At 40.8% G+C, this 52810-nt stretch overlaps 2 protein-coding genes across 2 annotated transcripts; both read left to right on the top strand.

Annotated features, from left to right (window-relative positions):
- Positions 1–17040: 17040 nt before the first annotated feature.
- dars2 (aspartyl-tRNA synthetase 2, mitochondrial) lies at positions 17041–35490 on the top strand. Its single transcript, XM_059344362.1, has 19 exons — positions 17041–17383; positions 17425–17432; positions 17575–17631; positions 18572–18671; positions 19582–19648; positions 19744–19845; positions 22344–22439; positions 22528–22651; positions 23675–23721; positions 25045–25151; positions 28054–28123; positions 29309–29488; positions 31117–31224; positions 31319–31381; positions 31482–31634; positions 32729–32947; positions 33927–34037; positions 34113–34188; positions 35180–35490. Exons 1-19 carry the CDS (start codon positions 17283–17285, stop codon positions 35383–35385), a joined length of 1995 nt encoding a protein of 664 aa, XP_059200345.1. The 5' UTR covers positions 17041–17282; the 3' UTR covers positions 35386–35490.
- A 954-nt stretch (positions 35491–36444) lies between these two features.
- bpnt2 (3'(2'), 5'-bisphosphate nucleotidase 2) lies at positions 36445–50684 on the top strand. Its single transcript, XM_059344358.1, has 8 exons — positions 36445–37239; positions 38610–38682; positions 39675–39821; positions 40224–40383; positions 42446–42541; positions 42988–43149; positions 44333–44467; positions 47400–50684. Exons 1-8 carry the CDS (start codon positions 37121–37123, stop codon positions 47540–47542), a joined length of 1035 nt encoding a protein of 344 aa, XP_059200341.1. The 5' UTR covers positions 36445–37120; the 3' UTR covers positions 47543–50684.
- Positions 50685–52810: the final 2126 nt, after the last annotated feature.

The following is a 52810-nucleotide window of genomic DNA, read 5'->3' on the forward strand; positions in this document are numbered from 1 at the left end:
TGTGTTTTGTGGATTTGGAGAAGGCCTACGACCGTGTCCCTCGGGGAGTCTTGTGGGGGGTACTGCAGGAGTATGGGGCACCGGGCTCGTTGCTACGAGCTATCCGGTCCCTATATAACCAAAGTGAGAGCAGTGTCCGCATATTCGGCACAACGTCAAACACGTTCTCAGTGGGTGTTGGTCTCCGCCAGGGTTGCCCCTTGTCTCCGATTCTGTTTGTGGTCTTCATGGACAGGATCTCAAGGCGCAGCCGGGGGGAAAAGGGATCCGGTTTGGTGGCCTCAGAATTGCATCTCTGCTTTTTGCAGATGATGTGGTTCTTTTGGCTTCATCAAGCCGAGACCTCCAGCACTCACTGGGGCGGTTTGCAGCCGAGTGCGAAGCGGTTGGGATGAGAGTCAGCACCTCCAAGTCTGAGGCCATGGTTCTCTGCCGGAGAACGGTGGACTGCCCCCTCTGGGTGGAGAGAGGTACTGCCTCCTCTGGGTGGAGAGAGGTACTGCCCCCTCTGGGTGGAGAGAGGTACTGCCTCCTCTGGGTGGAGAGAGGTACTGCCCCCTCTGGGTGGAGAGAGGTACTGCCCCCTCTGGGTGGAGACAGGTACTGCCCCCTCTGGGTGGAGACAGGTACTGCCCCCTCTGGGTGGAGAGAGGTACTGCCTCAAGAGAAGGAGTTCCAGTATCTTGGGGTCTTGTTCAGCAGTGAGGGTAGAACGGAACGTGAGATGGACAGGCGGTTTGGTGCAGCGTCAGCAGTGATGCGGGCGTTGTACCGGACCGTCGTGGTGAAGAAGGAGCTGAGCCTGAAGGCAAAGCTCTCGATTTACCGCTCCATCTACGTTCCAACCCTCACCTATGGTCATGAGCTTTGGCTAGTGACCAAAAGAACGAGATCTTGGATACAAGCGGCTGAAATGAGTTTCCTCCGTAGGGTGGCTGGGCTCAGCCTTAGAGATAGGGGGAGGAGCTCAGACATCCGGAGGGAGCTCGGAGTAGAGCCGCTGCTCCTTCTCCTCTAAAGGAGCCAGCTGAGGTGGTTTGGGCATCTGGTAAGGATCCTCCCGGGCGCCTCCCGTTAGAGGAGTTCCAGGTCCAACTGGTAGGAGGCCCCGGGGAAGACCCAGAACATGGTGGAGGGATTATATCTCTCTCCTGGCCTGGGAACGCCTCGGGGTCCAGGAGGAGCTGGACGTTGTGGCTGGGAGAGGGACGCCTGGAACGCCCTGCTTAGCCTGCTGCCCCCGCGACCCGGCCCCGGATAAGCAGACGAGAATGGATGGATGGACATGTAGGAAATAATGGTAAAATAGAGTTAACATGACTTGTTGGCTCCATCAGACTAGAAAACAAAGCAGCGTGGAGCCCTACTGTAAATTTACCTCTAAAGTTCTGGCTGTAAACTCCATGAGGCCAGTTTCAGTTTGATGATGATATACCAAGTAAAACTGGAGACAAGCTCAAATAGATTTAGTATCAAATGATAGAACTGGATGGAACCCTCTTATATGGTAGATTTGACACCTTTGGTCACATTTGACACATTTACAATTCTTTATTGAGCATGATAGTGTTTTGAAAGTAAAAAAAAAATGATTAAAAATCACATTTTATGTTGGACTAAAGGACTAAAAAAAGAAACAAAATGACCAAAAAAATCACAACAAAAGATACAAAATGACTGAAAAAGACACAAAATGACCAAAAAAGACAAAATAACTAAAAAAAGACACAACAAAAGACACACAATGACCAAAAAAAGTCACAAAATGACCAACATTGTTACACTAAACACACCAGATCCAAATCAAATGGAGTCCCACTAGAATAAAAACCAGAGTTGATGACAGGATCACACACAATCACAAGATCACATTTATGTTGGTTTTTCTTTGTTTCTTTTTGGTTCTAAATGTTGATCCAGTAAGTCAGAATAAAAAATCAATTATTATTATCAGGTCATATAGGTGAAAAAATATACCAACATGGTATTTAAACATGTTTTAAGGTGAATACAGGCAGGATGGAAGGAGTCAGACATGGAGGAAATGGACTAAACAGACCAGAAAGACTCGAGAGAGTTAAAGGCTGACTTGTGAGTCAGACGTGACACCTGTTGCTCTCAGGTGACTCGGGTCTCTACTGAGCATGCTCCACAGACGGACAGGTAACTCAGGTTACACTTCCACAGTATCTACTGGACACCAGTCCACCATGAGCTCCCAGTTTAACCCACAGCTACGGACCATCCCTGTGGATTAATATATTAATAATAATATTAATAATAATATATCAGAGGAGTGGACGAGTCGTCAGCAGCTCTGGATCTGTTCAGGTAAGCACTATAAAATAAAAATCATCTTTTCTCTGGTTTGGATATGTGGATGTTCTGAAACCAGTTCAGGACTGTTTAGTGTTAGTGGTGAATGTTGATCAGCTGTCGCTATATTTGCTCCATTAATGTATTTTACTTCAGATAAGATAGAACTTTATTCATCCAGAAGGAAATTCTGCTTAAAGATTGCTCCACACTGCAAAACATAAGAAATAAATAACTAGAATGAAGCAAATACATGCTGGAAACAAGTCAAATTATCTGCCAGTGCAGCAAGTTAATGTTTCTTTGTAAGAATTCTTTAAATAAGTAAAAATATCTAGAAACTGGGAAAGCAATGATATGTTGAAATAAATACAAAAATACTTATTTTTGATCAATTGTGTCTTGAAAAGCCAGACTGTAGTAACATTAAAATAAGGCAGAAATACTCGAAACAAGCATGTTTTGGTGATAGAAAATGCTTTTGAAATATAATTCAAACTCCATGCAACTAAAACTCTCAACTGGAGCCAATATTTGAGGTAAAAACTCACCATATTCAACAGTTCAAGAGATTGAAAAGCATGAAAAAGCTCACAATGTCAATCCTAAAAACAAGTCTTTACACAATAAGATAATTAAATAAGCACATAATAATAATAATTAAATAATCACATAAAGCTATGGTCAGTAGGTAAATTATACTCAAAACAAGATAATTAAGATACTAGTGATAGATAGAAGAAGAAGATACTTGGTGAGCTTCATGTTTTTTGCAGTACAAAGTTACAAAAACAATCACAATATAGGATAATATAAGAAAAATAATGAAGAAAATAGGTAACAATAACCACATATAGTATAAATGTATATTATAGATATGTGTTAATATAAATATAGCAATATGAAAATGATAAATGAATGAAGTATCTGAAGAATACAGTGAGTAGAGGTCAGATGTAATATTCAGATATGTTTCACATGATAATGACCTTAATATAGTCTGAGGTGTTAAACTGTAAATGATGTTAATATTAGTCCTCCATCAGGTGAAACTGTGAACATACGTCCCAGTAAATAACCGTCCTCCCAGAGTTCACTGCAGTCTGAAGCAAAAGTGTTTCTGTTAACTATTTAAATGACGTGCTGCCAGTTTTAACCAGCTGAAGGTGACGAGTGTTGCTGTCAGTGAATGATGTGTTCAGGTTTATAGCATCAAGAGCCAGATACAGTCTGTTAGCACTAAAACTCTGTTCTACTCTGTTCTACTGAGTTCTACTGAGTTCTACAGTGTTCTACTGTGTTCTATAGTGTTCTACTGTGTTCTACTGTGTTCTCAGGTCTACAGATCTGATGAAACATCTCTGACTCATATTTGTTGATTGGAGGAAAACTCCATTAGCTTATTAGCTTCAGCAGAAACATGATAGGACACACACACACACACACACACACACACACACACACACACACACACACACACAGGTGCAGCAGTTTGTCTGCCTAGCAACAGAAGCAACAGTAAATAATGACCAGTGGTGAACCAGAGGTTCATTAATGTTCAGGACGTCATGATATCAGAGCTCAGCCGGTGGTGGAAGAAGTATTCTGATCCTTTACTGCAGTAAAAGTATTAATACACACTGTGGAATTACTCCACACACAAAAAACACTACTACTTCATCCAAAGAACAAAAAAACAGTCATTAGTTGGCAAAAGCATATAAATATTAGACCTGAGATGACTGGAAACAAGTTCTCTGGACTGACCAAAGCAAGTTTGAACTATTTGGTTCAAATCACAGAGTTTATGTCTGCAGAAATACTGGTGACGTCTGAAAACTCCATGTGTAACTCCACCAGTAGAGCCTGGAGGTGGTGGAGTATATACATATATATATATATATATGTATATATATATATATATGTATATGTAATGATGTGTTTTCCAGATGAAGCTGTGATGTAGCTGTGTCTATATGTATATATATATATATATATATATATATATATATATGTACTTATGTATATGTAGATGAAGCTGTGATGTAGCTGTGTCTATATGTATATATATATATATATATATATATGTATTTATGTATATGTAGATGAAGCTGTGATGTAGCTGTGTCGGTGTCAGATCGTTGAAGCGATGCCGCCCCAACACCATGTTACCTCGACTGTAACACAACATGACCAGTAAGTTCTTTACACAACAGATTTAATATCAGTTCACAATAGATTAATCTGTAAAAAGTTAATGGGTTAATGCAGTATTGTTTAACGATAGCTGAAGTAATAAAAACATCCAAATTATACCCTTAAGAAGGTTTTTTCTTAACCTTTTTCCAATATGTCATTTTTACGATGGTGTATTAGGGCCAAATATGAAAAAAATAAATAGATACGGACCAGGAGAGGGGGGTAGTATTTCTAGAAAAACGTCACAGATTTATCAGATAAAAAGTGGCAAATCTACAATAAAAAAGTTGCAGATTTATGAGACTTTTTCCCCGTAGATTTGACACTTTTAATCTCATAAATCTGCTACTTTTTTATTGTAGATTTGCCACTTTTTTCCTTAAATATTACCCCAGTCACCCGGGTCCATATTTTTAATGTTTTTTCCTACTTGGCCCTATTATGCCGTCGTATATTTTCATAAAGCTCTTATTTAAATAAAAGTAATGTGTCTGCAGGTGTGTTGCTGATGTTGCTGCTTTCAGTCACCAGACTCCAGCGAGGGTCCTGCGTCCCATCATGCCCTGCTTCCTGCGTGGTCTGTTCTGAAGACGCCGTCATCTGTCAGAGACTGGCTCACATCATCGGTAACAGACTCAGAACAGACAGCTTCCTGTGTTTCATGTCAGTTTCATGTCAGTAACTGTATTTGTGATCAGACGCTCCAGACTCGACCCAGGCTCTGCTGCTCACAGACGGATCCATCTCCAGCGTCCAGCCGGCCTCGCTGTCTGCCCTCAGCAACGTCACACTCATAGGTCAGTTACTGTCTGTTACTGTCAGTTACTGTCTGCCCTCAGCAACGTCACACTCATAGGTCAGTTACTGTCAGTTACTGTCTGTTACTGTTACTGTCTGACCTCAGCAACGTCACACTCATAGGTCAGTTACTGTCTGTTACTGTCAGTTACTGTTACTGTCTGCCCTCAGCAACGTCACACTCATAGGTCAGTTACTGTCTGTTACTGTCAGTTACTGTTACTGTCTGCCCTCAGCAACGTCACACTCATAGGTCAGTTACTGTCTGTTACTGTCAGTTACTGTTACTGTCTGACCTCAGCAACGTCACACTCATAGGTCAGTTACTGTCTGTTACTGTCTGTTACTGTTACTGTCTGACCTCAGCAACGTCACACTCATCGGTCAGTTACTGTCTGTTACTGTCAGTTACTGTTACTGTCTGACCTCAGCAACGTCACACTCATAGGTCAGTTACTGTCTGTTACTGTCTGTTACTGTCTGCCCTCAGCAACGTCACACTCATAGGTCAGTTACTGTCTGTTACTGTCTGTTACTGTCTGTTACTGTCTGTTACTGTTACTGTCTGTTACTGTCAGTTACTGTCTGTTACTGTCTGTTACTGTTACTGTCTGCCCTCAGCAACGTCACACTCATAGGTCAGTTACTGTCTGTTACTGTCTGTTACTGTTACTGTCTGTTACTGTTACTGTCTGACCTCAGCAACGTCACACTCATAGGTCAGTTATTGTCAGTTACTGTCTGTTACTGTCTGTTACTGTCTGTTACTGTCTGCCCTCAGCAACGTCACACTCATAGGTCAGTTACTGTCAGTTACTGTCTGTTACTGTCTGTTACTGTCTGACCTCAGCAACGTCACACTCATAGGTCAGTTACTGTCAGTTACTGTCTGTTACTGTCTGTTACTGTCTGCCCTCAGCAACGTCACACTCATAGGTCAGTTACTGTCAGTTACTGTCTGTTACTGTCTGTTACTGTCTGTTACTGTCTGCCCTCAGCAACGTCACACTCATAGGTCAGTTACTGTCTGTTACTGTCTGTTACTGTCTGACCTCAGCAACGTCACACTCATAGGTCAGTTACTGTCTGTTACTGTCTGTTACTGTCTGTTACTGTTACTGTCTGACCTCGGCAACGTCACACTCATAGGTCAGTTACTGTCTGTTACTGTCTGTTACTGTCTGTTACTGTTACTGTCTGCCCTCAGCAACGTCACACTCATAGGTCAGTTACTGTCTGTTACTGTCTGTTACTGTTACTGTCTGCCCTCAGCAACGTCACACTCATAGGTCAGTTACTGTCTGTTACTGTCTGTTACTGTCTGTTACTGTTACTGTCTGACCTCGGCAACGTCACACTCATAGGTCAGTTACTGTCAGTTACTGTCTGTTACTGTTACTGTCTGACCTCAGCAACGTCACACTCATAGGTCAGTTACTGTCTGTTACTGTCTGTTACTGTTACTGTCTGTTACTGTCTGTTACTGTCAGTTACTGTCTGTTACTGTCTGTTAGTGTCTGACCTCAGCAACGTCACACTCATAGGTCAGTTACTGTCTGTTACTGTCTGTTACTGTTACTGTCAGTTACTGTCTATTACTGTCTGTTACTGTCAGTTACTGTCTGTTACTACTGTTACTGTCTTCGCACGCACTGCAACAAAGGTGTTTAGTCTAAAACCAGATCAAACAGTAAATCTAAAGGTCTAAAACCAGATCAAACAGTAAATCTAAAGGTCTAAAACCAGATCAAACAGTAACTCTAAAGGTCTAAAACCAGATCAAACAGTAAATCTAAAGGTCTAAAACCAGATCAAACAGTAAATCTAAAGGTCTAAAACCAGATCAAACAGTAAATCTAAAGGTCTAAAACCAGATCAAACAGTAAATCTAAAGGTCTAAAACCAGATCAAACAGTAAATCTAAAGGTCTAAAACCAGATCAAACAGTAACTCTAAAGGTCTAAAACCAGATCAAACAGTAAATCTAAAGGTCTAAAACCAGATCAAACAGTAAATCTAAAGGTCTAAAACCAGATCAAACAGTAAATCTAAAGGTCTAAAACCAGATCAAACAGTAAATCTAAAGGTCTAAAACCAGATCAAACAGTAAATCTAAAGGTCTAAAACCAGATCAAACAGTAAATCTAAAGGTCTAAAACCAGATCAAACAGTAAATCTGAAGGAAATGATCTTGCTGCATGGACAGATAATTTACCTTGACAAGATTTATTAAATTAAGATTATTAAATCTAGAAATAAGCATGTTGAACACTTAAAATAATAAATTAACTCTTATAGGTAAATTATCTGTCCATGCAGCAAGATCATTTCCCTCAGATTTACTGTTTGATCTGGTTTTAGACCTTTAGATTTACTGTTTGATCTGGTTTTAGACCTTTAGATTTACTGTTTGATCTGGTTTTAGACCTTTAGATTTACTGTTTGATCTGGTTTTTGGACCTTTTATCAGTGTAGGGTCTTTAACATGTTGACAGTATGAGCTCTCAGTAGGTCTGTCCTCTCCTGCAGGTCTCAGTAATAACCGTATCTCCGTGCCGGGTCAACAGTCCTTCAGAAACCTGCCGTTCCTCAACACTTTGCTGCTGGACCACAACCTGCTGAGCAGCCCGGCCCTGCAGGGGGGAGCCCTGACCGGCCTGCCCCGGCTGGAGGTCCTGGCCCTGGGCCACAACCTCATCAGCACGGTGGGTTCACTGCCAAAACCAACCGACAAAAAGGAGAAATAAATAACTAGAATGAAGCAAATACATGCTCGAAACAAGTACAATTATCTGCCAGTGCAGTAAGTAAATATTACTTTGTACGAATTCTTTAAGTCAGTAAAAATATCTCACCACTGGAAAAACCAATGACGTCTTAAATAAATCCAAATATACTTATTTTGAGCAATTGTGGCTTGAAAAGCCCGACTGCAGTAACATTAAAATAAGCCAGAAATACTTTTCTCATTCCAGTATCTGTGGGTAGGTACTGCAGGTAGAAAATGCTTTTGAAATAACATTTAAACTTCATGCAACTAAAACTCTCAACTGGAGCCAATATTTTAGGTAAAAACTCACCATATTCAACAGTTGAAGAGATTGAAAAGCATGAAAAAGCTCACAATGTCGATCCTAAAAACAAGTGGCAGTTTAGGGAAAAAAATTAGCAGGTTTGTGAGATTAAAAGTGGTAAATCTACGAGAAAAAAGTAGCAGATTTACAAGATTAAACGTTGAAAAAATGTCTAATATTTTGTTTTCTAATGAACTCCATCTCCACAGAAGCTGCTGCAGGTTGTGTTACTCTGTCTGCAGGAGAAACTTCATCCAATTAAACTTTACAATCCGGTTTATCCTAAAGGAAATACTGGTGGTTTTAGCCCAGAATCAGCAGATTATCATCAGCATCCAGACTTGGCTGGACCTTTTCCTCTGACTGTCTCCTTGTTGCGGTGCAGGTCCAGGCCGACTGGTTGAGGGGCAGCCGGGCCCTGCGGAGCCTGAAGCTGGAGGGAAACCTGCTCACCAGTCTGGACTCTGGTTCCTTCCCTCTGAACGACCTCAGAGATCTGGAGAGTCTGGATCTGTCAGATAACATGTTGGTTCATCTGCATAGAAACAGGTTAGTGTGTTTTTTACAGTATTTTTTATTTTATATGTTATTCTTTTGGTTTGGCCGATTTCCAGTATCTCAGTGCTAGTCTACATCCCACAGGTGTGAGTTTGAGTCACATGACTTGGACTCGAGAGATAAATAAGTCTTTTGTGATGAAAATCACAAAAGACTTGAGACTCAACTTGGGCTTTAACACCAATGACTTGTGACTTAACTTGAGCATTTTGATTTGTGAGTACTTGATACCTTAACAAGGTTTTTTTTCTTAACCTTTTTCCAATATGTCATTTTTACAACGGTGTATTAGGGCCAAGTATGAAAAAGTTAAATAGATACGGACCAGGAGAGGGGGGTAATATTTCTAGAAAAGAGTAGCAGATTTATCAGATAAAAAGTGGCAAATCTACAAGAAAAAAAGCAACTTTTTTCTCCCAGATCTGCCACTTTTAATCTCATAAATCTGCGACTTTTTTCTCGTATATTTTTTTTTTTCTCTAAATATTACCCCCCTCACAGGTAACATGTTAGATCATCTGCATAGAAACAGGTTAGTATGTTACATTTGTTTGTTTCTTACCCTTTGTGTTTTTTCCTACAGTATTTTTTCTTTCATATGTTACTCTTGTTAGTTGTAACACCAGACTAAAGCATGCAGCATGATCCTGTCTTGTGATCTCAGCCTTGCTGGGTTGGTGAGCCTGCAGATTCTGGATCTGTCCAGAAACCGTCTGAGTTCTGCTCCCGTTGAGGCTTTCTCCTACCTCAGCTGGCTGACCAACCTCAACCTGGACCTCAACTCGTGGAACTGCTCCTGTCAGCTGCTGGAGCTGGTGGACTTCCTGTCCATCTTCATGCAACAACCTGACAAGGTAGAAAAACTAGACACATTCCCAACAAGCTAACCTATTCTTCATTTTGTGATAAAAGCACCAAATTTGGTACATATCTAGTTTAATAAATTTGGAAAAAGGCTGGATATTGGGCCATCGCATATTCACATTGTGATGACCGGTTTAAGAGCTGATATCTAGACATTTAACATGGTTTTATTCATAATGATGTTGGTCATTATCAATAAAACCATGTTAAATGTCTAGATATCAGCTCTTAAATTAAACTCGTATCAGATATTTTTGTTGTTATCATTATATTTGTCCAAACAAATGAACCTTTAGTTGTACCAGACATTAAAATGAACAAGAAATTGAAGAAAACAAGGTGGTCTAATCATTTTTTCCAAGCCTGTATTTTTTTGTAATTTTGTGTCTTTTTTAGTCATTTTTCAGGACTATTCTAATGAAATGTGCCCTCTTTAGACACTGTATAACGGCCGTAGGATGGTGTGTGTTAGCGCTGACAACCCGGCGGTGACCACGGTGTTGGAGCTGACGGAGGCTAACTGTGTCCCGTCCAACCAGAACATCACGGTGACGGTAGAAACCAGAGACAGCGTGACGCCGCGGCTGTACGCTCGAGATCTGGCCATCACCGCCGTCATCTGCTTCATCGGTGAGAATCTGAACCAAAACCGTCCCAGTGTTTGGTTCAGCTACTTTGTTAAGATGTCACTAATTAGTGAAGTGACCACGAAGCTTCATGAAGCATTTTATTTATTTTCTGAGCCCACTAGATGGCGCTCTTTGTCTCTTTTGGAGTTTGGGGCTATTTTGCTGTCTTTTTATCCTGCCTATGTAACTTAAATAATGATCACCATGCCATGTTGGTATCACCCTTTTCAGCTAAGCCTCATTATTATCAACTCATTTTGACTTACTGGATCAATATTTTGACACACGAAAACACACAAAAAAAAAATACAAAAAACAAAACCTAAAACGAACACAAAATTACAAAAAACTTAAATAAAAAATGTACAAAAAACACTTTTTTTAAACAAAAAACACTTTTTTTAAACAAAAAACACATAAAAATGCTATGCATAAAATGCCAGGCTGCTTCGTTTCTAGCTCATGAAGAAGTCAAAGTGCTCCGGAGCTTTCCTGGACTCTAGAGAGTTAATATTACCTAGTAATATTAATAATACTTATATTATTATATTACCTAGTAATATTAAGATTAAGCTTAATATTAATCTTCAGAGGGTTAATTAGTGAAGTGACAACGAAGCCTCATGAACCATTGTCTTTATTTTGTCCAGAGTTGGATGACAGGATCACACACAATCACAAGATCACATTTATTTTGTTTTTTCTTTGTTTCTTTTTGGTTCTAAATGTTGATCCAGTAAGTCAGAATAAAAAATCAATTATTATCAGGTCATATAGGTGAAAAAATATACCAACATGGTATTTAAACATGTTTAAGTGGTGAATACAGGCAGGATGAAAAGGAGTCAGACATGGAGGAAATAGAGCTAAACTCCAGAGAGTTAAATTCAATGAATCACCTGCAGAATAAAAGGTGAGCTGATACCTTAATATATACCTTTATGTAGGATTGTAAAGATGAATGTGACTTAACGTCCTCCCCGTCCTGCTGTCCTCCAGGTGGAGTCGGCCTCACCCTGCTGCTCGTCTTCATCTACTATCAAGTGTCTCGGAGGAAAAAACTGAAAGAAAGTAAAAGACAGAAAGACGAAGGCGAAGCAGGAAGCAGCACAGCGGTGCACCACCACACCAACCATCTAGATGTTAGAGAGAAGAAGAGAGAAGATCTCAGAAACCAGAACCAGCTGTGGTCCAACAGGGAATCCTTGATGGATGCAGGGTTCATCAGGTCCAGATCTGATGAAAACGGCCAGTTTAGGTGTCCCGACTGCAGCGCCAAAGCACAGAGAGGAACGGGGCCGAACCCAACGAGGACCAGATGGAACAACAGGATGAACGGAGGGTTGGAGATAGAGGAGGAAGGAGAAAGGAGGAGGAGGAGGGTTACAGAGGAAGGAATGAGGAGGCTAGAGGGAACATCAACCAGGGACAAGATTCTCTTTCATGGTAACACCAACTCTTCCTCTCATCCACGGAAAGACGCCTTCAGCCAGAGACCAGAGACCAGCAGAGACTTGGGAGATGGCTACAGGACGGACATGGACGGATGGAACAACAGGATGAATGGAGGGCTAGAGATAGAGGAGGAAGGAGAAAGGAGGAGGAGGATGACCGAGGAAGGAATGAGGAGGCTAGAGGGAATATCAAGCAGGGACAAGCTTCTGTCTCGTGGTAACACCAACTCTTCCTCTCAGTGTGAGAGCTGCCAGCAGACATACCGACCACCAGAGACCAGGACTCACTCCACCAACAGAGACTTCCCTCCTCAGTTCAGACAGACTGACAGATCCAGGAGTTTGAACCACAACCAGTTCGATATGATGAAGAATGGCGAGTTGAGAAGAGAAACAAGAAACGTAACATTTGACCTGGAGAGTCCCAGAAGCCAAGGAGACAAGGAGAAGGAGAGGGCGAGGAGACACAAAGCTAAAGTCCAGACGAGTCGGTTACTGAAGGTCAAACTGAACTTGAACCCGCTACGGAAAAGCAAAGTCCATCCGAAGAGGAAAACGGAGTCGGGCCACTCGGAGAAAAGTAGCCCAAAGAAGAAGAGTAGAGATAAAAGGCAGGATGGAAAAGAAAGAGGAGAGAGCAATTCTGGTAAGAAAGTCAAGAAGAAATCCACCAAGACTAAAAGATCAACTGGTGAGGAAGAGGAGGAAGAGGAGAAGAACCAAACATCCTCCGAGCAGAACAAAGACCAGGGAAGTCCAGAAGGTCACCAGGGAGCCGAGAAGACCAACCCAGAGGACTCCCAACCTGCCGAGACCACCACCGCTGCCACTGGACAGGGACAGACCCTCCAGGGTGGAGGTCCTCCTCAGTATCAGGGAGCTGGGTCGGTTGTGGGGAGTGTTCAGCTTTCTGCAGGGTTCCCCGGCCCTGACAGGAACCAGAACCTGCTGGGTTTACAGCCTGGAGGCCGCCTCTCTCTTCCAGCTGGGAATCTTCTACTCAACAGCTTTCCTCCAGGATCTAACCCACTGTTCCCCAGTGGGCCCGCTACTGTTCCTCCTAGCATAGCGATCAGTGGGCCCAGCATGGCTCCAGGTGGAGCTCCAGACAGCTTCAGCAGGCAGCCTGGAGTCGGCCTCGTGGCTCCTGCTGCCGGTCTTCTAGCAACACATCCTTCTCCTCTTCACACCTCCCAGCCTGCAGGACCAGCTGGTAACCCTGACCTGGTCCAGACCCTCAGCTCTCCTCTTAGAGCACCTCTGAAGTCTGATCCAGGACCGGGACCGGAACCAGCCCTGGGACCAGGACAGGGACCAGGACAGGGACCAGTACAGGGACTAGGACCGGGACCAGGACCAGTCCCAGGACCAGCCCCAGGGCCAGGACAGGGACCAGGACCAGGCCTGCAGACTGGGGAAGGCGTACAGAGCCTAACCCTTCCAGCTCTGGGTGGGTTGACCCCTCAGGGTCCTGGACCGGGGACCACAGTGGAGAATCTGTCCAACAGTAACAGTCAGACGGAGACCGGACCTGGAGCTCCTCCTGGAGGACTCGCTGTGGGGTTGTCAGGAGGCTCCATGCATGCAGCAGCAGAGTCTGGATCAGGGGTCTCTGCTCCTGGACCAGGACCAGGACCAGGACCAGGCGAGGCTGCCCTGGTGCAGCAGGAGTACCTGTCAGAGGAAGGAGGCTCCTCCTCCCCCAGGAGGAAGCTGAGGCTGGTGCTCCCTGAGAAGACCAGCCGCCCGCCAACCAACCTGGAGAGGAAAATACGCTAGCTGCCCAAAGAAACACTGACTGGTTATTGTTGGGAGTTTCACATCAGATGCACAACATCCAGAGCCGAAACAACATATATATATATATATATATATATATATATACATATATATACATATACAGTCATGGAAAACATTATTACACCACTTTTTTCCTTCAATTTCTTGTTCATTTAATGCCTGGTACAACTAAAGGTACATTCACTGATAAAAAGGTCTAAAACCAGATCAAACAGTAAATCTAAAGGTCTAAAAACCAGATCAAACAGTAAATCTAAAGGTCTAAAACCAGATCAAACAGTAAATCTAAAGGTCTAAAAACCAGATCAAACAGTAAATCTAAAGGTCTAAAACCAGATCAAACAGTAAATCTAAAGGTCTAAAACCAGATCAAACAGTAAATCTGCTGCATGGACAGATAATTTACCTTGACAAGATTTATTACATTAAGATTATTAAATCTAGAAATAAGCATGTTGAACACTTAAAATAATAAATTAACTCTTAAAACCAGATCAATGATCTAACACTTCTAAATCTAAAGTTTTTTTTTATCTTGGTAAGAACCAAATAATCATCAGGTCACTCTGCTCGGGCCAGTTCATCACTGCTGGCAGCTTTAATTTATCTGGTTTAAGAGTTAATTTATTATTTGCAGCAAGATCATTTCCCTCAGATTTACTGTTTTATCTGGTTTTAGACCTTTTATCAGTGCAGATGAAGATCATGTGAAATGGTTGAAAGCTCAAGAACAGCTATGACCTTAATGTAAGAATGTTTGGTCAGTATCTGTTATTTAGTAAGGTGTAAACATGTACATAGAGAGATATTACACTAAAATGTAAAGGTTATTTTTCAGTAATTTGTAATATTTTTGTGCATATAATTTATTTTAAGGTTGTTCGTGGAGGCAATAAAACAAACAGAAATATTCAGTAACATAGTGGTGAGACACTCGGAGCCTTAAATGACCTCTGACCTCCAGATAAACTGCTCCATAACAGAAGACTCGTCGTGGTTCAGTGATCAGGAACAGAAACAGTGAGACAGACGTTGACCTGTCGCTGTGATCAGCAGCTCTGTGACTCTCTGCTGGTTTCTGGTTTCTGTTCTGGCTCCGCGGCTGCTGTTAGCAGTGTGTTGGGTTTCTCTGGTCACACTCTGACCTCTGACCTCTGAACGCTGCAGGAGGTTTATTTTACACTCAGCCAACCTTTACTGCCTGTTTGGGCTTAAATGTGTCTCATTAATACCTGTAAACACACAGAGGTGATCTACTAACAGTCCTTCATTTAAACACGTGTTTATATCCACAAATACACATTTATAATTTGTAACTTGTACTTTGATTTTTACAAATTAGCGTGTATTTGTAAATATATTGTGTATTTGCTCTGGTGGCCGTGCTGCAGGGTAATTAAACGTTTAGCCAAACGGGAACAGTGGCCATAGTGTTCTCGTTGTTTTCATTTTATTTTCATATAGGTGCTAATGTAATGTAGAGCAAGGAAAAATAGTTTTACTGATGTTCCATCTTCAGCCATGGCTCTACTGCAAAATCTAAAGTTTAGTGTAAGTCCACCTTAAACAAAGTCCAAACCATGGCTCCATCAATGCATAAGTCCACCTTAAACAGAGTCCAAACCATGGCTCCATCAATGCATAAGTCCACCTTAAACAGAGTCCAAACCATGGCTCCATCAATGCATAAGTCCACCTTAAACAGAGTCCAAACCATGGCTCCATCAATGCATAAGTCCACCTTAAACAGAGTCCAAACCATAGCTCCATCAATGCATAAGTCCACCTTAAACAGAGTCCAAACCATGGCTCCATCAATGCATAAGTCCACCTTAAACAGAGTCCAAACCATGGCTCCATCATTGCATAAGTCCACCTTAAACAGAGTCCAAACCATGGCTCCATCAATGCATAAGTCCACCTTAAACAGAGTCCAAACCAATAAGTCCACCTTAAACAGAGTCCAAACCATGGCTCTATCAATGCATAAGTCCACCTTAAACAGAGTCCAAACCATGGCTCTATCAATGCATAAGTCCACCTTAAACAGAGTCCAAACCATGGCTCCATCACTATAACAACAGCTCCACCTGCTGGTACATTAGTGAATCACCAGCTGTTTGTTGGTGGATTCTCTTGTTAAGAACGTCTCATAGAACGTGTTTGAGGTTTAAGGACTGTTAGTAGATCTCCTGTGTGTGTTTACAGACATTAATGAGACATTTAAGGACTGTTAGTAGATCTCCTGTGTGTGTTTACAGACATTAATGAGACATTTCAGCCCAAACGTCTAGTCGCTCTGTTACACTCCAGCTTTGTGTTTGAAGGTTCTGAGTGCAGCATTTTAAACATCAGCTTATACTTGTCAAATCAATTTTCTCTCCTTACTAAAATGTTATGTGATCATGAAGAAGATACTTCATACTGTGATGTCAGAAGTTCTGCTAATTCTCACAGTGAAGACCAATAAATACTCTCTTTTTTTACACCAGATCCTGAGCAATAAATCTATCTTTACAGCTGCTAACAGCTCCATTCAGTCTCCAGCTGCAGGTAAGTTTACAGTAGTAGTGGAAGAAGTATTCAGGTCCTTTACTGCAGTAAAAGTACTAATACACACATGCATTCAAAACTTAAGTGAAGTAAAAGTACAAAAGCATCAAAATGCACTTAAAGTATCAAAAGTTAAAGTACTTGTTATGCAGAATGAACCCACTCAGATTGTTTTATATATTCTGAATATATTAATAGATTATTAATATTGATGCATTCTTGCAAGCAGTTTTAATTTTGTAAAGGTATGGCTCATTTAATATATTAATTAAACAAAATGTATTCTAATCACTTTAAATGTATCATGTTTTTCATGTTAAATCTCGAACCGAAAAGTAACTAAAGCTGTTAGTTAAATGTAGTGGAGTGAAAGTATAAAGATGCATCAAATAAAAAGTAAAGTACAAGTACCTCAGAGTTGTATTTAAGTCCAGTACTAAAGTAAATGTACAGCTGACTGCTACAGTAAAGGAGCCTCTCTCATAGACTTAATATATAATTATAATAATAATAATAATAATAATAATAATAATAATAATAATAGAAGGCCTCTCTCTCATAGACTATATATATATATATATATATATATATATATTATTAATAATAATAAAAGGTTCCTCTATATATATATATATATATATATATATATATATATATATATATATATATATATATATATATATATATATTATTATTATTATTAATAATAATAAAAGGTTCCTCTCTGCCGGTTTAAAGCGATGATGCTGCTTGATCGACTGCTTTGGTCTAACCGCGTCATGACGTCATGACGTCGTCTACGTAGCTCCGACTACGTCCATGTTTTGGTGTCACCCACATGAGGAACCGGCAGCAGGGTTCTGATCCAGCTCTCCTCCTGAGCCGCTCAGTGAGTCCGGGACCCGGTGTTAGACCTGAACCCTCCTATAGTCAGACCCGGTTATCGTTACCCGATACAGACCCGACAGACCCGATAGAGACCCGATAGAGACCCGACAGACCGGGACCCGCTGGAGGACTCGGTGTGTCTGTAGGTCATGATGTTGTCCCGGAGCAGGTCCCTGGTCCGGAGGATCCTCAGAGGACTCCGGTCTCAGCAGGTCTGCTACCAGAGCTCAGCCTCCAGACAGGGACCCCTGCTGCCGGGGAGACCTGCAGCCGGACCTGGAGGACCTGGAGGACCTGGAGCCGGACCTGGAGGACCTGGAGGACCTGGAGGACCTGGAGCCGGACCTGGAGGACCTGGAGGACCTGGAGCCGGACCTGGAGGACCTGGAGGACCTGGAGCCGGACCTGGAGGACCTGGAGGACCTGGAGCCGGACCTGGAGGACCTGGAGCCGGACCCCTGAGCTGCTCCCACAGCCTGAGCACCGCTCCACACTCAGGTACCAGGTCTAGTTTACTGACTTCAGGCTCCAGGTCCAGGACACGTTATTGGGTTTTACATTAGTTTTAGTTTTAATTTTCAAATCCAGTTAGTTTTAATGAGTTTTTAGAGTGAGTTTGCTAGTTTTAATTAGTTTTTTTTTTTAAATGCTTAGTTTTAGTTTATTTTTTATTAGTTGTAGTTTATTTTTTATTAGTTGTAGTTTAGTTTTTATTAGTTGTAGTTTAGTTTTTATTAGTTGTAGTTTAGTTTTTATTAGTTGTAGTTTAGTTTTTATTAGTTGTAGTTGTTTTGTAATGGGGTATTTGTTGGGTCCAGATTCAATAAGGTCACAATAAATGTTTCCTTTATTTCCTTTGTCTGATCCATCTCAGCCCCAATAAGTTTATTAAGTCATAAAACCAGATAGATGAAATAGATTTCATATCAACCAAAAAGGTTTACGGATGAAAAAAGTTGACAAAGACCAAAACGAAGGACATTTTCACTATAATTTTAGTTAGTTTTAGTTAGTTTTGGAACCACAAAATACAGTTTCAGTTAGTTTTTTTTAATCGTTTTTTACGCTCGTTTTTACGTTCATTTCTACGCTGGTTTCTACGCACGTTTTTACGTTTGTTTTTACGTTCATTTCTACGTTTGTTTCAATGTTCCGTTTCTACACTGGTTTCTACGTTCCTTTTTACGTTTGTTTCTGCACTCGTTTCTGCGCCCGTTTCTACGCTCGTTTCTACGCTCGTTTCTGCGCTCGTTTCTGCGCCCGTTTCTACGCTCGTTTCTACGCCCGTTTCTACGCTCGTTTCGGCGCTTAAGTTATCAAATGAAAAGGTAAAAAAAAAAGATTAGCAAATGATCACATTTCAACAACGGTTCCAGTTCTCATCTCAGCCATAATCTTCATTAATAAATAAAAACTTTATTTATGTTTTTATTTCCAGGTGTGAGCAGTCTGTCGTTCAGGAGTCACACCTGTGGAGAGCTGAGAGCAGATCACGTGGGACAGAGGGTCTCTGTGTGTGGATGGGTCCAGTACCGCAGGTAAACAATCTAAATAACCACAGGTAAACAATCTAAATAATCACAGGTAAACAACCTAAATAACCGCAGGTAAACAATCTAAATAACCACAGGTAAACAACCTAAATAACCGCAGGTAAACAATCTAAATAACCGCAGGTAAACAACCTAAATAACCACAGGTAAACAACCTAAATAACCACAGGTAAACAACCTAAATAACCACAGGTAAACAACCTAAATAACCACAGGTAAACAACCTAAATAACCACAGGTAAACAACCTAAATAACCACAGGTAAACAATCTAAATAACCACAGGTAAACAACCTAAATAACCACAGGTAAACAATCTAAATAACCACAGGTAAACAATCTATATAACCACAGGTAAACAATCTAAATAACCACTGGTAAACAATCTAAATAACCACAGGTAAACAACCTAAATAACCACAGGTAAACAATCTAAATAATCACAGGTAAACAACCTAAATAACCACAGGTAAACAATCTAAATAATCACAGGTAAACAACCTAAATAACCACAGGCAAACAATCTAAATAATCACAGGTAAACAATCTAAATAATCACAGGTAAACAATCTAAATAATCACAGGTAAACAATCTAAATAACCACAGGTAAACAATCTAAATAATCACAGGTAAACAATCTAAATAATCACAGGTAAATAATCTAAATAACCGCAGGTAAACAATCTAAATAATCACAGGTAAACAATCTGGTTCTGATGATCACATCCTAAAACTCTCCGTCAGCTCCAGTTGATTTGGTTGTTTTTCTCTCCAGTATTTTAATAATATTTAATATATATATATATATATATATATATATATATATATATTGATATTAATATATATTAATATATTTAATATTTAAGTATGTTAATAATATTTCTGCCTCCAACAGACAGAACCTGTTTGTGATCCTGAGAGATTTCAGCGGCTTGACTCAAGTTCTGATCCCTCAGGAAGAAGTAAGGACCAAACATTCACATAATAACACAGTAATGTCTGTTAATTCTCTAATGGTTGTATTGTATTATTATTAATTGTAACCTTTGTGTTTCAGTCTGCCAGCGGGTTGAAAGCAGCGCTGTGTGACCTCACAGTCGAGTCTGTCGTCAAGGTAACGGGGACAGTCCAACGCCGCCCAGCGGGACAGGAGAACGAGGTCTGAGTCTGAAATAAAACTTATTTTATTACCTTATTCATATGAGGACAGGAGAACGAGGTCTGAGTCTGAAATAAAACTTATTTTATTACCTTATTCATATGAGGACAGGAGAACGAGGTCTGAGTCTGAAATAAAACACAACTGTCCTTATGAGGACGTTTATCAGTGCCATAGCAACCATAAAGTCTCTATAAAACCACTGAAACAAACAAAGGAGTGTTTGTCTTGAGATGTTTTCAGCCTTTTGATCTTCTATATTCTCGTGTAAACTAACCTCAGTTTCTACTGATTAAAGTCGTCAATGAAAGATCTCAAACCTTCAGATTTATGTCGGTCAGACAATCTCACACTGAAAAACAGTAAATCTGAGGGCATTGATCTTGCTGCATGGACAGATAATTTACCTTGACAGCATTTATTAAATGAAGATTATTAAATCTAGAAATAAGCATGTTGAACACTTAAAATAAGAAATGAACTCTTAAAACCAGATAAAGTAAAGCTGCCAGCAGTGATGAACTGGCCCGAGCAGAGTGACCTGATGATTATTTGGTTCTTACCAAGATAAAAAAAACGTTTTCTGTTTTTTTTGTGTTTTTTTTTGTCTTTTTATGTATTTTTGTGATTTTACATCTTTTGTTTCTTTTTTGTGTTTTTGCGTCTTTTTGTGTCTTTTTAAATTAATTTAGTTTTTTTTCATTCATTCATTTTCATTTTTAGTAATTTTTTTTTAGGAGTTTTTTTTGGTAATTTTGTGTCCACAACATTAAATCCAGTCAAGAATAATTTTGTCCAATCAGAGAAAATCCTCAGTGTCTTCGTGTGACTTCAGTCTTTTTATTGTCCTCAATGAGAGTCAAAGTATTCTAACAAAGTATCCAGTCAAACTGATATTAAACATGTTGGACAACAACAACTGCAGCATTTTATCATCAAACACAAAAACTCCAAGCTGCACTGAGAACAAGTTTCTGAACCAAACAGAAGAAAGACAAACTATTTCCACAACGTCTGTCCTCTGAAGATCATTTCCCTCAGATTTACTGTTTTTATCTTGTTTTTAGATACTCTCTCTTTTCATGAATCATCTTTAATCGAGTCATTTCATCAGATGGAGATGGTTGAAATGATCGACAGTAATAAAAGAGACTCCCTCTGATGTTGAACTCATGAAATGATCAGCAGTAATTAAAGAGACTTCCTCTGATATTTAGATCATGAAATGATCAACAGTATTTAAAGAGACGTCCTCTGATATTTAACTCATGAAATGATCAGCAGTAATTAAAGAGACTTCCTCTGATATTTAGATCATGAAATGATCAGCAGTAATTAAAGAGACTTCCTCTGATATTTAGATCATGAAATGATCAGCAGTAATTAAAGAGACTCCCTCTGATGTTGAACTGCTGACGTCTTCCTGACAGCGAGGTGTTTTTTCCTGACGGCGAGGTGTTTTCTCCTGACAGCGAGGTGTTTTCTCCTGACGGCGAGGTGTTTTCTCCTGACAGCGAGGTGTTTTCTCCTGACAGCGAGGTGTTTTCTCCTGACAGCGAGGTGTTTTCTCCTGACAGCGAGGTGTTTTCTCCTGACAGCGAGGTGTTTTCTCCTGACGGCGAGGTGTTTTCTCCTGACAGCGAGGTGTTTTCTCCTGACAGCGAGGTGTTTTCTCCTGACGGCGAGGTGTTTTCTCCTGACAGCGAGGTGTTTTCTCCTGACGGCGAGGTGTTTTCTCCTGACGGCGAGGTGTTTTCTCCTGACGGCGAGGTGTTTTCTCCTGACGGCGAGGTGTTTTCTCCTGACAGCAAGGTGTTTTCTCCTGACAGCGAGGTGTTTTCTCCTGACAGCGAGGTGTTTTCTCCTGACGGCGAGGTGTTTTCTCCTGACAGCGAGGTGTTTTCTCCTGACAGCGAGGTGTTTTCTCCTGACAGCGAGGTGTTTTCTCCTGACAGCGAGGTGTTTTCTCCTGACAGCGAGGTGTTTTTTCTGACAGCGAGGTGTTTTCTCCTGACAGCGAGGTGTTTTCTCCTGACGGCGAGGTGTTTTCTCCTGACGGCGAGGTGTTTTCTCCTGACGGCGAGGTGTTTTCTCCTGACAGCAAGGTGTTTTCTCCTGACAGCGAGGTGTTTTCTCCTGACGGCGAGGTGTTTTCTCCTGACGGCGAGGTGTTTTCTCCTGACAGCGAGGTGTTTTCTCCTGACGGCGAGGTGTTTTCTCCTGACGGCGAGGTGTTTTCTCCTGACGGCGAGGTGTTTTTTTCTGACGGCGAGGTGTTTTCTCCTGACAGCGAGGTGTTTTCTCCTGACAGCGAGGTGTTTTCTCCTGACAGCGAGGTGTTTTCTCCTGACAGCGAGGTGTTTTCTCCTGACAGCGAGGTGTTTTCTCCTGACGGCGAGGTGTTTTCTCCTGACGGCGAGGTGTTTTTTTCTGACAGCGAGGTGTTTTCTCCTGACAGCGAGGTGTTTTCTCCTGACAGCGAGGTGTTTTCTCCTCAGGCCATGGCGAGCGGAGAGGTGGAAGTCCTGGCTGAGAGTCTGGAGATCTACAACGTGTGCCAACAGTTACCGTTTGAGATTAAAGACTTTGTCAAAGTGAGTCTTTTATAAAGCTTTAACCAGTCATAAGCACACTGAACTGTTGTTAATAAGCATCACTAACTGTGTTTCTCTGACCAATCAGAAGTCAGAGTCTCTGCGGATGCAGTACCGGTACCTGGACCTGAGGTCCAATCAGATGCAGAGGAACCTCCGGCTGAGGTCTCAGCTGGTGATGAAGATGAGGGAGTACCTGTGTAACGTCCACGGTGAGGAAGAGTCATCTCTGATGCTCAACATGCTCTAAAGTCACCCACTGACTCTATCAGATCTATCCGATCACTCCATCAGTCACTATTCCAGCTTTCCCTCAAATAACTTCTGTTTGATCATCATATTTCATCATGTTGTTGGTCATTTTGTGTTTTTTTTGTGTCTTTTAGTCCTTTTGTGTCTTTTTTGGTCATCTTGTGTCTTTTTTGGTCATTTTGTGTCTTTTAGTCTTTTTGTGTCTTTTTTGGTCTTTTTGTGTCTTTTAGTCATTTTGTGTCTTTTTTTACTCCTTTTGTGTCTTTTTGTGTCTTTCTGTCTTTTTTTAGTCCTTTTATGTCTTTTTTGTAGTAATTTTGTGTCTTTTTACGGTCATTTTGTGTCTTTTTACGGTCATTTTTTGTCTTTTTTGGTCATTTTGTGTCTTTTTACAGTCATTTTTAGTAATTTTGTGTCTTTGTTTAGTCCTTTTGTGTCTTTTTTTGGTCATTTTGTGTCTTTTTACGGTCATTTTTAGTCTTTTTGTGTCTTTTTTTAGTCCTTTTATGTCTTTTTTGGTCATTTTGTGTCTTTTTACGGTCATTTTTAGTCATTTTGTGTCTTTTTTTAGTCCTTTTGTGTCTTTTTTTGGTCATTTTGTGTCTTTTTACGGTCATTTTTAGTCTTTTTGTGTCTTTTTGTGTCTTTTTTTAGTCCTTTTATGTCTTTTTTGGTCATTTTGTGGCTTTTTACGGTCATTTTGTGTCTTTTTTTAGTCATTTTTTGTTAAACCGTAACAGCGGCTCTGTCGGCTCCCAAATGGCTCTTCATTTTACCACTTATACCTTTTATAATTCAGACAAATGAATCAACCTTTCCAAGACACACAGACAAACCAACATTACTTCAAAGTGTTCCTGATGAGTCTGATGACCTGTCAGGACTGAAACCCATGAAACACTCAGTGTAGAATAGTTGATAAAAATGTTGCTGAAGCTTTCCTGAACTTAAATCTTCACCGTCTCTTTTGTTCTTATTTGCAGGTTTTGTTGACGTGGAAACTCCGACCTTGTTTAAAAGAACCCCCGGGGTAAGAAGGTCCTCTATCTGTTCTCTATCCCAGCCTGTACAAACTTAGATTTACATGTTTATAATAATAATAATAACTAGAAAATTTCCTCTGGGGAAATTCTGAAAGGGCCACGGGGGCTACTGCCGGTGTGTGTACACTATGATGAGATTCTTCAGAGATTTATAACTATGCCCTTTAACCTCAAAATGTGTGTGTGTAACTGTAATCACATCAAAGATCAAAGGCAATCAGATCAAAGCAATCAACAGAATTAACTAACACCTGTTACTGTCCCGGAACATTGACAGGTGGAATTTCTGGCCTCGAACAGAAAGCATTTTTGGCAAAACCATAATACCTATCATTGATCCGACTTCACTTTGAGCGTCCTGAGTTCTTCCTGAACGTCTACATGTGATTTTTTTTGAGAAAAATTAAAAAATAGCTTTGTTAGAGCGATCTAAAAAAACTGTTCCATCTTCCTTTTTTTCAAAATCTTCCTGCGTTTTTAATATGGGAGCCAATGAGGCTGTTGGTGGTGTTGGTGGATCATCTGTGCGTCCTACGCCCAAACTATAACTCTGACAGCTTTACCAGAGGATTGTGAGGGAGAAGACAAATTTTCCTACGTTTCTATGTATAAATTATTTCTGTAGAGTGGAATTTGCGGCCTGGAGCGCAGTTTTCAAATTTATTTTTTGACAGTTTTTTCTCTCCCTCTACACTCTGGTGATGATGTCACACACTGTGACACGAACATTCCGTGCAATACACACCCATTATAATCTCAGAATTTCTCCAAAAATGATCATGGTCATTGAACAGGGATTGATAAAAAACTATATGACCTATCGAAACGTGGATTAATACACCAATACACAAGACTTGTGTCTACTGTTTAAAGTTTAAATGGAGTCTCTAGGTGAAATTATGCCGGAGAAGTAGACATTTAAAAATCTCCAATTATTGTTCTTTTTCCCTCATTTTTTGTCGGCCGTCCCTACAGCTATTGCTGTATGGGACCAGTGCCCCGAGGCCCTAATAATAATAATAATAATAATAATAATAATAATAATAATAATAAGGGATGACACCCAAACTCTTGACCCGAGGGGAGGGAGAAACGAGTCTCGAGACAGAAGACCAAGAAACAGTCACCAGACTGGGCAGACTGGGCAGACTGGGCTTATTGGGGCTTAAAGACTTAAAGCCATTAAAACTGTCAGCACAAATGATGGTTTTTAAACATGTAAGAATGACCTCAAAGGAACCAACCTGAATGTATGAACGTTCATATAATGTTATATGTTCTATATATAATGTGTCCTCTTTGTGTTTCAGGGAGCCAAAGAGTTTGTGGTTCCGTCCAGAGAACCGGGTCGGTTCTACTCTCTGCCTCAGAGTCCACAGCAGTTTAAACAGCTTCTGATGGTGGCAGGTATAGACAGGTGAGTCAGGAGTTGAACCAACAACCTCACTAATACTATAGACAGGTGGGTCAGGAGTTGAACCAACAACCTAACTTATACTATAGACAGGTGGGTCAGGAGTTGAACCAACAACCTCACTTATTCTATAGTCAGGTGGGTCAGGAGTTGAACCAACAACCTCACTTATATTATAGACAGGTGGGTCAGGAGTTGAACCAACAACCTCACTAATACTATAGACAGGTGGGTCAGGAGTTGAACCAACAACCTCACTAATACTATAGACAGGTGGGTCAGGAGTTGAACCAACAACCTCACTAATACTATAGACAAGTGGGTCAGGAGTTGAACCAACAACCTCACTTATTCTATAGTCAGGTGGGTCAGGAGTTGAACCAACAACCTCACTTATATTATAGACAGGTGGGTCAGGAGTTGAACCAACAACCTCACTAATACTATAGATAGGTGGGTCAGGAGTTGAACCAACAACCTCACTTATTCTATAGTCCGGTGGGTCAGGAGATGAACCAACAACCTCACTAATACTATAGACAAGTGGGTCAGGAGTTGAACCAACAACCTAACTTATACTATAGACAGGTGGGTCCGGAGTTGAACCAACAACCTAACTTATACTATAGACAAGTGGGTCAGGAGTTGAACCAACAACCTAACTTATACTATAGACAGGTGGGTCAGGAGTTGACCCAACAACCTCACTTATACTATAGACAGGTGAGTCAGGAGTTGAACCAACAACCTAACTTATACTATAGACAAGTGGGTCAGGAGTTGAACCAACAACCTCACTAATACTATAGACAGGTGGGTCAGGAGTTGAACCAACAACCTCACTTATTCTATAGTCAGGTGGGTCAGAAGTTGAACCAACAACCTCACTTATTCTATAGTCAGGTGGGTCAGGAGTTGAACCAACAACCTCACTTATATTATAGACAGGTGGGTCAGGAGTTGAACCAACAACCTCACTAATACTATAGACAGGTGGGTCAGGAGTTGAACCAACAACCTCACTAATACTATAGACAGGTGGGTCAGGAGTTGAACCAACAACCTCACTAATACTATAGACAAGTGGGTCAGGAGTTGAACCAACAACCTCACTTATTCTATAGTCAGGTGGGTCAGGAGTTGAACCAACAACCTCACTTATATTATAGACAGGTGGGTCAGGAGTTGAACCAACAACCTCACTAATACTATAGATAGGTGGGTCAGGAGTTGAACCAACAACCTCACTTATTCTATAGTCCGGTGGGTCAGGAGATGAACCAACAACCTCACTAATACTATAGACAAGTGGGTCAGGAGTTGAACCAACAACCTAACTTATACTATAGACAGGTGGGTCCGGAGTTGAACCAACAACCTAACTTATACTATAGACAAGTGGGTCAGGAGTTGAACCAACAACCTAACTTATACTATAGACAGGTGGGTCAGGAGTTGACCCAACAACCTCACTTATACTATAGACAGGTGAGTCAGGAGTTGAACCAACAACCTAACTTATACTATAGACAAGTGGGTCAGGAGTTGAACCAACAACCTCACTAATACTATAGACAGGTGGGTCAGGAGTTGAACCAACAACCTCACTTATTCTATAGTCAGGTGGGTCAGAAGTTGAACCAACAACCTCACTTATTCTATAGTCAGGTGGGTCAGGAGTTGAACCAACAACCTCACTTATACTATAGACAGGTGGGTCAGGAGTTGAACCAACAACCTAACTTATACTATAGACAGGTGCGTCAGGAGTTGAACCAACAACCTCACTTATACTATAGACAGGTGAGTCAGGAGTTGAACCAACAACCTAACTTATACTATAGACAAGTGGGTCAGGAGTTGAACCAACAACCTCACTAATACTATAGACAGGTGGGTCAGGAGTTGAACCAACAACCTCACTTATTCTATAGTCAGGTGGGTCAGGAGTTGAACCAACAACCTCACTAATACTATAGACAGGTGGGTCAGGAGTTGAACCAACAACCTCACTTATACTATAGACAGGTGGGTCAGGAGTTGACTCAACAACCTAACTTATACTATAGACAGGTGAGTCAGGAGTTGAACCAACGACCTAACTTATACTATAGACAAGTGGGTCAGGAGTTGAACCAACAACCTCACTAATACTATAGACAGGTGGGTCAGGAGTTGAACCAACAACCTCACTTATTCTATAGTCAGGTGGGTCAGGAGTTGAACCAACAACCTCACTTATACTATAGACAGGTGGGTCAGGAGTTGAACCAACAACCTCACTTATTCTATAGTCAGGTGGGTCAGGAGTTGAACCAACAACCTCACTTATTCTATAGTCAGGTGGGTCAGGAGTTGAACCAACAACCTCACTTATACTATAGACAGGTGGGTCAGGAGTTGAACCAACAACCTCACTTATTCTATAGTCAGGTGGGTCAGGAGTAAAACCAACAACCTCACTTATACAGTGTGTAATATAATATAATATAATATAATATAGTATATGCTCTTACTTCTCCTTCAGACATTTATTGTTTTGAGTGGATTATCTAACAGCTTTTGGATGAGTTATCATGAATTTTGGAATAAAATTCATGATATTCATGACAAACATTCATGCATTCATCACTCTGGTGGTCCCAGAGATACAGAAATAAAGGATCAAAATCGATGCAGAACCGGAGATATCATGTATTTTTCATGTTTCGTGTTCTCTTTCCTTGCCTAGTGCCTACATTACCCAATATGCAACGTGACTAATGTCGCCTCTAGTCTTAATACCCATATTCTTGCAGTCTCCTTGAGGACATTTATCAGATTTCACCCAGTGGGCTCAGAAAATAAAGATGATTGTGATCTTTCCCTTCACTAGTCACCATCTTGTCTTGTGTTACCTGTTCAGGTATTTCCAGGTGGCTCGCTGCTACAGAGATGAAGGCTCCAAACAGGACCGGCAGCCCGAGTTCACCCAGGTCAGCTGTTATCTTCCCACTATCAACGTTATTATAGTTAACAAAACTAACGAATGAACTAGAATGGAAAAAACATTTTTAACTGAAATAAAAATAAAAACGAGTTTTTTAAGAAACGATAACTAACTGAAACTGTATTTTGTGGTTACAAAACTAACTAAAACTAACTAAAATTATAGTGAAAATGTCCTTAGTTTTCGTCTTTGTCAACTTTTCATCCGTAAACCTTTTTGGTTGATATGAAATGTGTATTTTTGCTTTGTGGGCTTCCAGGAGGAGCGTTGGTTAAATTACCGCAATGACTCCATGTCGGCTGTAAAGAGAAACTCTCCGATATCGTGAACCGTTTAGTTATTATGGAAATCTGAAGTGTGCTTGCACAAAACTGAAACTAACACTAAAACTAATAAAAACTAAACTTAAACTAATAAAAAATAAACTAAAACTAATAAAAACTAACACTAAAACTAATAAAAACTAACACTAAAACTAATAAAAACTAAACTTAAACTAATAAAAAATAAACTAAAACTAAACCAAAACTAATAAAAACTAACACTAAAACTAATAAAAACTAAACTTAAACTAATAAAAAATAAACTAAAACTAATACAAACTAAACCAAAACTAATAAAAACTAAACCAAAACTAACACTAAAACTAGTGAAAACTCAAGTAACACTAAACTAGTAAAAACTAGCACCTTGTACGGAACCAAAAACACAAAATTATGAAAAAAGGATGTAAAATGAATTTAACAAAGACACAAAATTACTACATTTTTTTACAGTTAAAAAAATGACTCCATTGTAAAATACTCCACAGCCATCATTTTTGCATTTACTTTTTGTAAAACTACTTTTCCTCACTGTTAAATGTACTAAACACCATATCTCCAACAGAAATATACTGTAATATTTAATGGTAAAATCTTTAATTCATGCAGCATTTATAAAGTATTTTCTTGTCAATTATATGGCAGAACAGCGTTTCTTTTGATGGAAAATATGGAATAAAATGTCAATCTTAAACGTGAAATCACCAGTGCTAATATCAATTAACCATAATATTATAAAAAGTTTTGCCGTATTTATTAGGGTAAAGTTCTGGCGACCAGCTGCTGGTTCTTACCATAAAAGCACCGGTTGTTTCCAGTGTTTGGTTCTGATCCTCCTCTGTCTCCAGGTGGACTTAGAGATGTCCTTCGTGGACCAGGCGGACGTCTTGTCCCTGGTGGAGGGCTTGTTACGGTTCTCCTGGCCTCCAGAGAACGGTTCCCTCTCGGTGCCGTTCCAGACTCTGACCTATGAAGAGGCCATGAGGGACTACGGCACGGACAAACCTGACACCAGGTTCTCTATGAAGGTTAGAGGTTATAAGCTCTCTATGGAGGAGCTGGAGATCACAACATCACATTAAATATCTGTTCTTACACTGATAAAAGGTTTAAAAACCAGATCAAACAGTAAATCTAAAGGTCTAAAACCAGATCAAACAGTAAATCTAAAGGTCTAAAACCAGATCAAACAGTAAATCTAAAGGTCTAAAACCAGATCAAACAGTAAATCTAAAGGTCTAAAACCAGATCAATGATCTAACACTTCTAAATCTAAAGTTTTTTTTATCTTGGTAAGAACCAAATAATCATCAGGTCACTCTGCTCGGGCCAGTTCACCACTGCTGGCAGCTTTACTTTATCTGGTTTTAAGAGTTCATTTCTTTATATATACATATATATATATATATATATATATATTTGTGTGTGTGTGTGTGTGTGTGTGTGTGTGTATGTAATAGGAGCTGGTGAGGACGTTCACATTAACATATGAAGTCCTAATCTAAAGAATTAAATTAAAGAATAGGCTTAAAACAAAGTGTACTTACCAGAAAAAAGTTTTCAAAGAGGAAAACCAGATGAGGCTGACAGACGGGTCGCCATGGTAACGACTTGTCATACTTTATCAGCTGTTGTTGCTCCAAATTAATTAATAATTAATAAACGAGCATCATGTTGTGTTGAAGAAGACGTGAAACCATTAACACTCATTAGGAAACTGTTCAGAGGTTATAAATCAGGAGAGAAGTATGTCATCTTCTATAGAGTTTGGTTTATTTTGCCCAGAGTGAAGTCGCCCCCTGCTGGCCACTAGAGAGAATGCAGGTTAAAGTCACACAGTGTTAAGATGTGTGTATCTTCATAATAAAACCTGTTCTGGTAGCTGGTGGATCATCTGGTGGCTCCTGGCTTTGTTTACCTTCTTATTTCATAAACAAATCAGTTGTTATGTCAATGTTTGCATTCTGTATTTACACAACTCCAATTAATTCACAAGTCAGTGGTGGTGGATAGTCGAAGGGAACTCTGATATTATTTACAACAGTGAGTGGTGTCAATCATCCAGGTCACCTGTCAATCATCCAGGTCACCTGTCAATCATCCAGGTCACCTGTCAGTCATCCAGGTCACCTGTCAATCATCCAGGTCACCTGTCAATCATCCAGGTCACCTGTCAATCATCCAGGTCACCTGTCAATCATCCAGGTCACCTGTCAGTCATCCAGGTCACCTGTCAATCATCCAGGTCACCTGTCAATCATCCAGGTCACCTGTCAATCATCCAGGTCACCTGTCAGTCATCCAGGTCACCTGTCAATCATCCAGGTCACCTGTCAGTCATCCAGGTCACCTGTCAGTCATCCAGGTCACCTGTCAATCATCCAGGTCACCTGTCAGTCATCCAGGTCACCTGTCAAACATCTTCTGCAGCTCAGCTGGAATGATGATATGATGAAATGATGAGATGATTAAATGATGAGATGATGAGATGATTAAATGATGAGATGATGAGATGATTCCTGGACTAACAGTCTGTTGGTCCTTCTGAGACCACTGACCACTCATCTCCTGTCTGTTGAAGCAGGAACATGTTGAATGAGTGAATGAGTGAATGAGTGAATGAGTGAATGAGTGAATGTCTCTTTCTTTCTATCAGCTGATCGACCTCAGTCAGCTATTCTCGTCTCTGGACGTTGAGTTCCTGCGATCAGCTCTCAGCCAATCAGGAGGCTGCGTCCAGGCCGTCTGTGTCCCCGGTGGAGCGGTGAGACAGACATTAATATGTAATACAATAATAACTGATAACTAACAGGTGAACTGACGTCTTTTCCTTTGTTGACTCTGTTTCCTGGCCACAGAAAGTATTTACGGGGAAAGATCTGGAGGAACTGAAACAAACAGCAAAGACTCAGTTTGGTCAGGTGGGTTTAGTTTCTCCTCTGGTTGATCTTCTGGGTTTTTATGAGACTTCCTGTTTCTGTGTGAACGGATCCATCAGATGATAAACTGCTTGTTGTGTAGGAGGTCAGCGTGCTGCTGGTCCGAGCTGACGGGACCCTGAAGTCTCCTCTGAAGAAGCTGCTGTCAGCCTCAGATACAGACCAGCTGCTGGAGACCACCGGAGCCGGACCAGGAGACCTGCTGCTGCTGGCTGCTGGATCCACCAACACCGTGGTGAGAACTAGACTAGGTTAGACCAGGTTAGACCAGGTTAGACCAGGAGACCTGCTGCTGCTGGCTGCTGGATCCACTAACACCGTGGTGAGAACCAGACCAGGTTAGACCAGGTTAGACCAGGTTAGACCAGGTTAGACCAGGTCAGACCTGGTTAGACCTGGTTAGACCTGGTTAGACCAGGAGACCTGCTGCTGCTGGCTGCTGGATCCACCAACACCGTGGTGAGAACCAGACCAGGACCAGGTTAGACCAGGTTAGACCTGGAGACCTGCTGCTGCTGGCTGCTGGATCCACCAACACCGTGGTGAGAACTAGACTAGGTTAGACCAGGTTAGACCAGGAGACCTGCTGCTGCTGGCTGCTGGATCCACCAACACCGTGGTGAGAACCAGACCAGGACCAGGGTAGACCAGGTTAGACCAAGTTAGACCTGGAGACCTGCTGCTGCTGGATCCACCAACACCGTGGTGAGAACTAGACTAGGTTAGACCAGGTTAGACCAGGTTAGACCAGGAGACCTGCTGCTGCTGGCTGCTGGATCCACCAACACCGTGGTGAGAACCAGACCAGGACCAGGGTAGACCTGGTTAGACCAGATTAGACCAGGTTAGACCTGGTCAGACCAGGTCAGGTGACAACAAAGTTATCCACTGAGATGAATGAGCAGAAAAATCTCCAAAAAATGTTTAAAGTCAAAGCCAAATTAGAAAGATAAGTGTTCAGTTTGCTGTTGAACATATGAAGCCATGTGGCCCCTGGAGCCTCAGGTTGGCCCCTGGAGCCTCAGGTTGGCCCCTGGAGCCTCAGGTTGGCCCCTGGAGCCTCAGGTTGGCCCTGGAGCCTCATGTGGCCCCTGGAGCCTCAGGTTGGCCCCTGGAGCCTCAGGTTGGCCCCTGGAGCCTCAGGTTGGCCCTGGAGCCTCATGTGGCCCCTGGAGCCTCAGGTTGGCCCCTGGAGCCTCAGGTTGGCCCCTGGAGCCTCAGGTTGGCCCCTGGAGCCTCAGGTTGGGCCCCTGGTCAGACTGAAGGAGTCCTATAACACAGCATGGCAGCATGAACCAGACTAAAAGGTGGACGTCTCTCTGTCCTCAGCGTCCGTTGCTGGGTCGTCTCCGTCTGCAGAGTGCTGAGCTCCTGGAGGCTCAAGGCGTCTCAGTCCGAGACCCCTCCTCCTTCCACTTCCTGTGGGTGGTGGACTTCCCTCTCTTCTTACCCAAAGAAGAAGAACCAGATCAGCTGGAGTCGGCCCACCACCCCTTCACTGCTCCAGTCCCAGAAGACTCACAGTTACTGTACACGGAGCCACACAAGGTAGATTCATTAATGACCGACTGGTGTTAGAAACAGTCAAGGTAGAGCAGATTCACTCCTCTAGAGAGTTTAATGACTGGGTTCAAATCTGACTCGGAGCCCTTTCACTCTGTCTCCCTTTCACTCTGTCTCCCTTTCACTCTGTCTCCCTTTCACTCTGTCTCCCCTTTCACTCTGTGTCCCTTTCACTCTGTCTCCCCTTCACTCTGTCTCCCCTTCACTCTGTCTCCCCCCTTTCACTCTGTCTCCCCCTTCACTCTGTCTCCCCTTCACTCTGTCTCCCCTTCACTCTGTCTCCCCCCTTCACTCTGTCTCCCCCCTTTCACTCTGTCTCCCCCTTCACTCTGTCTCCCCTTCACTCTGTCTCCCCCCTTCACTCTGTCTCTCCTTTCACTCTGTCCCCCCTTCACTCTGTCTCCCCTTTCACTCTGTCTCTCCCCTTTCACTTTGTCTCCCCTTTCACTCTGTCTCCCCTTCACTCTGTCTCCCTTTCACTCTGTCTCTCCCTTTCACTCTGTCTCCCCTTTCACTCTGTCTCCCCTTTCACTCTGTCTCCCCTTCACTCTGTCTCTCCCTTTCACTCTGTCTCTCCCTTTCACTCTGTCTCTCCCTTTCACTCTGTCTCCCCCTTCACTCTGTCTCCCCCTTTCACTCTGTCTCTCCACTGTCAATAAAGCCTTGAAAATTTGCCAAAAAGACCTTTGAAAAAGGTAAATCACTCATTTTGGGGCTTAATCATATTCAAAAACTCACCATATTTGGAACATACGTAAATCTCCAGTGAAACTAGCGTATTCTAGTGTTTGTGGGAATGGGCGTGGCTAAATGACTCACTAGCGCCCCCTAGCATTGAGCCCCTCACACAGGGTTGAGACAGGAGGTTTGGTCCATACATGGGGAGACGCACCGTAAGGTCTATAGAAGCCGTGTAATGAGGAGGAGGGCCGTGTTGGTGATCCAGTGGCTGTCTCCTCCTCAGGTCCGGGGGCAGCACTATGACCTGGTCCTCAACGGCTCGGAGGTCGGAGGAGGATCCATCCGCATCCACAAAGCCTCAGAACAGCTCCACGTCCTGCAGAGCGTCCTCCAGGTGAGTCTCTGATCACACCTCCTTCTGGAGGGTCACATGGAGGTCCTGGCTGCTGTTGACCTGTTTGTGTTTCAGGAGGACCCCAGTCTGCTGTCTCACCTGCTGGAGGCTCTGGACTCTGGAGCTCCCCCACATGGAGGCATCGCTCTGGGTAAGATCTTTAGTCACTCAGCTGGTTCACACAGTGACGTCATCCTACACAGTGTCAGCTGGTGTCACCAGGATTTCTTTCCAATAAAAATCTGATTATATAGAGGAAAAAAGTGAACTAAAATGAGAAAAAATACAATCCACATTCACATTTCAACACTATGGTTTCTAACAAATTTTACATAATTTGTCAAAACTTGAGGAAAAATGGTTGTTTTTAGAATATGTTCTGCTCAATATTGACGAAATGTGTAAATGTAGGAATACTAAAAAAAATAATTAATTTGATGTTTTTTAAAATGAAGTAATTATATGTAGAAGTCCATTTAAATACAATGTAGGTGGATGAAGTATTTAATATTTATATATTTTTTGTTTTTGACATGTTGCCAACCCTGATTTGTCACTGACCCGTATGTAAATGTTTACACCTTTAACTCGTTGATAACAGAGTCCGTTTAGGACCTGAGGACTCTGATTGGTCAAGTTTTGAAAGACATTTTTCCCGTTCTCGCTTGATGTTTGACTCCAGTCCAGCGGTCAGACAGTCTCGGACCTGACAGTCTTTTAATCTAGCCTCTTGTTGGTGAAATCAGCAGGACGTCCCTGTAATAAACTGTACGTATGTTCCAGCATTAGTGGTTAAAGTTACCATGATGTCATGTGATGTCAGCAGTGGATGGCTCCTCCCTCTGCAGGACGGATCCTTCGCTCCTATTATTATTATCATTATTATTATTATTATCATTATTATTATTATTATCATTATTATTATTATTATTATTATTATCATTATTATTATTATTATTATTATCATTATTATTATTATTATCATTATTATTATTATTATTATTATTCTCTCCTACAGCCATCAGGCCGTCTCATTCTAACAGATTCTACCAGACTAACTGAATCACCCCTTGGGGACGAATAAAGTAATATTGATTGATCTGATTGATCTGATTGATTTGATTGATTTGATGGTTGTGCAGGTCTAGACCGGCTGGTCTCCATCATGGTCGGAGCTCAGAGCATCAGGGACGTGATCGCCTTCCCCAAGTCCTTCCGGGGTCACGACCTCATGAGCTGCGCTCCAGACTTCATATCTGAGGAGGAGCTGAAGCCTTACCACATCTCTGTCAGATGGCCAGCAGGAGGACCACGAGGAGGAGGAGGAGGAGGAGGAGAGGACGCGTGAAGAAGAGATGAAGAGACATCAGAGGATCTTTGTCAGGTCTTTGTTAAACAGCAACAGAGGACAGACAAGAGGACGAGGAGACAACCAGGAGGTTCAGAGACTAGAGCCAGGTCTGATCTCTAACAGGAGGAGGAGGAGGAGGAGGAGGAGGAGGAGGAGGAGGAGGAGGAGGAGGAGGAGGAGGAGGAGGAGGAGGAGGAGGAGGAGGAGGAGGAGGAGGAGGAGGAGATGCTGTGGCTGCATCTTAAAACTGTTATTTGAACTGAAAGAGAAAAGCTGCAGCAGATGATGGAAACTTTGACTTGTTCAACAAAGAAGAAAAAGCTCATTATTAATAAGTCTTTGATAATAAACTGTTATCATTCAGACTTTTAGATCTACTGATTCTAAAGAGCAGATTTTTTTGTGCTGACTTGTGTCCAAATGTTGTTTCAGACCACATTATTCCACAACAATAAAACTCTGGAGTCAAAACATAACTGTTCTTATAAAATCCACAGGTGCAAAAAAAAGACATAAAATAATAATAAATGCACAGAAAATAAAAGGTAAATGAGTAAAAAGGAGCAGTATTACATAATATATAAAAGATGATTTAAAAGAAGGACTGAAGTTGGTGAAAAGATTTAATGCGATGAAAGTGGAAAAAAACATTCACAATAATTTTTTATAGCAGTTTTAAGCAAAGAACCTTTTTTTGCTCCAAAGGTAAAAAGGAGGCATATAAAAAACAAATAATAATAATGCATTTATTAACATATCCAAGGGTGTATCTTTATTATCATTATATTATTATTATAGTTATTGTTATTATAATATTATTATTATTACTATTATATTATTATTATTATTTTTGTCATTATATTTGTATTATTTATTATTTATATGCCGTTTATGGTCTATGCTTACTGCAGTCCAGCAGGCCACCGGACACGCCCACTTTACTACAAGACACGCCCCCTCTGATAACTTCCGGTGTAACGGACAATAAAAGATCTAAATCAGGATCTTTTCCCCAAACTAACCTGGTAGTTTTTGTCCCCTGACCAGAATAACTAGTTGTGGTACCTTAAACTAGAAATGTAACCAAAATTTAACCATTTAGGAAAAAAAATAATAAATATTTATATAAGTCGCTGATTCTTGAAGTGGTGACGTCAGCTGGTGACCCGGAAGAGCCCAGCTGCTGTATAAATGTCTGACTGTGTGTTAGAGAGAACAGAGCTGGGATTGTTCCTCTCTACACCCAGTTAACACCAGGACCGGGACCAGGACCAGGACCGGGACCAGGACCGGGACCAGGACCAGGACCAGGACCGGGTCATCTCCCCATAGATCTCTATGGATAAACACAGAACCAGTCTGACGGACGATGCTAACGGAAGCTAACTGAGATTAGCCAGGTGTTGTTAAACAGCTTCAGGTCAGCCGTTGGTTGATGACAGTTTACCTGCATGTCCTAGAGTCCAGGTGAGAGCAGGTAGTTAGTTAGCTAGTCAGCTAGTTAGTTAGCTAGTCAGCTAGCTAGTTCTCTAGTTAGCTGCTCTATCAGCGGCTAACAGCCACGTCAGCTAACAGCTAGCTTAGCTTCATCTCTACAGTCTGCTGCTGCTGAGAGCTCTGGTTCGGCTCTACTCGGGTCTCCTCGGCTCTACTCGGGTCTCCTCGGCTCTACTCGGCTCTGGTTCGGCTCTGGTTCGGGTCCTGATAGAACCAGTGTAGTTCTAGAGGGCCCATGGCTCCGATGGGGATCCGGCTGTCCCCCCTCGGTGTGGCGGTGTTCTGTCTGCTGGGAGTCGGAGTCCTCTACCACCTTTATGCTGGAGTCCTCTCCTCCCACCTGGCTGCCTTCAGGTACATATATATATATATTATATTATATTATATTATATTAAATATAGAGGAGTCCTCTACCACCTTTACGCTGGAGTCCTGTCCTCTCACCTGGCTGCCTTCAGGTACATATATTATATTATATATATTTATATTATATTATATTATATTATAGAGGAGTCCTCTCCTCTCACCTGGCTGCCTTCAGGTACATATATATATATATATTATATATATATATATTATATTATATTAAATATAGAGGAGTCCTCTCCTCTCTCCTGGCTGCCTTCAGGTACATATATATATATTATATATATAATATATTATATTAAATATAGAGGAGTCCTCTCAGGTCAGACTCAGACTGCTCTCTGTTTACTTGTATACTTTATTCTTTATTCTTTTTTATTTCAAGGAAAGCAGTTTGAAATGTTCCATCTCATTTTCGAGGCGATCCTTACAAATAATGACAAACAGTACGACTAGAAATCCCTTTATAATAATATAATAATTTTATTTATAGAGCACTTTTCAAAACGCATGTTACAAAGACAAGTTAAAAACATACATGAAACAACAGATGAAACAATGAATGACACAGTTGTGTGTGATTAAAAGAAGTTAAAGTTCAGGCTCTCTGGTAAAAGTCTGTTTTAAAGAGACCAGTGACCAGCTGACCTGGTTCCTCCAGAGCCTCGAGGCCTTCACAAAGAGAGAGCATACATACACACCCAGGTTAATACGTTTGCTCTCATGCACCAGTAAAGTATCCAGTACATATTTATATATAAATACACACATACACACAGTACATTGGACATGAAGACGTGTCTAACTAGCTCAGTAACTCTGAGTTCAGCTCATGGATCCATGCAGATCACTTTCTGCTACGTTGTAAATGTAAATGTTCTTAGTTACTATCTGCTCATTTCCATAAATATAATTTCCATAGATGCCGTAACATGAATTCTCTCTGCTGTAGCTCAGTAACTGTCTGAGCTCAGGTCACTAATCAGCCTCCAGCTGCTCTCAGTGAATGAATAACAGTAAATGAAGCTGGTGGAGATGAAGATCATGATCAATAACTTGTGTGAGTGATGTCACTACTCACCTGTTCAGGTAGCTGCTCACTACACCTGGACTTATTGTTAGATCAAGGTTATTATTATTATTATTATTATAGTTGACCAAAACTAATGAAACAACCAAAACTAGAATTAAAAAAACATTTTCGTTAACTGAAGTAAAAATAAAAACAAGAATTAAAGAAACAAAACGCTAACTAACTGAAACTGTATTTTGTGGTTACAAAACGAGCTAAAATGATAGTGAAGATGTTCTTCGTTTTCCTCTTTGTCACCTTTTCCCTTTGGTCCTGGTGTCTGCAGACAGAGGGGGAAGGTGGAGCTGAGGGAGCTGCTGGCCGTATCGGTGGAGGCAGCCGTCCTCGGAGGAGCAGAGGTACCACCTGTTGATCAACATATCACACATAAACATGTTAAAGAGGCTATATATATATATATATATATATATATATATATATATATATCTAATACTGAGACAGCTGATGGACTGCCTACATGTCCCAGGATGCATTGTGCCCGATCCTCCATCTTTAACCAGTCAGCATGGAGCCAAGTGTCTTTTCTTCACTATGAGATAATTGTTGTTATTGTCACTAACAGCAGCTGTTAGCCATGCACTAGTTCAGTTTTTATGTCCCGAGAAAATAAAAGCCTCACTGTAAAACTCATTGAACCTAAGTTTGTAATCAAGAAAGTGGATCACCATTTATTTATTTATTTGTTTATTTTCTCTCTCCTCTTGTCTTTTGGCGTCCCTTTATTTTGTTTACATCCTCTAGCTAAATAAACACTTATTCACTTATTACACACAAGAACCCTCAGTTACTTATTTATTTATTTATTTATTATTTGCACATTGTTTGTTTGTCACCTGATCATGTTCCTGTTGGGCCACAAATATAAAATAATAAAACATCCTTACAGGGACCTCTCACAAACACATGCATTGAGTTCAGGGCTCTCCCAGACCGACAGGGACCAGGTAGCAACCAGGATCATAAAATAGGACAAACTGGGTGATTAATAAATGGGTTACAAAATCGTGGGATAAAAAATTCATAAACAACATCCTCTGTGGCTGAGTGTTAGTCTGCTCTTCATCATGATGAGCAATATTTCTATTGTATCCATATGTTTACATTTTAAATTGTGATGTGATAATGTAGTTATAACAGAATGTTCCTGTTCTAATGATCCTGATAATAACATTTAAACACTGCAGTGACAGAGTTAACCCTTTGATGTGAGGCTAACCTGATATTCAACGTTCTCCAGCAGGGCTAATAAAGTCTGTGATCATGTTGAAGGAACCATGGTTCTCCATCTGGAACCTTCTCTATGAGCTCATTGGTTCTTCTCCCTCGGCAGGTGAAGAAGGTGCGTGAGGAGAACGGGCTGAAGGAGAAATCAAAGGGGAAGACGAGGGAAGGAGTCAGTGAGCTGCTGACGATGGGAGACCTCCAGTCCCACAGGAAGATGTTCAACCTGATCAGCAACACGTTCCCACAAGTCACCGTAAGAACCAATCACGGCCCACGGTTCTACACAGTCTCACTGCACAGAAAGGGTTCCACTGGGAAAAACATTTTGTGTCTTTTTTAGTCATTTTGTGTCTTTTTTTGGTCATTTTGTGTCTTTTTTTAGTCCTTTAGTCCAACATAAAATGTGATTTTGAATCTTTTTTTTACTTTCAAAACACTATCATGCTCAAGAAAGAATTTATATTTTTTAAAGAATATTGCAAATGTGAACAAAGGTTGTAAATGAAACATATAAGAGGGTTCCATCCAGCCAGATGTGTTACAGGCAGTCAGTGATGTGACTCTTATTATTAGTCTGGTGTTAGTTCTGTTCCAGTGAGACAGGAAGGAGAACCCTGAGAACCCTGAGAACCCTGACTGTGTCTCTGTGCTGCAGGTGAACAGTGAGGAACATGACAGCGTGGTGGATAAAGCTGCAGCCTGGAGCAGAAACATCCCAGCAGACATCCTGGACAAGATCGAGGGAGGACGGGAGGTTCCTGCTGACAGCGTCACGGTGTGGATCGACCCTCTGGACGCCACGCAGGAATATACAGGTGGGAACCTTACTGGAGAACGCCTTACAGGTGGGAACCTTACTGGAGAACGCCTTACAGGTGGGAGCGTTACTGGAGAACGTCTCACAGGTGGGAACCTTACTGGAGAACGTCTCACAGGTGGGAACGTTACTGGAGAACGTCTCACAGGTGGGAACGTTACTGGAGAACGCCTTACAGGTGGGAACCTTACTGGAGAACGCCTTACAGGTGGGAGCGTTACTGGAGAACGTCTCACATGTGGGAACGTTACTGGAGAACGTCTCACATGTGGGAACGTTACTGGAGAACGTCTCACATGTGGGAACGTTACTGGAGAACGTCTCACAGGTGGGAACGTTACTGGAGAACGTCTCACAGGTGGGAACGTTACTGGAGAACGTCTCACAGGTGGGAACGTTACTGGAGAACGTCTCACAGGTGGGAACGTTACTGGAGAACGTCTCACAGGTGGGAACCTTACTGGAGAACGTCTCACAGGTGGGATCGTTACTGGAGAACGTCTCACAGGTGGGAACGTTACTGGAGAACGTCTCACAGGTGGGAACGTTACTGGAGAACGTCTCACAGGTGGGAACGTTACTGGAGAACGTCTCACAGGTGGGAACGTTACTGGAGAACGCCTTACAGGTGGGAACGTTACTGGAGAACGTCTTACAGGTGGGAACGTTACTGGAGAACGTCTCACAGGTGGGAACGTTACTGGCGAACGTCTCACAGGTGGGAACGTTACTGGAGAACGTCTCAGGGGACATGTAGGACACCAACATCACCCACCAGGACACTTTGGGCTGATTTATTCTGTCCTACAAAGTTTAACTGGTCAGAGTTGAGTTATAACTAAAATTAACTCCTTGATGTCTGTTTTGTCTAAGTTTTAGATTTCAATTTTGCATTATTTCAGAGAAATAATGATATAAAAACCAACTCAAAACCAAGCCACATGCTTTGGATAAATATGCTAATTTAAAATAGGGCCGGGACTTTAACGCGTTAATTAAGAATAATTAATTACACAAAAATTAACCATCGTGCAGCGCGGAACGTTTCTCCCTGGATGAGTTTCAGGAGGAGCGATTATACTGGAGCACCAACTAGCGTTGATGAGTTGAGACAACAACAAACCACAGTGAACATGAAGGAAGAAGCTGATGAGACCTTTGGTTGGCCCCGTGGATGATGGGACATTTAGTTACTAAAAACCAACGGATGGAAGCGTCCATAAGAGCATGGTTGTGTTGCTAGGCAACAAGGAATTCACATATCACCATAGCAGCACATCCAGCCTCAAGTAGCACCTCAATGCTAAACATATAGCAGCTAGCGGCTAGTGTGCTAGCTAGCAGAAATGTTCCTGGTTTCTGTCTGTTATAACTAACTGCAGACAGAGAAGCTTTGTGGCTGAAACTGATCAGAGCGCTGCAGTCGTCCAGTCGACTTGAAATAAAAGCGTGCACGATCCGTTCAAAGAGGTTAAAAGATAAAAACTATTTCACTTTTGATAAAAGACGAAGATGATAAAAACAAGATTTTAAAACGCTGTTAATCTGTTTATCAAATTTAAAATGGCTGTCTATGGTGATGCCAAGGCTGATGACTTCAGGACGCTTATACTCTGTGAGGGGTCAGAGGTCACGGCCAAACACCAGGACCTCCGTTTTCTCCCCGTTGAGTTTTAAAACATTCTGGGCAAACCAAGACATCACATAGTGGAACAGGGGGTCAGTGGCTGTTCTTAGAGATTGGCATGTAAATGTGTCAGTCGTCTGCGTAGAGATGACAGGACATAACATGTCTATGAACAATCTCTCCAAGGGGGAGGAGATGTACTGCAAACAGGAAAGGTCCCAGAATAGAGCCCTGGGGGACCCCACAATGAAGTGGTCACAATGACACAATTACCCTAAAAATAATGGGAATATTCAGTCTAAATTACAGATATTTACGGTATAAAACCCACTCACTGTAACGTTTTTAATGTTTCTGGATGAAATCACTTATTAGTTCAACAGAAACAGAAACATATGTGAACTGATCTTTATTTCTTTCTTTGTGTGTGTAGAGAACCTGGTGCAGTACGTGACCACCATGGTGTGTGTGGCTGTAGAAGGGAAACCAGTCATTGGAGTCATCCACCAGCCCTTCACTGGTTTCACTGGTGAGGACAGGGACACTTCACTTCATTCTTCATGGTTTACTTTTTTCAAGAGACATTTTCAGGAGGATTCTCTATATATTCATGTCAGTCCAGTCAGTTCAGTCATGGAAACATTATTAGACCAACATTTAACATGTTTTATTGATCATGATGTTGGTTGTTATCAATAAAACATGTTAAATGTCCAGATATCTGCTCTGTAATTAAACTCTGATCAGATATTGTTGTTGTTATTATTATATTTGTCCAAACTAATGAACCTTTAGTTGAACCAGACATAAAAATGAACATGTCTCCCTGCCTGTCTCCCTGCCTGTATCCCTACCTGTCTCCCTGCCTGTCTCCCCCCTACCTGTCTCCCCCCACCTGTCTCCCCCCCACCTGTCTCCCTGCCTGTCTCCCCCCCCCTGTCTCCCCACCTGTCTCCCCGCCTGTCTCCCTGCCAGCGTGGGCCCTGGTGGGTCAGGGCTCCAACATGCGTCCCCGCTCCTCGTACAGCTCCAGCCCCCCGAAGGTTATTGTTTCTCGTTCTCACTCTGGACAAGTGAAAAGTTTTGTTCTGGAAGCTTTTGGAAACAACACAAAGACAGTAGAAGCAGGTGGAGCAGGTGAGTGGACAATCATTTATTATATTACTGAACAGTTATCATTATTTCATTATTATTTATAATATATTTATTATTTCATTATTACAGCGTCCATGAATGATAGGAATAGATTTCATGTTATAAAAGAACTTTACTATCCTCTGAGTGTGAATTCTCTTTGGTTTCACCAGAGAAACGTCTCAAAACAACAAATAGTGACACAATAAAGAAAACATTTAAAGGATATAAAATATAAAATAACTGTAACAGCCATTCAAGAACATAATTTATAAAAGAACACAGGTTTGGGTTACAGTTGTAGGGCTGAGACCTGATTTATTCAGAGAATAAAACCCTCAGCAGAGGAAACAACAGGAGTAAACAGAGTCAATATCAATCAAAACTACTTTATTAAAGGTAAATATCTGCCACATTCTGGTCTAATGTACTGTGTTAACATCTTCTGGCACTAAGGACTGTTTATAAATGTTCTTCTACCATCAGTAGCCTAGAACGCCTCCCTGGAGGTAGAATACATGAGGAGTCATTAATGATCTTCTCAGCTTTAATTCTCATTAATTCATCATAAAGAGATCAAATGTTTCTCTGCTTCACGAGAATATTAGAGGCCATCTTCACTGTTCTCTGCAGTTTGTTTCTTCCTTTAATATTCAGGTTTCCATATTAAATGATAAAATACTTTCCACACTAAAATACTTTGACTCACTCAGACTGTTAAACAGCGTAGCAAGGTTTAAAAACCTGATCCGTGTTGATTAGAAAGGTAAAAATACTGTTGTTTGTTCTCAGATATTAAAATCATCGACCATCTCAACCATTTGTCCTTCTATATTTCCTGATAATATTTAGTTATTCTATGTGTTCTTGTCAGGTTATAAGGTCCTGGCCTGATAATATTTAGTTATTCTGTATGTTTCCATCAGGTTATAAGGTCCTGGCCTGATAATATTTAGTTATTCTGTATGTTTCTATCAGGTTATAAGGTCCTGGCCTGATAATATTTAGTTATTCTGTATGTTTCTATCAGGTTATAAGGTCCTGGCCTGATAATATTTAGTTATTCTGTATGTTTCCATCAGGTTATAAGGTCCTGGCCTGATAATATTTAGTTATTCTGTATGTTTCCATCAGGTTATAAGGTCCTGGCCTGATAATATTTAGTTATTCTGTATGTTTCCATCAGGTTATAAGGTCCTGGCCCTGCTGGAGATGCCTCCCAGTGACTCGTCCTCCATGGAGCAGGCTGATCTTTACGTCCACGTCACCTTTATTAAGAAATGGGACATCTGTGCTGGTGCAGCGCTGCTCAACGCCATGGGTAATAACCTTTAGTTCTCTTTCTTTGGTTATGGGTAATAACCTTTAGTTCTCTTTCTTTGGTTATGGGTAAAAACCTTTAGTTCTCTTTCTTTGGTTATGGGTAATAACCTTTAGTTCTCTTTCTTTGGTTATGGGTAATAACCTTTAGTTCTCTTTCTTTGGTTATGGGTAAAAACCTTTAGTTCTCTTTCTTTGGTTATGGGTAATAACCTTTAGTTCTCTTTCTTTGGTTATGGGTAAAAACCTTTAGTTCTCTTTCTTTGGTTATGGGTAAAAACCTTTAGTTCTCTTTCTTTGGTTATGGGTAATAACCTTTAGTTCTCTTGTTGGTTATGGGTAAAAACCTTTAGTTCTCTTTCTTTGGTTATGGGTAAAAACCTTTAGTTCTCTTTCTTTGGTTATGGGTAAAAACCTTTAGTTCTCTTTCTTTGGTTATGGGTAATAACCTTTAGTTCTCTTTCTTTGGTTATGGGTAATAACCTTTAGTTCTCTTTCTTTGGTTATGGGTAAAAACCTTTAGTTCTCTTTCTTTGGTTATGGGTAATAACCTTTAGTTCTCTTTCTTTGGTTACGGGTAAAAACCTTTAGTTCTCTTTCTTTGGTTATGGGTAAAGACCTTTAGTTCTCTTTCTTTGGTTATGGGTAAAAACCTTTAGTTCTCTTTCTTTGGTTATTGGTAAAAACCTTTAGTTCTCTTTCTTTGGTTATGGGTAAAAACCTTTAGTTCTCTTTCTTTGGTTATGGGTAGTAACCTTTAGTTCTCTTTCTTTGGTTATGGGTAAAAACCTTTAGTTCTCTTTCTTTGGTTATGGGTAAAAACCTTTAGTTCTCTTTCTTTGGTTATGGGTAAAAACCTTTAGTTCTCTTTCTTTGGTTATGGGTAGTAACCTTTAGTTCTCTTTCTTTGGTTATGGGTAAAAACCTTTAGTTCTCTTTCTTTGATTATGCGTAATAACCTTTAGTTCTCTTTCTTTGGTTATGGGTAATAACCTTTAGTTCTCTTGTTGGTTATGGGTAATAACCTTTAGTTCTCTTTCTTTGGTTATGGGTAAAAACCTTCAGTTCTCTTTCTTTGGTTATGGGTAAAAACCTTTAGTTCTCTTTCTTTGGTTATGGGTAAAGACCTTTAGTTCTCTTTCTTTGGTTATGGGTAAAAACCTTTAGTTCTCTTTCTTTGATTATGGGTAAAAACCTTTAGTTCTCTTGTTTGGTTTCTCTTCACTTTTATTAAATACCAGCTAACTCTTGGCAGGGAAAAAAACATCTCAGCACATAAAGACCAAGTTAACAAAATAATGAAATAACCAAAACTAGAACTGAAAAAACATTTTCGTAAACTGAAATAAAAATAAGAGTTTTTAAAAAAACGATAACTAACTGAAACTGTATTATGTGGTTACAAAACTAACTAACAGTAACTAAAATTATAGTGAAAATGTCCTTCGTTTTGGTCTTTGTCAACTTTTTTCATATATAATCCAGAGTTTCTATCAGAAAGAACAGGTGGTGAATCTGTTTACACAACAACCAACATTATAAACACCTGAACTGTAAGAGTTAATAAACTTATTGGGGCTGAGATGGATCAGACAAAGGAAATAAAGGAACCGTCACAAGATGAGGCAGACTTAGTGGTAAACTTTATGTTTTTATTCACAACCAATAAGAAGCCAGACAGCTAAGAGAAACTGAATGTTTTTACTGTCATTATCTGCTCTGTAGAAGTTCTGTGGTCAGATAATAACTTCTAGTGAGAATAAGATGACACACTAATGTGTTTCACCATGAAATGAATGTCTTTAATGTGTTAATTAATAATAATTAGGGCCCGAGCAGGCAACGACCTTTATAATCTATTGTCATCCTGAATTGTCACCACTAGGTGGCGCTATAATAAAGGAAAGTGCGTTTAGGCTAATAACTTCCACATACTTTATCGCACATTCAAAAAACTCGTGATATAGGCCACGCCCATTTTCGCCTAGAGTTTTTTTCCGCAAATTCGCGAAATGTCGCAAACCTAGTTTTTCGAACTCCTCCTAGGCAATTCCATCGTTTTGCACCAAACTTTGCACACAGCATCTATAGACCCTCATGACAAAAAGTTATTAAAAGAATTTTGATTACTCAAATAATACTCAAGTTATTAAATAACAACTTCCTGCAGGTGGCGCTATTTTCAACACAAAACACAAAGTGTTGCATATCTCCACATTGGTGTGTCTGAATGACATGAAACTCAGGTTACTACTTCCCCATGAGCCCCTGAGGCTCTCTGCAAAATTTTGGGCGATGACCACTAGGTGGCGCTCTTTAAATTGAACTATTTTATATCTCCAAATCGGTTAGTCAGATTTACACCAAACTTGGTATACTTATTGTCAATGCCCTCCTGAGGATAACCCTTGAAGGTTTTATTGATCGGCCCCTAGGTGGCGCTCTGGCGGCAGTTTAATTTAATAAGTGCCACTGTGCCCAGACCATAACACTTAAGGCAATGAAATTCATAGGGGTGGTATAGACTGGTCCCCGTAACGCACAAACCCCGACTGCAGCATGCCCCGACACGCGTGTACTGCCAGGGCCCGTTCAGTACTGCGCGCAGTCTAAGTATAACTATATAACCCTACTGCCTGATTAATAATATAACTATAACCCGTGTGCCTGATTAATAGTATAACTATATAACCCTACTGCCTGATTAATAATATAACTATATAACCCTACTGCCTGATTAATAATATAACTATAACCCTACTGCCTGATTAATAATATAACTATATAACCCTACTGCCTGATTAATAGTATAACTATATAACCCTACTGCCTGATTAATAATATAACTATATAACCCTACTGCCTGATTAATAATATAACTATATAACCCTACTGCCTGATTAATAATATAACTATAACCCGTGTGCCTGCAGGAGGCCACATGACGACCCTGAAGGGGGAAGACATCGACTACAGCGGGACGCCGGTCAACAAAGGAGGCCTGGTGGCCAGCGTGGGTCTGGACCACAAGGCCCTGCTGGAGAAACTCCCAGACTGGGACCCTGAGAAGCACTGAGACCCAGAACCAGAGCTGGAGGAGGGACGAGGGTCCGGTTGGTGAGGGGAACGTATAACTGGGAGTGGGCTGGAACATCTAACACAGAGCTGGTGGAGGGACCAGGGGCTATCACTGGGAGTGGAGGGTCTACCAGTCAGAGGGCTGGGACACTACCAGGACCACTGACTCATCAGGACATTCACCACCAGGACCACTGACTCATCAGGACATTCACCACCAGGACCACTGACTCATCAGGACATTCACCACCAGGAACACTGAGACTACACAGCTCTGAATGATGAACTCTCTCTGATGAAAGGGTTAAACTCTGATGAAAGGGTTAAACTCTCTGATGAAAGGGTTAAACTCTCTGATGAAAGGGTTAAACTCTCTGATGAAAGGGTTAAACTCTCTGATGAAAGGGTTAAACTCTCTGATGAAAGGGTTAAACTCTCTGATGTCAGAATAAAGCTTCATCTTTATCTCATGACGTCCCAGAAAACACACTGCTGTAAAAAATAAAAAAAGGTGTTTAGTCTAAAACCAGATCAAACAGTAAATCTGAGGGAAATGATCTGCTGCATGGACAGATAATTTACCTTGACAAGATTTATTACATTCATTATTTACTATTTATACTATTTAAGGACAATTTTTTCCTGTTTTTCTGACTATTTTTTCTGTTTTTGGTGGTAATTTATTCCTTTTTTTTTTTTTTTGAGTAATTGTTTTTCTGACTTTTTTTTGTGTCATTTTTTCTCATTTTCTGACTATTTTTTCTGTTTCCCTGACTCTTTTTTTCTGTTTTTTTTTTTTTTTAATTAAATCTAGAAATAAGCAACACTTAAAATAAGAGATTAACTCTTAAAACCGGATAAATGATCTAACACTTCTAAATCTAAAGTTTTTTTTATCTTGGTGAGAACCAAATAATCATCAGGTCACACATAAGTCACACATAATTTATCTGGTTTTAAGAGTTAATTTCTTATTTTAAGTGTTCAACATGCTTATTTCTAGATTTAATAATCTTAATTTAATAAATCTTGTAGAGTGAAATTAAGTGAAGACAATAATTTCCCTCAGATTTAGTGTTTTTATCTGGTTTTTAGACCTTTTGACAGTGTGAACTGTAGAGTCATGGCGAGGCCTACAGGTGGTGATATCTAGTTTGTTCTAATTTTAGTGTTATTATTTTAACGTTAAATGGAAAATGAGGGAACTTTAAAGGAAAAATAGTCTATTTTCTCATTTTTTGGCACAATAATCCAACAGGAAGGTTTGTCAGAACCAGATCTACCGACAGGAAGCTGAGGGATGCTGCAGGTTATTAGTTTCTTACCAAGATAAAAGAATTTAGATTTAGAAGTGTTAGTTCATTTATCTGGTTTTAAGAGTTCATTTCTTACTTTAAGCGTTCAACATGTTTATTTCTAGATTTAATAACATTAACCCATTTAGGTCTAAAACACCTGGAAAATATGCCTGTAAAACCTCTGATTGGTGATTTTAAAATAAAACCTGAAGTTTTTCTGTAAATTCAACAGAAGTGTCAATGCTTCCTATTTCAACTCTTTCTGGAGAAGTCCCATGATGCATTGAGACACAAAACCTCATATCCTCTTTCTGCTTTAATGGTAGAACAACACAACAGAACCCAACAGGCTTTAATGGTAGAATAACACAGCAGCTCCCAGCAGGTTCTAATGGTAGAAATGTGGTAATGCTTTCCCGCCTTAAATGTTTTATTTTAATAAATCTTGTCAGGTAAATTATCTGTCCATGCAGCAGATAATTTCCCTCAGATTTAGAGTTTGATCTGTTTTTAGAGCTGTTATCAGTGGAGACGGGATGAGTCTAATGGATCACTCTAAACACGTTTCTGTTCCTCAGCTTCCTGTAGATACTAGAACAAGTCATGAAGCAGCTTCTCCTGTTTGTCAGATCCTCAGACTGACTAAACAACAGAAACATTCTGTTCAGTCTGTTCCAGGACTTCAACTCCAACGTTACAAAGAGAATCTCTGTGTCTCCAGGACCTGAACCACGTTAGAACCAGGACTGTTCTGAGCTGGACCGGGACTTTTCCTCCTCTGAACCTGTTCTGCTCCTGAACACTGATCAGACTGGACTCTTCTCTCTCTGGGACTCTTGACTTGCATGGATTTGTATTTGATCTTTTCTCCTCTAACGGACTCCTGCAGACTCTTCTGTCCTACAGAGTCTAACTGCAGTAAATACATCATGGGATCAAAGGTCAAATCATTATTTTTGAGCATATAAATGACATCATCAATACATGTAGAAATAAGAGTCGTATCACTGAACTACCTGAAACATCTGGCTGCCAGTTAAAACACGTTAAAGACGTTTTTCTCAGTTGAACCTTTGTGTTACTGCAGTTAGACTCGTTGCTGTGAAGCTGTGAGTCTTTATTCATGTGTCCATTCAGAGTTCATGTTCTCCAACATGTTCTCCAACATGTTCTGCTGCAGAACGAGGACAGATGTTCATCATGTCAGCAGGTTAAAGACCTCGTCTGGACGCTGACGACATTAAAAACAGATTTTAATCCTCAGAGCTGGTTCCTTCATGTGATGAACTTCACTTTTATGGTTTTAGTGCCTTTAATCTGCAGCAGACGACATCGTTCTAGTTAGAACCAGAAACAGAACGAGAGGATCGACAGTCAGCTGAGAGACTAGAGGACTTTAGTCTGGCATCACCTGACTAGTTAGAATCCATCTGAGTCTCTTTGTCTTTAAACAGAACCAGACTAAACCAGGAGGGTCAACATGAGGCTCCGGGGCCACATGAGGCCCTTCACAGCTGATATCTAGACATTTAACATGGTTTTATTGATCATAACCAGAATCATGATCAATAAAACCATGTTAAATGTCTAGATATCAGCTCTGAAATTAAACTATTATCAGATTTTTTTGTTATCATTATATTTGTCCAAACAAATGAACCTTTAGTTGAACCAGACATTTAAATGAACAAGAAATTAAAGAAAACAAGGTCTGATCATTATTTCATCACTGTATGTGACATTCTGCAGAAGTCTCTAAATATTAAAAATATAACTTCAAGTGTAGTTTTGAGTTGCTACATTGTGACAATCACATTAATAAATGCTCATTATGATCTATTAGTGATGCTGGAATCATTTAGACTGATTGGGTTCTTTTATCTTCACTCTGAGGCTGAAACAAGGTTTGTGGCTCCATTACGCTTTTTTCTTTTTTTTGGCCAACAGTGGCTCTTTAGTTAGTAAAGGTTGTTGGTTCTAAACTGACCTGCAACCTGCAACCAGTCAGATCAACCTGCAGCCAGTCAGATCAACCTGCAACTAGTCAGAGCAACCTGCAGCCAGTCAGAGCAACCTGCAACCAGTCAGAGCAACCTGCAACCAGTCAGAGCAACCTGCAGCTAGTCAGAGCAACCTGCAGCCAGTCAGAGCAACCTGCAACCAGTCAGAGCAACCTGCAGCCAGTCAGAGCAACCTGCAGCCAGTCAGAGCAACCTGTGACAGAGCTGGGTGTGTTTCTGCAACAGGAGAAAACATAAAACCTTCAGATTAAAGATAAACAGTCACTAAAATGAAGTGAGTTGAAGAACGAAGCTTCTTTATTCTCTGAGCCACTAGGTGGCGCTCTCTGTTCAACAAAATGCTGAAAACTCATTCAACTACCATTAATAGAGTCAAAGTTTATTTATAGACATTTAGAAACAACCTCAGTTGATCAAAGTGCTGTACAGTTATTAAAATACAATAAAAATCAGACACAAATATAGTTATGGATAAAAACAGTAAAACAATAAAATGGTAATAAATACTCACACTGATAAAAAGGTCTAAAAACCAGATCAAACAGTAAATCTAAAGGTCTAAAACCAGATCAAACAGTAAATCTAAAGGTCTAAAACCAGATCAAACAGTAAATCTAAAGGTCTAAAACCAGATCAAACAGTAAATCTAAAGGTCTAAAAACCAGATCAAACAGTAAATCTGAGGGAAATGATCTTTAGCATGGACAGATAATTTACCTTGACAAGATTTATTAAATTAAGATTATTAAATCTAGAAATAAGCATGTTGAACACTTAAAATAATAAATTAACTCTTAAAACAAGATAAATGATCTAATACTAAATCTAAGTTTGTTGTTTTTGGGAAGAAACAAATAATTGTCAGTTCACTCTAAAAGCAGAGTTAGAGATAAATAAAATAAGAGTAGAAAAGTAAAATTAAAAGAGCCAAGGATTCTTGACAATAGATAGATAGATAGATAGATAGATAGATAGATAGATAGATATACTTTATTCATCCCAAGCTGGGAAATTACAGTGTAGCAGCAGTATTACACACAGAGACAATAACAACACAATTAAGTAAAAAGAACAACCTAGGCATACTTCAAGCAATAAAATATAAAAATACAATAAAAATACAATAAAATATAAAGTGTCTAAAGAAGGAGTAGAATAGAATTCCAGTGCAGAATAAATATGAATATACAGTATAAAAATGCTATGAAACAAATAAGGTGCAATGAACAGTGTGCATAAAAACACATAAAGTGCATAGACAGTATGTAATGAACCAGGTTATTATTTCTTATTGTACAGTGTGATGGCATGTGGCAGGAAAGATTTTTTGTATCTGTCCCTATGACAGCGGAGCTGGAGCAGCCTGTGAGAGAAGGTGCTCCGCTGTCTTTCTACTGTGTGATGGAGATCATTGTCCATGATGGAGAGGGTGCTGATCATTGTCCATGATGGAGAGGGTGCTGATCATTGTCCATGATGGAGAGGGTGCTGATCATTGTCCATGATGGAGAGGCTGCTGATCATTGTCCATGATGGAGAGGGTGCTGATCATTGTCCATGATGGAGAGGGTGCTGATCATTGTCTATGATGGAGACGGTGCAGATCATTGTCTATGATGGACAGGGTGCTGATCATTGTCCATGATGGAGAGGGTGCTGATCATTGTCCATGATGGAGAGGGTGCTGATCATTGTCTATGATGGAGAGGGTGCTGATCATTGTCCATGATGGACAGGGTGCTGATCATTGTCCATGATGGAGAGGGTGCTGATCATTGTCCATGATGGACAGGGTGCTGATCATTGTCTATGATGGAGGGGGTGCTGATCATTGTCCATGATGGACAGGGTGCTGATCATTGTCTATGATGGAGAGGGTGCTGATCATTGTCTATGATGGAGAGGGTGCTGATCATTGTCCATGATGGAGAGGGTGCTGATCATTGT

The sequence above is a fragment of the Centropristis striata genome, chromosome 11 (genome assembly GCF_030273125.1).
Source record: "Centropristis striata isolate RG_2023a ecotype Rhode Island chromosome 11, C.striata_1.0, whole genome shotgun sequence".
Taxonomy (NCBI): Eukaryota; Metazoa; Chordata; class Actinopteri; order Perciformes; family Serranidae; genus Centropristis; species Centropristis striata.

Coding starts and splice junctions, on each gene's coding strand:
- bpnt2 (XM_059344358.1), top strand. CDS start 37,121: ATGGCTCCGATGGGGATCCGGCTGTCCCCCCTCGGTGTGGCGGTGTTC. Junction 38,683..39,674: donor CCGTCCTCGGAGGAGCAGAG/GTACCACCTGTT, acceptor CTCCCTCGGCAG/GTGAAGAAGGTGCGTGAGGA. Junction 39,822..40,223: donor ACACGTTCCCACAAGTCACC/GTAAGAACCAAT, acceptor TCTGTGCTGCAG/GTGAACAGTGAGGAACATGA.
- dars2 (XM_059344362.1), top strand. CDS start 17,283: ATGATGTTGTCCCGGAGCAGGTCCCTGGTCCGGAGGATCCTCAGAGGA. Junction 22,440..22,527: donor AGATTAAAGACTTTGTCAAA/GTGAGTCTTTTA, acceptor CTGACCAATCAG/AAGTCAGAGTCTCTGCGGAT. Junction 31,635..32,728: donor CTGGATCCACCAACACCGTG/GTGAGAACTAGA, acceptor CTCTGTCCTCAG/CGTCCGTTGCTGGGTCGTCT.